This window comes from Pinus tabuliformis, chromosome 8, assembly GCF_031772625.1.
Source record: "Pinus tabuliformis cultivar Carrire ecotype Pingquan chromosome 8, CPIR1, whole genome shotgun sequence".
Lineage (NCBI taxonomy): Eukaryota > Viridiplantae > Streptophyta > Pinopsida > Pinales > Pinaceae > Pinus > Pinus tabuliformis.
Window position 1 is genome coordinate 1,612,740,777 of NC_142294.1, and position 72,089 is coordinate 1,612,812,865.

The 72,089-nt window shown below is 33.7% G+C and overlaps 1 protein-coding gene across 1 annotated transcript; it reads right to left on the reverse strand.

Moving 5' to 3' along the window:
* Positions 1-34,407: 34,407 nt before the first annotated feature.
* On the reverse strand, positions 34,408-35,038 carry LOC149242232 (uncharacterized). The gene is made up of 2 exons (XM_089367656.1): positions 34,879-35,038; positions 34,408-34,815 (listed from the first exon to the last, which is right to left on the reverse strand). The coding sequence occupies exons 1-2, from the start codon at positions 35,030-35,032 to the stop codon at positions 34,664-34,666; spliced, it is 306 nt and encodes a 101-aa protein (XP_089223782.1). The 5' UTR covers positions 35,033-35,038; the 3' UTR covers positions 34,408-34,663.
* Between the last annotated feature and the right edge of the window lie 37,051 nt (positions 35,039-72,089).

Genomic DNA, 72,089 nt, shown 5'->3' on the forward strand with positions numbered 1-72,089 from the left:
TGATCGTGGCTCGTTTCTCAAAAACCGTGAAGCATTTTGACCTAAAATTAAGTGATTTTATTCATCTCACCCCCATGCATCTACTGTAAGTGTTTCATGGAAAATAGGTACAGGGTTTAAGAGATAAGGTGAAAATATGGTGATCATGTGAAATCGTAGCACTCCAAGCTTATACTACCTATGACGATCGCCTGGCATGCTAAGGGTACTGGGATGACATGGAATGGTCCATACAACATTTCAAACCCATGCAAAAACTTCTAGGCCGAACACAAACCTTCAAACCCCAAACCTTGTTCTTGTAGCAGTTGTGCAACAGACCTCCATCTTCATGGCTTGACCAAACATTGATCTTCCAACTGAGAAAAATGATTTGGATTTGATCCAAATATTCACAACCTCCTACATGGAAAAAGGTTCCAAAAATTCTGATTCATCATCAAAATTTGATGCCTTCGTAAAATCACAGCACCCCCTGTAGACTTTCGCAATTAACCTTTTAGACTATTTTACTCGAGGTTGATGTCATAATAAAGGCCTGATTTGATCACAAAACTACTTGACAAGATGTCACTAGATCGTCCCAATGATGCAAGATAAGGACCACCATACCCCCACTCATGACTTGAATGGCTCATGACCCTAGATTCACTTAACTTGACCTCTTTGAATACAAATGGCCATTTACATGACCTTTCACATACACTGACATAATTACATTCAATAATGAAAATTTTATTCTAAACTAAGGCCTATAGCTTAATATCTACAAGGTTATAGCAAACCTTTACACATTTTCCAATTAAATTTGAAAGATAAAACTTGTTTTCTAACTACTATGACTAAAGGATACTAACACATCATAGTCAAAACATTGTCATTATATAAAATATAATCTAGTAAAATGGCTCAGTTAATCATTACATGTCATGGGAGAGTTCCTTTGGATTGGTGGAGGAGAGTCACTATCTTCATTAGTGGGGGTAAAGGTTATGTTTGCTTCATTTTTGGCCAAGACAAAGACTTTCTTATCTATCCTTTTAATTTTCCGTGTCATTTCTATCATGTAGAACAACAAGGTCTCTTGTTGAGTTTCATATCAATGAATGAAAACTCTTCCAATAAGATTTTGAATGTGCTAATATAAGTTGACCACCTGCATGTAAGAGTTTTCTTGAGACCTAGTTTAGGTTCCTATTTCGGGGATTCGATACCCTGTCTCTCTTTCAATAAGTTAGTCAATATTAAGCCTACATTCATGTTGGATGTTTTCTTCCACTTCTGCTATGGTGTTCTTGAACACTTCAAGAATAATATCCACAAAGAAAGTCATGGATTGTCTTGATGTTGCTTGAGCCCTAGTTTGTGCGGAGGAAGGTGGAAGGGTGACTTGACCTGTAAAGGGGCCAACTTTTCCCCTTCTGCCACCTCTATGACCCTAAGATGATCTACATCTAGAAATTGAGGGAAGGGAGAGGAGAGTTGGGTTGGAGTTAGACAGTGTATAGTAAGCTCCTCGTTAAAAGGAGAGTGGTGAATATTTGGCCCTTGTGAGAAATCGAGTGGCCAAAGGACATAACTTAGTGACCAGGGGTGGGAGGGATAAAATTGAAGTATGGAGAAACTGAGGGAGATTTTGAGATCAGGGAAATTAGAAATCGAGGGGTTACTATAGAGGATTATAAAATGGGGAGGGGGGAGGGTGAAATACAACTAAGAGAAAAATAATCAAAATTACTAACAAAACCATAAGTTGGTACGAAAGAGAAATGAATATGAAGTAAAACTTGAAATTTGCAACTAAAATTGAGAAATTCATGATGAAACTAATGAAAACTAAAGTTAGCTTGAGACCAGAGCATTAAATTTCTCCAGGTCTGAATTGTACGCTAACAGAGTTGAAACCATGAAATTACATAGATAATCCATATAACTTAAAAGTGTGTGATAACAAGGACATCACTACTAGAGGAGGCCCTTCTATTATGTCACCTAAAGCATGAAAACCACCCAGATTAGATATCATGAGCATTCGAAATGCAAAACTAGAAAATGTAGTAAAAATAATGAGTGAACATATCATAGTATCTAAGTTACTTATAAGCATCCTTGAATATCACAACTTCACCCAGACAAAAGATAAATTTAAATTAAGGCTTCTCATCTTGAACTTCTCATGCCATTCCTTTTCATAATTTTAACATTTTCCCATTAATTCCAAGATAATCATGCTAAGAGAAATTTTAAATGACATCTCCTTGTATGCTTGTATTTCTAGAGCTTCTAACCAATGTTCAATAATCATGAGACAAACTTCACACAAGCTAACTCTTATTTCACCACTCAAACATGTCGCGAACTATATGCGCCACTCCACCTTGGCGATGTATAGCATCCCTCAACAATTTTGGTGGTTCTCATTTCTATGATAAGGCTCAGATCTCATATGTGACACCCTCCTTAAGAATATGGAAAAGGTTATTATCTTAACCACCTCTATATCATTATCTTGTTATTATTAAATATGAATCTCTATTATTCTATATGGATGTGTTACTTTATAATTGATTTAATTTTGAATAAGCACATAGATGCAAATAATTTTTGCCTCATTTTTAGTCATCAAGTTGTCATGTTGAAAAAGATCAAACCTCAAATCCCTTGGATTAGATTGCAACTGAATAAATGGATAAGTGGTGTCTCTTTAACCTTATCATGTTCTTAAACTGTAGATTGAACAAGCTAAATGATGATTTGGGTTTGTATGCTCTGTTGTGGTAAACGCAAGGGAAATGAACAAACATTTGCTACATTTGTGCATTCGAAAGTTTGTACGAATAACTACAGATAACGAAGGCCCTTTGTTTTGAATTCAGAGATTGAAGATTATCGTGATATTAAATGACTGTGTGCTATAAATAGAATCTCGGAGATGATGTGTTCACTCTGATTCAGGAAAAGCCAGAGCTTAACGAACTAAGCAAGCCAACGACGGAGTAACTCAGATGCAAAAATGCTGTAAAATACTGATAATATATGGTATAACATTAAAAAAACAAATATGTGAAAATATGTTGTAGTTTAATTTTTTTTATGTCATGGTTTTTTACCTGGTATGTTTGTTTATTTTATTTTTTTTACGTCGCACCCCAACCCCATCTCGGCAGATATCCTCAAAAGCTCGGTCCACGAGAGTATGGGAGTCTCGTGGTGGGATGGAGTAGACAGAGACCAACAAATATTTGCGATAAAATACGAGTCTCCATCACAGTACACGGACATGAGGTAGTCGCAGGCCGTACGATCCTCGTGCTACTGTAACGATGCCATTCAAAAGGACAACATTCTGTTACTTCATTGCTTGCGGAGTCCCCTGAATAAAAAATAGTTTGAAATTATCGACCCTTAACCTTGGTCTTTGATCTTCATTTTATAATTATTTTGAGATCAACAAGAGTACGGTATTCTTATGATATAAAATTAAATTTAAATTCAGAGATGTCTAATCATGAAAATTAAATTTATTCAATTATAACATGTTTCTGGATAGTAAGGTCTATATGGTTAGGGCAACTAATTGTTCAGCAAAGTATTGAAGCTAAAATTCTTTGATTTAGAAGCGAGTAAAGTTGTTATAATCTTTTGACTTAGTAATGAGTAAAGCTTACGATATAGATAGTGTGCATTTTCTTATTAAAAAAAAGGGTCAACATAAGTATTTAAAACAGTTATGGAGTTTTAAGTATATGAAGCTTTGAAATGATAAAATTAGGTAATAATATTTTTAATGGAAGCGAAAAAAATATACAATTTTATATAAATTTTTAGAAAGTATAATAAATTGGAGAAAAATATTTTAGTTTAAATTATATTTTTAAATAAAATATAGGTTTTAAATCAACTTTTAATTTTTAGAAAGTATAATAAATTGGAGAAAACTATTTTAGTTTAAATTATATTTTTAAATAAAATATAGGTTTTAAATTAACTTTTACTTTTAATATAGGTTTTAATATTTAATAAAATTAGAGATAAATAGAATTATAAAATTATTATTATTATTCTTATTTTTTAAAGTTTTGTTAAGTTTTACTAACACACTAAATTGAGGATGGACTTTTTAAGCAAGACAACCCAGGATTAAACCTCGCGGGTTAATTATGTCTTTCTCACGGGTTGATTGTGTCTTTGCTATGGCAAAGAAGACATGTTAAAAAATCTAGTCAACTTAAGAATAGTGTGGCACTGAATGTGACTTTGAGGGATTAGATGCCCCTTAGTAGAGGTTTCTCAAGCACAGGCTAAAGTTTTTTATTTTAAATTAGACTTTTTGAAATAATAACTTAAAACACATATCTTAAGTTATTTTTTAATTCCAAAATTTCAATAAAAATTAAGTAAACCTATCATGAAAATTATATCTTATTCTATTTTTTTCTTTAAAATTAAATTTAAAAAAAAATAAAAATTATTTTGAAATAATAATTTAATGAATTACATATCTCCTTCGTCATTTTACTTTCCTATTCAGTTTTTGGAAGTGTTCTAAAGTTTTTCCTTTCTTAAATAAATAATTATTTTACTTAAATCATTAATTTTTATTTTTTTAATAAAAAATTATATTTTTCCTTTCTTAAATAAATAATTATTTTACTTAAATCATTAATTTTTATTTTTTTAATAAAAAATTATATTACTTAAATTTATAAATTTCTTAAATAAAGACTTATATTACTTAAATTATTAATGTATTATAAATTTATAACTATAGGTTTATCAAATAAAATTTATAAACACCACTAATTTGTTAAAACTATCAAATCATTGTCATATAAGATGTATAATATTTGTATTTTCAAATTAGATAGGAATTATAATATTTAAATTAAGAATTATTAATGGAATTATTGTGTATTTTCATTAGTGTTAAAATTATTGAAACATTGATATATAATATTTATATAAATATTAAGCTTGAGGATATTGGAGAAATTAATAAGATGATTTTATTAATTTAAAATTCATTCGTGTTAAAATTATCAGAACATTGATATATAATATTTATATAAATGATTAAGTTGGAAGATATTGGAGAAATTAATAACATGATTTTATTAATTTAAAATTATTATATTTAAAAATAAGTAAAAAGATTTACCGTTTCAATTTTTCAAAAAAAATATTAATTTTTTTATTTACTTAAAAAATAATGTATAAAATATTTAATTATCATTTGCTTCTAATTAATGTATAAAAATTTTAATTATAATTTCTTTTACATATTTAAGTAATTCAAGGTTCATTCCAAACTATAGAGAATACCAAGGTGCTTTACGATGAAAGAGGAGTGTAATATTCAAAATTATTAAAAATAAAAAAATTATATATATGAAAGATTAAAATTTATTAATGTTAAGGAAAAAAATTTAATTCTTAATTTTTTTTCAAATATGATGTAAAATTAAATATTTAAAAAATAAATATTAAGAAATTTGATTTTAAATTTAGGTAAATTATGGGTTTGAATTATATAATTCACATAATAAAAATAAGATAGGAGTTGTTGAATATGTTTTATTTATATATTTAAAAATATATTTTAAATAACAAAAAAATTATAAATTTATTAAAAATTGTATTAATTCAAAAAAAAAATTATATTGTCACAACCTAAACTAGAGCCTAGAGGTAGAGACAGTCAAATTTAATGTTGTAGCCTTAGACAGAGTAGTTCTCCATGAGTGCTTTGGTTGTGGGATACCTTAAACCATCGCCCATAAAATACTTATGTTTAAGCTACATTAGTTTACGGTCAACTTTAAACCAAAACCAAGGAGCACTTCCACTAGTACAAACTTTAGTCTGACGAATTGCTTCAAGCTTTAGTTCCACGGTTGGTGGTTGGCCTTAAACTACCATTGGTAAAGACCTCATGTTCTTCTACCTCAATTGGTTTGTGGTCTTCCTTAAACCATTATTTCAGGGAGCACATCGAGTGATTGGCTACCACACATTTTTCACTTTAGCTCTCTTCTTGGACTCATATACACCCCTTTGGATTAAGGGGGGAATGTTGGACACCTAATCCATTAGAGTTATGGTGTGGACTATGCACTACTGGACATCCAAAAAACCTTAGAAGTTGAATCCAAAGGTTTGTATTTATATGTGCATCATCTTTAGTAAAATTGAATTCATGTCCATTCTTTCATTATGGTTCCACATTCCAATAGGAAATGATAAAACCTATGCCTCGAAGAAGTATTTCCAGCATCCACAAATATAATTGGCATACCTCCAAAATAGGCAAAGGAACCCCAAATGGGAAGAGGTTAAATTTTGATCATTTATAAATGTGTTGAATGTAAAATTAAAAATTCATTTAAAACAAGTGTTCCACGAAGTATAGTTCTTACCACTAAAGTCAGAAATTATGCTCTATAAAAATTGTATAAAAAATTATAATTTGCATTGGTTAATAGGAAAATTGAATCTTGTAGTATTGCGTTGGAAGAATAAAAACTGATATGTCTACACATTTATAATTTTACTCCTACATAAATAATGGTAATAATGGTGGGAAGTAACTCCTGGTAAATATATTTATTTATATCTTATTCCTATCTTTTTTTATGCAATGACTTTCTTAAACTATTTGGGGAAGTAAGTGATGGTAAATAATATGCTATTTACCTAAGTATGAACCATTTTTAAATATTCTAATTTTGGATGGTTTTCTCACAAAACCTAAGAATAAATTTTCCTTCTTTGGCACGAACCTCCTTGAAGTCATTCGAAACATACTCACCTCCATTCTCGCTCCTGAGATCCTTCACCTGCTGGTCATCCTTTTTCACAACTAGTGCCTTGAATTCTACAAATTTTGAGAATGGAGAATGTCTCATCCTTCTTGTGCATGAAGAAGATCCAACACTTTCTTGAGAAATCATCAATAAAAATAACATAGTATTTATGTCTAACAATGGAGGTTTTCGAGAAGTGTCCACAAACGTCAAATTGGATTCTCTCCAAGACTACATTTGCCTTGTTGTCTAGATCACGCAATGTGGATTTTACATACTTCTTTAAGGTACAACCCTTGGAGACATCATGTTGCTCAAGTGATCCTGTAGGGAGTTCAATTTTTTGCATAATTTTTAAGGTGCCATGATGCAAATGGCCCAATCTCCTGGGCCACATCGACATCGTGACCTTGCACTTTCTATGCCTTACTGCTTAATGCAGCACAATCTTCCACATTAATTTTATAGGAGGTGGGTTGTAAGTTAGTAAGCCACTGGAATCTTGGGAAAAAAATCCCATGCGGGTTCAAGGTGAATCCATCTTAATATTTGGAACAATTATCTTTGAATTTCCTTGGGGAAGGTTAGAGCCCTAGAAGGAGAATTTTCTAGGATAGAATTCCTTTATTTTAAGGTTTTAGTATGCTCGTATAATCCACAATAGTAGTTGGGTCTCCTAGAGACACACTTCTAAATCTTCCTATTAGAAGAAAAATGAGACAACCTCAAGAACTATGATGCAAAGAAGGGTACACTTCCTTAAGTTGTGTAGAATTAGAATATATAACTGAGTAAAATAATCCATTAATAATTTTATAAAATATAATTATAATGTTTATATACATTCTATAAAATAACGTCATGTCATGTCATGTCCTATCATGTCTTGTCCTGTCCTTTCATTTCATTTCATTTCCTTTCCTTTCCTTTCCTTTCCTTTTTGAAACTATTAATTGATAAAAAAATATAATTCACGTTAAAGAAAATTCAATAATGGCAATAATGTGATTTAACCTGAGATCGATGTGTCCTATGCAATGATGCAATTTAGATGCAATATATGTTTTGAGAGGCAACTTGGCCATTATATACATGGAATGAAAGCATCGAATGGGATATTGATATGTTAATATGAACTTGAAAGCCATTATACACGTGGATAAAAAAACGTCTATCCAGAAAGCCATAACACATACAAACACAATGATAAATACACAACCTCTTACTTCAATAAAGATTTTTTATTCATTAAATGTTTTTACATATACACCAAGTCATTGCTCGTCTTTCTTTTTGCTTCATATTACAATGAAGCAACTATGATATATAAACACCAAACTTAATATATATCAAAACTTAATCATGCCATCTATAATTAAATTTCATTTTTTTCTATGTTAAATACTTCATACATACAAGTTTATATCAACCTTTATTTCTAATATTAAACCTGACTTGTCTTTCCTAACTTAACTCAAACTCTGGAAATTACATGCATACCTAATACTTACTATTTCTACCAACACATACCGAGTACTTGCTACCTCTACCAACACATGGGGTTTTTCCATTAATAATATAAACCCTCATTTGCAAAAATGGTTCTCCCCACAATGGGGTTTTTCCAACGAATATTGTCTAAAAATATCGGTGTCCAACTTTTATTTGTGTATTATCTTCTAATCTCTTGTTATTATTGGTGAAAATGGAAGTACTGCTTTTAGTTCTTTGTCATGATTAACTTTTTAATACAAATAATCTACATAAGGTAGAAGAATAATTTCCAATAGCCAAAATTCAGGAAATTTCACAAAACATTGGTGGGAAGATTACTAAGAAGGCGAGTCTATGATATTCAATGCAAGGTCCACTTGGGAAGCTTTTCTTGATTCACTTAAGGAATAATTATCCCATGGAGGGAGCTATGATGGCCAACATATCAGATAGATAACACTCTAGCAAGAGGGAGATTAGAATGTGCCAAAGCACACAAATATTTTCCATACTTTTTGCTTAAAAATAGGTATTAAAGACTTTGAATGACACCTAGATTGAAGTACTATTTTGGTCTACATGGGTACATCGAAATGGAGTTGGATTTGTTGAAAATATCCTCACTAGTAGCCAGTTATAATATTTATCAAATTGAGCAGACACTGAAGTAGAGGAATAAGTGGCACTATTAGAGGATGTTGGACACAAGGTTAGGCCTTCCTATAAATGGACAAGGACCTAGTGTTAGGTTGCACCAATCATTCTTTTTATCTTGCGTAGATCGATGACCCAACCCTTGATATCTTCCTATGTGAAAGTAGTTGACGTAAAACATTAGCCTAAATTCCATATTTAATTTCCTCATTAAATATAGAGTTTCCTCCCTATTACAAGGTCAACAACATTATTGAAACCTGGACTATAATCGGCACCTTGACCTTCACCCGAATTCAACGTGGCCCCTTGGTAGCAAGATTGTGCCAAGAGTGACCAATAGGTAATGTTGCACAAGGGATTGGACCATAAGGTTTTCCAACATGGTTTAATGATTCGAATAGAAAGTGGCATCCACCCATACTATTTACCCATGTTATCCACCCAAATTATGCACCCATGGTATTATAACTCAATAAGGCACTGTAAATACTATAAATAATGGGCCTCGCCTTGTAAAAGTACATATTCATCCACCACAATGTAGTGAAAATGATTTCGCCATTTAATAAAGACTTATCTTATTTCCATATGTTATTTTGTTGGGCATGGAATCCCCCCCAAGGCATGTTTTAGGGCTCAAAGCCCAAGTTTTGATTGAATTGTGTTGTAAGGCTCCACGAACTGTAGGCGCGAGGAGTATGATAGAGTCACAAGGTTGTCTGCCCTAGTTTTGTAATGTAATGTCAGCCTACCCATGGTTCCGAGACCATGGGATTGTATAAATAGAGTGAGGCTCTAAGTGAAAAAGATAACGAAGTAGTAGAAAGAAGAAAGAGTCTAAGTGACTAAGTGCAAAGTGTGTCTTTAGCTCGTAGGGTAGGAGAAGGCTCTACAGATGAGTGCGCAGACCCCTGCAGATGAGTGCGCAGGGCAGAGTCGAGTCTGTAACCGAGGAAGGGATTAATAAAAAGACGTTTTATCATAATTTTGTGTATCTATTCTTGGGTTAATGCATGTTTGATATAATTTGCAAATATATTGTTTATTTACTACACGCACCTATATGAATGGTTTATATTGTTAAGTATAACTTAAAGCATGCAAGTAGGCTAAGATAATAAACTAACATTGGAATATCAGTAAAGTCTTGGGTAATAATGCAGAAGCACAGCATTCATCCCTTGAGTAGGGATGCATGAAGGCATTATCTCAGGCTGTGAGCACAAGAAAGTGCGCGAAGCGACTTGTGCGTAGGGTCAAACTGTGGACCACTTGAACTCATCAGACATCTCCAGGGTGTGGAAACCTGGTTCTAGCACCCTCCCATACTACTTTGGGTGAGACCTCAGTCCGTGCTCTGTGGACTATTGCCGAAAGGGCCAGTAGCACCAGGAATCACCTCTGAACATGGGTTAGGCCCCAACAAGCCAAAAATGGTTTCGTTGCCGAGATCAGGATCTGCATAAGAGATGTCTAATGTCGTATCACTGGAATTCGACAAAGAAAGGAATTGAAGAGTTGTTGGACAGGAAGATTCACGAGTTCATGGCATCGAAAAATAGGAATCTGCAAGTATCAAAGGAAGAGTGGTTAGAACACTACTTTTATACCGAAATCCATGAAATTTTCTTTGCATCCTTCCCCTCTGAGTTGTATGAGTGGATCGTGAAGCTAGCAAAAAGTTAGGGAAGGTGTAATCTTGACAAACCTATTGTGTGGACTCCAGAGTTGGTGAGCAAACTAGAAGCATCGAAAGATAAAATCACGCGCACTGTGGACCATTGGGTCGATCGAATTATATTAGGATTAATCACTGAGTTCATGGTAGATACTTCAGTCAACTACAGCGAGGCAGAATGACGCTTCCTCAAAGGACCACGAGGTAAGTACGTTAAATCTTTGAACACTTGGATTAAGATGCGACTGTGTGAAAAGCGGGTTATGCGAATAAATTGATGTTTGGGGCTACACGAAGTGGGAGGATCTACAGAAACGAAGGTAGTGCAGAGATAGAAACTATCCCCTTGATTTCACCTCCGCGAGAAAGAGAGGAAGAGCTTGCGAAGGTTTCACCAAGAAGTGTGATCAGATTGATAAGGCAGCAAATTTTGCACATACAACTTCCACCTACACCACCACCAGTCTCACCATATTCACCCACACCACCTTTGCCACCACCACAACTCAATATGGAAAGCACAATAAAATTGACGATGTTCAAAGGAGTATGGAAGGAAGATCGGGACCAATTTTGGTTCGTGGTAAAGGCCGTATGGGAAGCATAGGGAATCACAGATGACAACATAAAGAAAGCAACGCTGGTCAATGCTCTGTAAGATCGCACACTAACGTGATACATTAAGCATTCCAATGACAATCCAAACACAAGGATCACAGATATCCAAGCTCCGCTAAATAGGGAATTTAGCAGGCCAAAATCAGAGACACAGTCGATTATCATATTTAAGGAAATCACAATGCTTCAAGGTGAGACCCCATGGGAGCTGGATCAGAGACTAAAGGGTATGATTCATGAAGCCAACATGACCTTGATGGATGGGCAACACCGAACATGGTTTGTAGCTTCACTAATGTCGCATCTAAGGACCACGCTATCACAGTAGAAGCTATCCACTCAGGCCAAGGCCTTGGAGATCACAATGAGACTACACGAGACCCTGATACAAGATCCTAACCTGGGAGTCCAACAGGTCCACATGCAGTTGAAAAACTTGTGCCTTAAGATGCAGAGTTTGGAGCAAGACAGGACTGCTCGCCCAGAAGTGTACGAGGAAGTATGGTGCATAAAGTGCAAAGGCCAGGGACATGACAAGGACCATTGTCTAGTTTTTGTGAACTACCTGGCGAGAGGAGGGCCAATGCCATTAAGACCAAAGGAACAAGCAGGATCGAGCACGGCACCTGCATTATGGTGCGTGATTTGTCAGATAGGAGGGAAGCATGCTACAGATAATTTCCATCTATTATATAAACACAAACGTCCCAATAGTTGTTCTGTAATTTCTGCAGGTCAGTAGGCCATGATGAGAATACCTGTAGACGTTATGAACTGATGATGGATCAGACTCCTACCTACAGAGTTCAAACCGAAACATAAGCCCTTGATCAAAATGCAGGGATGGCATGCACTATATTTCAAGGGCGTGGATGAGGTCGAGGTGGAATGGGACAGAGAAGGGGTCGCAGATAGCTGATTTGTTACAATTGTGGAGGGTCAGGGCATTATGCCTGCCATTGTACAAATCCGACAAGAGCATCATGTTTATATTGTACCTAGTTTGATCATGAGACTGAGGACTGTCCCACGCTGATAGCAAGGTTGCACAATAAAGGAAAACTCCAACCTCCCCCAACTCATAACCTGCAAATGATGAGGTATAAGCCGCGCGACGAAGACCCAAATGTAAATATTGTGCTCTGAAGTGGTATCACGATAGGAGATGACAAAGGCAAGAAGCCCGAAGAGTGTGCCTGGGTTCGCAAGGCTCCAACGAAGGAACCAGAATTTGATTTGGAGTGCGTTAAGGAGACATTCATGGAAGCTAAGAAGATCTTCATGGAGGCCTCCAATTCAGGTAGAAAAGACAAACTAGAACCAAAAATGGACCCATCAATGCTCACTACCTTTCTAGAGACATGCATGAAGCTGCTACGCAACAGCAACTCTGTGAAGGGACTGCAAGAACTCATCAAGTGCTAGATGTGCTGGGTCAAGAGAACCGCGCATAATCGAGAAGCTCAGGAAGCACACAATGTGAATAGGAAGAGAGATGAGATTGATCGCACAGATCGGGAAATATGAATTGGATCATGTGATTTTGGATCTAGGGTCGAATGTGAATGTCTTGCCAAAGTAGACATGGGAGCGCATGGGCAGGCCCGTGTTGCAATGGTCTCCTATTCAATTGTGAATGGAAAACCATTAAAAGATCCAACTGATGGGAGGATTGTGGGGAATAACGGTACATATCATAGGTTCGAGCGCGCTTGCAAATTTTGAGGTAATGGAGATTTTTGATGACAGCAATCCTTATCTCGCACTACTAGGAATAGATTGGGCCACTAACATGAATGGAGTGATAAATATAAAGAAGCGCAAGATTATTTTTTCGAAAAAGTCAGTACACGTGGTGGTATGTTGGGTCCCTATAATACTAGTGATTACCCCATTAATATTGTAGTTGTATCCCTTATTAATATTGTTGTGCCCCTATTGTCCCCATATTGTTATTACTGTGTCCCATAGAATCCCTCTATTGTTATTTTTGTGCCTTTATATTATTATTGTTAGGTCGACTGGGTTATATTATGACTCCTTAGACTCCTATATATAGAAAGGAGGTTTTGTCATTTGAATCATCAAAATAATCATTCATTTGTGTAATGTAAAGGAGGTTGCCCCCTCGAAGAGGCTGAATTCTAAGGCGTTGATCTATCTTCTCCATTTTTTTGTGAGTTGATTTCATGACATTTGGTATCAGAGCCTTGGATTCTAAGGTTTTGCTGCTCCAAATAGGTCATCGTGGCATTTTCACTATAATTTTTTTTCTACGATGTTTTAGAAGAAAAAAAAAAACCCATTTGAAACGAAATTAAACTGAACCTTGGGTCCAAATTATAGAGCTTTTTGTGCTATATTTGCGGAGACATGATCTAAGGAAGTTGGTCTTTTTGCAAACTCCTGAATTACATTCCAAACAGGTGACCTGGGGAAAATCGTCATAACTTTCTCTCTAAACATCGGATTGAAATTTAGTAAGAAGGTACAGAAAGAGAATGGACTGTAGTTTCTTGTATATATTTTTCAGATCCAAAGGTCAAAACAGGGACATGTGGCATGTCGTACAAATTCGTTCTACTGAACTAGTCTATAATCAGGTCACTGTGGGAGATTTGGGATAACACTTCCTTGGAGAATCCAAATTGGATCAAACTAATGGCATTGGAAAGAGGACACAAAGGGCTATTGCAAGTTGAAATTTTAGAACTAAATGATCTGAAATTACAAAGATACATCAGATGAAATATCGAGCTCCTACAATGTGAAAAAAGGTGTGTAGATTTTTTTAAATTTTTGCTTAAGCTTGGTTTGAAAAATTATTTTGAAGGAATTCAAAGGGCATAGTAGAGCATTATTATTATTGGTAATTGATGCACCGAGGAAAGAAAATGCAAACTCCTAGAAAGCAACCTGAAATCTCTAACATGAATCATGATGAAGAGGAAGAAATGCTACATGATATATCAAAATTACAAGACCAAGTGCAAAAAATGTCACTCTCACAAAAGCTAACAGAAGCTAAGATAAAAGGCATGGAATCTAAGATAAAGGGTGTGGAAGCTAAGATGAACGGCGTGGAAGCTAAGATGGATGATTGGAAGATAGATTTGAAGACAGATTTGAAGACAGACATGGCAGATTTGAAGATAGATCTAACAAATTTTCTACAAGAAATACTTACTAATGGTGAAAGGGTAGTAAAGGAAACTCATGATGCGAACAAAAGAAATGTTAATCATGATTTCATAGACTCTAATTTTGGATCGAAAACCCACCATATTCCAAAAATCGATATGAGGAAGTTTGATGGCAAGGATCCCGCAACATGGATATTACAGATGGAGCAACTTTTTGATCTCAATAATGTGCAAAACACACAAAAGGTACGTATTGCAACTTTATATTTGGAACCAAATCAATTTGTATGGTATCAATGGCTTTGCTCTCGTAAACAAATTATCACTTGGGCAATTTTTACAGAAGAATTGATAGCACATTATGAGGATACAAAAAGCAACACTTTTTTTAGCCAATTGATAAGTCTCAAACAAAAGGGTTCAATAAGGGAGCACATTGAGGAGTTCCAAAAATTGAACATAAAGGTAAAAAATATTCCAGAGGAGAATAGGATTGATGTGTTCATAGGGACTTTAAAGGATAATATCTAACATGATGTTCGCCTTTGGGAACCTGATTCATTAGAGAAGGCATTCAGGTTAGCAAGAAAAATGGAAAGAAAAATTATGGCAGTTAGGAAGCATACCACTCACAACTATAAAGATGGAAGTGTTGTTGCCCCTAGTCTTCCAAAACCTATAAGGTTGACACCACAACAATTGGAAGAAAAAAGAAAAAAAGGGCTTTGTTACAGTTGTGGTAGCAAATACACTAAAAGTCATAAGTGTGCTGAGAAGAAATTATTATACATAGATTGTGAAGAGGAAGAAGAAAAGGAGCAAGAAAGGTTAAAAGAAGAGGATATACTCCAAGAACAAAGCCTAGATAAAGAAGAAATGAATCCGACCATATCTTGTAATGCATTGGCTGGAATTACCACTCCTCAAACCATCAAGATAGAAGTACAAATCGAGAAGAAAAAAGTAATAGTGTTGATTGATTCAGGAAGTACCCACAATTTTATTCATTGTAAGGTAGCAAAAGAATTGAATTTCTTCCTATATCTAGCACCAGATTGTCAAGTGATGGTTGCAAATGGAGGAACAATAAATTTCTCTAGAAAGTGCCATAATATCAAGCTATCCATGGGAGAATATGTATTGACTAGCCCAATGCTTTCCATTGCAATGGGAGGTGTTGATGTTGTACTAGGAGTCCAATGGCTACAATCCTTGGGTACAATAGCTTTTAATTTTCAAGAACTTTTCATGAAATTTTCTGTGGAAGGAAAGGAAGTTGAATTAAGGGGTATTGCAGGGAAACTAGGAAAGATAATCAGCTCTAACAATATGACAAAGCTTCTAAAAAAGGAACAAAGAGGTGTAATTGGACAATTATGTCCGCTAGATGTTTCCACATCGAAATCATCTATTTCTCCAGATCTCCAAAAAGTCTTGGACAATCATTCCAAGGTATTTGAGACTCCCAAAGGTCTCCCACCTATTCGTAATCATGATCATGTTATTCATCTGATTCCAGGAAGTGTTCCTCCAAACATCGGGCTGTACAGATATCCCTATGCCCAAAAGAGTGAAATTGAACCTATGGTTGCAGAAATGCTAGAGGTTGGTATAATTCAACCTAGTCAAAGTTCTTTCTCTGCTCCAGTAGTATTGGTGCATAAGAAGGATGGATCATGGCGCATGTGTCCAGATTATAGGGAGCTCAACAAGCTCACTATTAAAGATAAGTTCCCATTCCTGTCATTAATGAATTACTGGATGAATTGCATGGATCAATTTACTTCACCAAGTTGGATCTACGTTCAGGATATCATCAAATCAGAATGAAGACTGAAGACATTCTGAAAACAACATTTAGAACTCATGAGGGTCATTATGAATTTTTGGTCATGCCTTTTGGCCTTACCAATGCACCTTCTACATTTCAAGGTTTGATGAATTCCATTTTCAAACCCTTCCTTAGAAAATTTGTGTTAGTATTTTTTGATGATATACTAATCTACAAAAAGTATTGGAAGGATCATGTTGAACATGTTGACAAGGTGCTACAACTATTGGAGGAGAAACAATTATATGCAAAAAGAACCAAATGTTTCTTTGGAGTACAAGAGGTGGAATATCTGGGTCATATTGTATCTCATGAAGGAGTTAAGGTAGACCCTGGCAAAATTAAGGCCATTACGGAATGGAAAATCTCCACGTCCATAAAGCATCTGCGAGGATTTCTTAGGTTGACAAGGTATTATCGCAAGTTTGTTAAGAATTATGGGAGAATAGTAGCACCTCTAACAACATTATTGAAGAAAGATGCATTTCCATGGACTCCATAAGCAACAAAGGCCTTCGAACATCTTAAAGAGGCAAGTTGCCAAGCACCGGTCTTAGCTACACCAGACTTCACAGAAACCTTTATTGTGGAATGTGATGCTTCAGGAAATGGAATTGGTGTTGTTTTAATGCAAGATGAAAGACCCATTGCTTTTGAAAATCATCCAATCAAGGGAAAGTTTTTACACAAAGCTATTTATGAGAAGGAAATGTTGGCAATACTACATGCACTTAAGAAATGGCGACCCTACCTAATGGGAAGACACTTCAAGGTAAAAAAGGATCATGATAGCCTTAAATACTTTTTAGAACAAAGATTATCCTTTGAAGAGCAACAAAATTGGGTCACAAAGATGTTGGGTTATGACTTTGAAATCATCTACAAAAAAGGGAAGCAAAATGTGGTGGCAGATGCACTCTCAAGAAAGGATGAGGATGTGGAAGCATTGTTGTGTGTCATTTCTATTATCCAACCAGATTGGATAAACGAAGCAAGGGAGGAATGGAAGAATGATGAAGAAATGTGGGCACTTATTCGAAAGTTACAACAAGATTCCAGTACATCTGATACATTTAGCTGGAAAAATGATTCGTTATGGTACAAATATCGGTTATACCTCTGTAAGAATTCCCAAATCAAACAAAATATTCTTATGGAATTGCACACTTCTCCCTTAGGAGGGCACTCAGGATTTTTAAAAACTTACCACAGGGTTAAGAAGGAATTTTTTTGGGATGGCCTTAAATCGGATATTCAAAAGTTTGTGGCGGAATTTTTGGTTTGCCAACAAAATAAAGTTGAAACAATTAAGACCCCAAGTCTATTACAACCTTTATCCATTCCAAGTCAACGTTGGGAGGAGGTTTGAATGGATTTTATCACAGGTTTACCCGAGTTTGACGAAAAGAGTGTCATCATGGTGGTAGTTGACAAACTTACCAAGTATTCACACTTTTGTGCATTATCACATCCATTTAAAGCTGATACAGTTTCTACTGTATTTATGGAAACAATTCAAAAGCTACATGGAAACCCAAAGATTATTGTAAGTGACAGAGATCCCATTTCACTGGAAATTTTTAGACAGAATTATTTTCTTGTCTTCATACTCAGTTAGCTCATAGCTCATCTTATCATCCTCAATCTGATGAGCAAACTAAGATAGTAAACAAATTTTTGGAAGGATATCTTTGTTGCTTTGTATCTGATAAACAGACACAATGGGTCAAATGGTTGCCTCTGGCTGAATGGTGGCATAACACTTCCTTCCATACAGCAACAAAATGACCCCATTTATGGCACTTTATGGATATCAGCCACCATCCATCACATCATATTTAAGAGAAAATTCTAAGGTTCAAGCAGTGGAACATCACATCGAGCATCAAAAATAAGTCCTCCAACTCTTAAAGGATAACCTCGTGTTGGCGCAGAATAGAATGAAACAACAGGCAGATCAACATCGTAGCGAAAGAAGTTTTGATATAGGTGATTGGGTATTCCTATGGCTACAACCATATAAACAAATGTCCATAAGAAGGATAATAAATTGTCACCAAAGTATTATGGTCCGTACAAGGTGTTGCAAAAGATTGGTACTATGGTATGCAAATTGGAGCTTCCTGCAGCTTTTTGAGTGCGCCCAGTTTTCCATGTTTCATGTTTAAAGAAGGTTATAGGCGACAAGCTCCCAATTCAAAAAATATTGCTGGAACTTAACGAGGAAGGAAAAATTATATTGGAACCGGAAGCAGTCACAGAAACAAGAACTTGATAGCTATGAAATCAATCAATTTCGGAGTATCTCATCAAGTGGAAGAACTTATCCGTTGAAGATTCCACATGGGAGGGTGATAATTTTATACAAAAGCATCCAAAACTACTCAAGTGTTGAGGAAAACACTTTTTTGAAGGAGAGGGGCATGTTAGGTCCCTATAATACTAGTGATTACCCCATTACTATTGTAGTTGCATCCCTTATTAATATTGTTGTGCCCCTATTATCCCCATATTGTTATTATTGTGCCCCATAGAGTCCCTCTATTGTTATTTTTGTGCATTTATATTATTATTGTTAGATCGGCTGCGTTATATTATGATTCCTTAGACTCCTATATATAGAAAGGAGGTTTTGTCATTTGAATCATCAAAAGAATCATTCATTTGTGTAATGTAAAGGAGGTGGCCCCCTCGAAGACGCTGAATTCTAAGTCATTGATCTATCTTTTCTATCTTTTTGTGAGTTGGTTTCATAACATGGTACCTTTAAACCCTGCGGAAGGATCGTGCTACACAGAGCCGATGCACGACTACGATAGTGACGACGATCTAGACTGTATCTACAAGCTAACCGCATGAGAGCAGGACTGGGTGAATCCAACAATGGATGGCAGGATTTCATGGGAGTGCGAAAGCTCCTGCACCTAAGATTCAGACGAGGAAAGAGAACGATGGTAGAACCGGTTACACAAGGTAACCATGCTCAACTGCAACATGATGATAAGGTCACTGTGCTGCATGACAACAGAGGCAAGAGATCTACCTATGTATGACAGTTTGAGAAAAGTGGATGATTTCCTGAACAAATTTGAAAGAGAGGTGCTAAAATAGCAGTGATTCGATGCTTTGAAATGGGTACTGCTCGTTATGCCCGCAAGGTGGTGGGGTATGCACCACCAGAATTTTGAGGACTGGCGCGAATGCAGAAGAATGATGCTCATGCAGTTTGGAAAGCCTTAGATGTGGATGAAATTTGGGTATGATGGATGAAACAACCTGTGCGCCCACCTCTTCAGATGGGTACAGGCATATGGTACGCAACCTGCATGAATGCACATTGTCCCCGCGATAGGAAACATGACCAACAAGCAGGACTGGGCAAGATGATGGTGCGAATGACGAAGTATAAGACCAAGCGTGCTGAAGATTATCCACGTGGAAGCCTTTGACAAAGTACGCAAAGTACTAAACACGGTCCACCATATGAGATGCACGGACTGGGACCTACGCATACCAATGGTTCTATGGGCTTATAGGACCATGTGCAAAACCCTGACTGCACAGGCACTTCCGACGTTGAAGTATGAAGTAGATGCTATAATCCCTATGGAGCATGCAAAGCCTAGTTCGCGCATAGCAGCACCCATAGAAACGATTGTTCGCGAAGCCCAGAAAGAAGGAATCACACAGCCGCAAGAAACAGAACACATGGGACTTGAGGAAGAAATTCAACAGGGAAACCTTAGACTCCGCGAACTTGAAAAAGAAAGGGTACGGTTAAGGAAGAAAAGTGCTTTGATGGACTCGGAGGTCAAGAAGTTGGAGGACGAGATAAAGGAAGATTTTCTTGCTGAAAAAATAGGATGTTAAGGTAAGGTGCGTACGATCATACTGACAAATTTGAGAACTATCATCATGAATTGGTTAGTCTGATGCCTTGGCTTGGACTACATATTGCTAAGTGTAGTGACCAGGGTAGTGCATTGCAAATGGGGAAGTGCACGATGCCGACCATAACCATAGAAGGTGGGGATTCTCCAAGAACCATGATGGAGGACAGGATGGAGCTCTACACGGGTGGTGCAACCACCTGACTAGCCAAGGGAAGGACAGTCTTAGTGCTCTAGGCAGTTGGAAGGGAGCGTGAGACTATAAACTATTCTTCCCAGGAACTGCACGATATGGGAGATGAGCACTGAAGCAAAGAGTCACATGGTTCATGACCGCACATGGGGGGCTGTGTTGCTACGCGGGTTAGCCAGAAAGTGACCGTTGAATTCATTATTCATGATGGGATACTCGACTTGAGGCCAAATGGAGCGGGTGATAGACATTTAAGACACGATTTATGGGCAAGATTTGGGAAAATCTACAACTAAGGGAGCATCAATGAACCAGAATTGGGGGGAACAGTCGAATTTGAATTAAAAATGCGCTATAAAACACAAAGGGCTACCCAGCAAACAACACTTGGTCATTTGCAAATTGAGCGATTGAGTAGAGCACTGAGTATTGAGATTCAAGTGTTGATTAAGCCCCTGAATTTGCGAGTGAGAAATTGCAGCACAGCTACAATGATAGCAACTAAGGATGGCCTAGGGATAGAAGAGGTAACTGCCAGTGAGGGCACGCAAGCCCTAACTGTGGAGGATGTTCCAGAAGGTGCCAGGATTGTGGCAGAGATCCCAAAATCACCACGTACACCAACACCCAAGAAGGATAAACAAGCAATGGCTCTCGTACGCGTGTACCTGTGGAACCCTTTGTGCAGCAAATTGTCGACGGAAGAGAAGGGAAAAGTTGTCACGATAGAAACATATGAGGAAGAAGAATATTTGCAGGCCCTTATCATTTCAAAGGAAGAAGACAAAGGCATGGAGGTGGATACTCAGCCTAGGCACTCTATGACAAAACTACCTGCCTATGTCCCTCCACGGAAAGGGAAGGCCAAAGTCCCCAAGGACCTGGATGAGACGAAGAGATCGCATCCAAAGAGTTGAAGCACCAACACCCACAAAGCAGGTAGGATCGAGGAAGAAGGTCAAGGCCTCGAAGTTTTCCATTAACCCGATCACCCTAACCGAGGGTGATCTGTATGACATCGACGAGACGGTGCGCGATGTCACCAATGAGGCTCTTCAGGATTTCATGCAGGAGCACTAGACTATGTTGGGAGACCTCAGAGTGTAGTTGCAGGACTTATAGGTGTGCCCCACTCAGGTTGGTACCCTTTCAACCAACCTCATAGTCGGATCCACAGCAGCAGAGCAGATGTTGCGTGCACAGATGATGAACACAGTCGTGTTTCCAGAAGGGGCTCTAGTTGCATCAAATGAGGACGACAGGCTATCGATTAGCACGATGAAAGGTCTCAGGCTTATTCTCGCTGCCCTTCTACGCGAGACATTATATCTATTACAGGATGGGATAACAGCAAAGTTGCGTGCTAGGGAGAGTCGCATGCTCCAAGTCCTCAGTGAGCAGAAGATAAAAATGGAACAACTCAACTTGTAGCATGATGAATTGGTGTCAAAAAATCAACAGTTAGTGCAGGTGATAGGTGATGCTTGCCGCAACATCCGAGAGCTGGCCATCCCTGTAGAACTACCAACAGAGGTGCGGATCCACAGGTTAGTAGTAGGAGTCTGTGAGGCCAAGGAAGAAACAATAAAGATTTAGCTAGAGTTGAATCTTTAGATCATCCAACTACGATTACAGGCGCAACCATCCACTCCCCAGAAGTCAAAGAACAGCGCACTAGCATTATCACAACAGGATTGGAGGAAATTAGAGGTGTAGTCAACATGTTAGAAGAATCACTTGAGGTCCTCACAACTCTGCAGGAGGACCCCAACATCCAGCGCTTAGACACAAAGGCACGAGAACTCAAAAAACAATATTACAGTGTTTGAGGAACTATGCAGACAGTGGTCCTCACCCAGTAGCTTGCGAGGATGTAGTAGGCTGAAGCACTGAAGGAGCAGGTGGATGCGGCACGACACAAGGAGGTAGTTCTCAAAGCATGCTTCCAACCTTGGATCGACGAGGCCTTCACCATCATGGTAGACATCGAAGGCAAGCTCATGAACATACAGGGGATGCACACATTGATGTAGAGAAGCACCATAGACAAACAGGTCTCGGAACAGTGCATGCAGCAGATCCAAGAAGTAGCAGCTCAATGCGTTGCTAATCTCCACACAGTTCGAGAATAGTTAGAGGGACTTCAAGCAAAGATTATCACGTCAATTGAGTGACTCGAGAGCGAGTCATGATGTTTGTGTTGGGGGCCTGTTGGGCATGGAATCCCCCCAAGGCATGTTGTGGGGCACAAAGCCCAAGTTTTGATCGAAATGTGTTCTAAAGCTCCACGAACTGCGAGGGCGAAGAGTATGATAGAGTCAAAAGGTTGTCCGCCCTACGTTTGTAATGTAATTTCGGCCTACCCATGGTCCACGAACCATGGCATTGTATAAATAGAGCGAGGCTCTAAGTGTAAAAGATAGCGAAGTAGTAGAAAGAAGCAAGAGTCTAAGTGACTAAGTGAAAAGTGTGTCTTTGGGTCGTAGGGTAGGAGAAGGCTCTACAGCTAAGTGCGCAGAGGCCTAGTAGTCCGTAGCTGAGTACGTGGACCCCTGCAGCTGAGTGCGCAGGGCAGAGTCGAGTCTATAACCGAGGAAGGGATTAATAAAGAGAAGTTTTATCATAATTTTGTGTATCTATTCTTGGGTTAATGCATGTTTGATATAATTTGAAAATATACTGTTTATTTACTATGCACACTTGTATGAATGGTTTATATTGTTAAGTATAACTTAAAGCATGCAAGTAGGCTAAGATAATCAACTAACATTGGAATATCAATAAAGTCTTGGGTAATAACGCAGAAGCGCAGCATTCAGCCCTTGGGTAGGGATGTGCAAAGGCAGTATCTTAGTCTGCGAGGTACAAGAAAGTGCGCAAAGTGACTTGTGCGTAGGGTCGAACCACAGACCACTTGAACTCATCAGATGTCTCTAGGGTGCGGAAACCTAGTTCTAGCACCCTCCCATACTACTTCGGGTGAGACCTTAGTCCACGCTCTGCAGGCTGTTACCAAAAGGGCCAGTAGTACTCGGATTTGTTTGGTTAAATCACCTCTGAACCTGGGTCAGGTCCCAACACCAACATATTCATTATGTGTATTTTCTATTCAATGTTTTCATGAAGAGTAGTTTAAGGTAATACTTTTTCTTTTCTCTCCTTGCTCTTAGGGTTCAAGACACCTAGATCTTGCCCCCCCTAAAGATCTGAATCAATGGTATGAGAGTTACCATATCACTTGAATAAAGGGAGCTGGGGATACTTGGAATAAAGAATATGGTGAAAATGAATCAAAGCTCATGTGAGCTTCATAAATCTACCAATTGCAGACATACTTCTTATGGGCGATAAAGGTAAATAGAGAATATATCTTTATGGAAAAATGTTATTTTCTCCTGTAAAATTAGGAAATTTATATTAAATTTCAAAAAATGGGATATATGATTGTTTTTCCTTCATTACTAGTCTACCACTTGGGAAGCTAGACTAGTAATAGAGATTCAAAACTTTCCCATTACTTGCCACTACAGAAATAAGTTTATCACTTATATTGGAAGCATATTGAATCAAAATAAATTTCCATTGATTAAGCATCATGTTATCTCTTTGTAATTTCTCCATGTTGAAGAGTGAAACTCAGAGGTAACCACAAACCACTTGGAAGTTGGAATCTAGCCCTTCCAACTTCAGAGAGGGCTCTCTCTTTTTACTCAATCACTAAAGACTACTTTTAATCAATGACATTGGCTAGATCATTGCAAAATAATTGAGTTTATAGGTATGGTGGCCACGTAGAGAAAAAACCACTAGGCATGGAGTTAGTAAAAAATGAGATCAATGATGTGGTGGATGCTTGCCGAATTGGGAAAAATTGTTCAGAGGGCAGATAGAAACACTTCCTTATGCCAATTAATAGTTGCTAATGTGAGAAGAATATAGAAAGTAGATAACCATCTCAAGGCATCAAACAATGAATGAATCTTAAAATGATTATAGCAGAAAAAAAATATGGAATGTATAAACGACTGCAACATAACACCATTAATTAGATGAATTTTGAAACAAGTTTTTCATTTAAACATCATAGGAAGAAATATAACACATAGAATAGGAAACACACTCATAAGGGAGCCGAATCACATGAATATATGAAGATATTTAACCAAGTACTTCTGATCCACTAGTTTCATTAAAATTCAAAAAATGATTACAATATGCGCCAAAAATAAGTCTTCTCACACTTGCCCAAACACCCCCACCCCCCCCCCCCCCCCCCCACTGTACATTCATCTACATATGCCTTATATATTTAGGATGATAAGCTTAAATCCAATTTAGTCAATTTGGAATTTATAAATACAGATATTAGTTGATGGAAATAAAATCATGAAGAGAAACCTAAAATGAATTGGTTGCAATGAAGTCTCGTATAGCTAAGAGCTAGAGTATTCGATTTTTTAAAGGCTACCAAGTGTTTTGAGTAGTTACAGGTTGATGAAGCTTATCCCCTAAATTTTTAAACTAATGGCCACTTGTCATCATCTTCAAAATCAATTTTGGAAGATTTGGAGTCGAATTTGATTGTTAAACAATTGCCTGTCCAAAAACGCAATGCTAAAGCACAACAACTATATCTTTTAATATATACCAACTGGTAATCTAGATTTAGTGGATTTTTTGACAGCAAGTTAATATCATTATAACTTTTATCAACACAAATTTTGAGCCAAATCTGACTGACAAATCTCGCGACAATCCAATTTTTTTTGTAGATGATTGTGGCTCGTTTCTCAAAAACCGTGAAGCATTTTGACCTGAAATTAATTTATTTTTATTCATCTCACCACCATGCATCTACTGTAAGCATTTCATGGAAAATAGGTACAGGGTTCAAGAGATAAGGTTAAAATACAGTGATCATGTGAAAGCATAGCGCTCCAAGCTTATACTACCTATGATGATCGCTTGACATGCTAAGGTTATTGGGATGAGATGGAATGGTCCATATAGCATTTCAAACCCCAAACCTTTTTCTTGCGGCAGTTGTGCAACGAACCTCGCTCTTCATGACTTGACCAAACACTGATCTTCCAATTGAGAAAAATGATTTGGAGTTGATCCAAATATTCACAAAAGCCTCCTACATGGAAAAAAGTGCCAAAAATTCTGATTCATCATCAAAATTTGATGCCTTAGTAAAATCACAGCACCCCGTGTAGACTTTCGCAACGAACCTTTTAGACTATTTTACTGGAGGTTGATGTCATAATACAGGCCTAATTTGATCACAAAACTACTTGATAAGATGTCACTAGATCGTCCCAATGATGCAAGACAAGGACCACCATACCCCCTCTCATGACTTGAATGGTTATTGACCCTAGATTCACTTAACTCGAACTCTTTGAATACAAATGACCATTTACATGACCTTTCACATACAATGACATAATTACATTCAATAATGAAAATTTTATTCTAAACTAAAACCTATAGCTTGATATCTACAAGGTTATAGCAAACCTTTACAAATTTTCCAATTAAACTTGAAAGATAAAACTTGTTTTCTAACTACTACGATTATAGGATACTAACACATCATAGTCAAAACATTGTCATTATATAAAATATAATCTAGTAAAATGGCTCACTTGATCATTACATGTCGTGGGAGAGTTCCTTGGGATTGGTGGAGGAGAGTCACTATCTTCATTAGCGGGGATAAAGGTGATGTCTGCTTCATTTTTGGTGAATACAAAGACTTTCTTATCTATACTTTTAATTTTCTGCATCATTTCTATCATGTAGAACAACAAGGTCTCTTGTTGAGTTTCATATCGATGAATGAAAATTCTTCCAATAAGAGTTTGAATGTGCCAATATAAGTTGACCATCTGCATGTAAGAGTTTTCTTGAGACCTAGTTGAGGTTCCTATTTCGGGGATTCAATACCCTGTCTCTCTTTCAATACGTTAGTCAATATTAAACCTACATTCCTATTGGACATCTTCTTCCACTTCTGCTATGGTGTGCCTAAACACTTCAAGAATAATATCCACAAAGAAAGTCATGCATTGCCTTGATGTTGCTTGAGCCCTAGTTTGTGAGGAGGAAGGTGAAAGGGTGACTTGACCTGTAAAGGGGCCAACTTTTCCCCTTCTGCCACCTCTATGACCCTAAGATGATCTACATCTAGAAATCGAGGTAAGGGAGAGGAGAGTTGGCTTGGAGTCAGACAGTGTATAGTAAGATCCTAGTTAAAAGGAGAGTGGTGAATATTTGGCCCTTGTGAGAAATCGAGTTGCCAAAGGACATAAGTTAGTGACCAGGGGTGGGAGGGATAAAATTGAAGGATGGAGAAGTCGAGGGAGATTTCGAGATAAGGGAAATTAGAAGTGGAGGGGTTACTACAGAGGATTAGAAAATGGGGGGGTGGGGGTCAGATACAACTAAGAGAAAAATAATCAAAATTACTAACAAAACCATAAGTTGGCACGAAAGAGAAATGAATATGAAGTAAAACTTGAAATTTGCAACTAAAATTGAGAAATTCATGATGAAACCAATGAAAACTAAAGTTACCTTGAGACCAGACCATTGAAGTTCTCCATGTCTGAATTGTGCGCTAACAAATTTGAAACAATGAAATTACATAGATAATCCATATAACTTAAAAGTATGTGATAACAAGGACATCACTACCAGAGGAGGCCCTTCTATTTTGTCACCTAAAGCATGACAACCACCCAGATTAGATATCATGAGCATTCGAAATGCAAAACTAGAAAATGTAGTAAAAATAATGAGTGAACATATCATAGTATATTAAGTTACTTATAAGCATCCTTGAATATCACAACTTTACCAGGACAAAAAATAAATTTAAATTAAGGCTTCTCATCTTGAACTTCTCATACCATTCCTTTTCATAATTTTAACATTTTCCCATTAATTCCAAGATAATCATGCTAAGAGAAATTTTAAATGCCATCTCCTTATATGCTTGTATTTCTAGAGCTTCTAACCAATGTTGAATAATCATGAGACAAACTTCACACAAGCTAACTCTTGTTTCACCACTCAAACATGTCGCCAACTACATGCGCCACTCCACCTTGGCGATGTATAGCGTCCCTCAACAATTTTGATCGTTCTCATTTCTATGTGAAAGCAGAGATCTCATATGTGACACCCTCCTTAAAAATATGGAAAAGGTTATTATCTTAACCACCTCTATATCATTATCTTGTTATTATTAAATATAAATCTCTATTTTTTTTAATTGATTTAATTTTGAATAAGTACATAGATGCAAATAATTTTTGCCTCTTTTTAGTCATCAAGTTGTCATGTTGAAAAAGATCAAACTTCAAATCCCTTGGATTAGATTGCAACGGAATAAATGGATAAGTGGTGTCTCTTTAAACCTTATCATGTTCTTAAACGGTAGAGTGAACAAGCTAAATGATGTTTTGGGTTTGTATGCTCTGTTGTGGTAACCACAAGGGAAATGAACAAACATTTGCTACATTTGTGCATTCGAAAGTTTGTACGAATAAGTACTGATAACGAAGGCCCTTTGTTTTGAATTCAGAGATTTAAGATTATCGCCATATTAAATGACTGTGTGCTATAAATAGATTCTCGGAGATGATGTGTTCACTCTGATTCAGGACAAGCCAGAACTTAATGAACTAAGCCTGCCAACGACGGAGTAACTCAGATGCAAAAATGCTGTAAAATTCTGATAATATATGGTATAACATTAAAAAAACAAATATGTGAAAATATGATGTAATTTAATTTTTCTATGTTATGGTTTTTTTGCGTGGTATGTTTGTTTATTTTTATTTTTTTTACGCCACCCCCTAACAGGGGTCATTCTTAAATCAATTGCAAATTTCTCCAATAATTGTAAATTTTCCAAATATTTGAGAATCTGATGAACATTGACTGCCTCATGTCCATCTGATTCCCAAATATTCAAAAAATCTGCAATCAACTTAAGCTCACTGCCTCCACAGACATACTCAAAAGCTCGGTCCACGAGAGTATGGGAGAGTCTCGTGGTGGGATGGAGTGGACGGAGACCAACAAATATTTGCGATAAAATACGAAGTTTCCATCACAGTACACGGACCTGAGGCTCGACATTAGGGTAGTCGCAGGCCATACTATCCTCGTGCTACTGTAACGATGCGATTCAAGAGTACAACATTCTGTCTACTTCATTGCTTGCTAAGTCCCCTGAATAAAAAAATCTTGAAATTATGGACCCTTAAACTCGGTTGTATGTAACCTTGGTCTTTGATCTTCATTTTATAATTATTAGTTTAGGGAGTTGTCTATAATGCGACTTTTTGAGATTCCGGTGACGGAATCCGGCGGAAGAAATTGAGATGAAATCATGATTTGTTGCAGTTAAAATGGTTTTTTAACTGCATATTCGGATTCAGCACCCTGAAAAACCCCTGGAACGCTTTCATTGTGCAGAAACTAGTTATCAAAGTTGGATTTCAATAAATTACTGCCGGATTTTCACCGGAAAAAATCGCCGGAAAGGCTTTCAAAAAGTCGCGTTAAAGACTACGTCATTATTAGTATGCCAACCCCACCCTTTGTTGGTGAAATGTCCCTTTTAAGATCAACAAGATTACGGTATTCTTGTGATATAGAATTAAAATTAAATTCAGAGATGTCTAATCATGAAAATGTAAATTAATTCAATTATAACATGTTTCTGTATAGTAAAATCTATATAGTTAGGGCAACTAATTGTTCAGCAAAGTATTGAAGCTAAAATTCTTTGATTCAGAAATGAGTGAAGTCGTTATAATCATTTGACTTAGTAATGAGTAAAGCTTAAGATATAGATAGTGTGCATTTTCTTAAAAAAAGAGTTCCACATAAGTATTTAAAACAGTTATGAAATTTTAAATATAGGAACGTTGAAATGATAAAATGAAGTAATAATATTTTTAAGGGAAGAGAGAAAATATATATATATATATATATATATATATAATTTTATATAAATTTTTTGAAAGTATAATAAATATTAATATAAAATGAAGAAAAATATTTCAGTTTAAATTATATTTTTAAATAAAATATATGTTTTAAATTAATTTTTAATTTTAATATAAGTTTTAATATTTAATAAAAAAGGAGATAAATAGAATTATAAAATTATTATTATTATTATTTCTTAAAGTTTTGCTAACACAATAAGTTGAGGATTGAATTTTTAGCAAGGCGACCCATGATTAAATCTCACGGGTTGATTGTGTGTTTGCTATGCTAAAAAATCTAGTCAACTTAGGGATGGTGTGGCCCAAGAAGGGTGATTTTGAGGGATTAGATGCCCTTGGATCATGGTTTCTCAAGCACCGAGCTAAAGTTCTTTATTTTAAATTAAACTTTTTGAAATGGTAACTTGAAACACATATGTTAAGTTATTTTTTAATTCCAAGATTTCAATAAAAAATAAATAAACCTATAATAAAGATCATCTCATATTCTATTTTTTTCTTAAAAAAAAAACATTACTTTCAAATAATAATTAAATGAATTATATATCTCTTTCATCATTTTACTTTCATATTCAGTTTTTAGAAGTGTTCTAAAATTTTTATAAAAAATTATATTAATTAAATTATTAATTTATTATAAAAATTTTAAATAAAAAATTATATCACCTAAATTATTAATTTATTTGAATTTCTTAAATAAAGAATTATATTACTTAAATTATTAATGTATTATAGATTTATAAGTATAGGTTTATCCAATAGAATTATAAACACCACTAATTTGTTAAAACTATCACATCATTGTCATATAATAGGTATAATATTTGTTTTTTTCAAATTAGATAGGACTTATAATATTTAAATTAAAAATTATTATAGGAATTATTGGTCTGTCTTCATTAGTGTTAAAATTATCAAAAGATTGATATATAATATTTATATAAATGATTAAGTTTGAGGATATTTGAGAAATTAATAACAGGATTTTATTAATTCAAAATTATTATATTTAAAAATAAATAAGTAAAATTTTTTACTCTTTCAATTTTTCAAAAAAAATAATTAACTTTTTTATTTACTAAGAAATAATGTATAAAATATTTAATTATAATTTTTTTTAAATTATGTATAATTTTTTTAATTATAATTTATTTTACATATTTAATTAATTCAAGGTTCATCCTAAAATATATTATATAGAGAATATCAAGGTGTTTTAAGATGAAAGAGCAGAGTGTAATATTGAGAATTATTAAAATTAAAAAATTATATATATGAAAGATTAAACTTTAATTATAATTTTTTTTAAATTAATGTATAAATTTTTCACTTATAATTTCTTTTACATATTTAATTAATTCAAGGTTCATTCCAAAATATATTATATACGATGAAAGAGGAATGTAATATTGAAAATTATTAAAAATAAAAAATTATATATATGAACAATTAAACTTTATTAATGTTAAGAAAATCATATTTTTAATTTGTAATTTATTAATTTAAAATTATTATATTTAAAAATAAAGAAGTAAATTTTTTTACTCTTTCAATTTTTCAAAAAAATTAATTAATTTTTTTATTTACTAAAAAAATAATGTATAAAATATTTAATTATATTTTTTTAAATTAATATATAATTTTTTAATTATAATTTCTCTAACCTATTTAATTAATTCAAGGTTAATTCCAAACTATATTATATAGAGAATAGCAAGGTGCTTTACGAAGAAAGAGCAGAGTGTAATATGGAAAATTATTAAAAAAAAAAAATTATATATATGAAAGGTTAAACTTTATTAATGTTAAGAAAATCATATTTTTTAATTTGTAATTTTTTCAAAATATGATATAAATTAAATGTTTAACCAATTATATATTAAGAAATTTGATTTTAAATTTAGGTAAATTATGGGTTTGAATTATATAATTCATATATTAAAAACAAGATAGGAGTTGTTGAATGTGTTTTATTTATATATTTAAAAATATATTTTAAATAGCAAAAAAATTATAAATTCACTAAAAATTGTATCAAATCCAAAAAAAAAAAAACTTTATACCTTAGAGTTTAGTCATGAGTATTGACACTTATACCTTAGAGTTTAGTCATGAGTATTGACACGTCTTCCAGTTGAGATTTTTTTATCTTCTCCCTTTGTATGTGACAGAGGAATTGATGGTCACGAAGTAAACTAGAGCCTAGAGGTGGAGATAGTCAGGTTGTAGCCTTAGACAGAGTCGTGCTCCATGAGTGTTTTGGTTGTTGCATACCTTAAACCACCGCCCATAAAATAAGTATGTTTAAGTTACATCAATTTATGGTCAACTTTAAACTACCATAAAATACTTATGTTTAAGCACTTCCATGAGCAAAAACTTTAGTCCCAGGAACTGCTTCGAGCTTTAGTTCGAGGTTGGGTGGTTGGCCTTAAACGGCCAGTGGTAAATGCCTCATGTTCTTCTACCTCAATTGGTTTGTGGTCTACCTTAAACCATTATTTCAAGGAGCACATCCAAGGATTGGCTACCACAATTTTTTTCACTTTGGCTATCTTCTTGGACTCATATACAGCCCTTTGGATTAAGGGGGAATGTTGGACACCTAATCCATTAGAGTTATGGTGTGGACTATGTACAATTACTAGACATCCAAAAAACCTTAGAAGTTGAATCCAAAGGTCTGTATTTATATGTGCATCATCTTTAATAAAATTGAATTCATGTCCATTCTTTCATTATGGTTCCACATTCCAATAGGAAATGATAAACCTATGCCAGGAAGAAGTATTTCCCACATCCACAAATATAACTAGCATACCTCCAAAATAGGCGAAGGAATCCCAAAGGGGAAGAGGTTAAATTTTGATCATCTATAAATGCGTTGAATGTAAAATTAACAATTCCTTTAAAACAAGTGTTCCAGGAAGTATAGTGCTTACCACTAAAGTTACAAATTATGCTCTCTAAAAATTACATAAAACATTATAATTTTCATTGTTCAATGCTAAATTAACAGTAGTTAATAGGAAAATCGAATCTTGTAGTATTGGGTTGGAAGAACCTAAAAAACTGACATGTCTACACATTTATAACTTTATTCCTACATAAATAATGGTGGGAAGTAACTCCTAGAAAATATATTTATTTACATCTTATTTCTATCTTTTTTTATGCAATGTGTTTCTTAAACTATAGTGGGAAATAAGTGATGGTAAATAATATGTTATTTACCTAAGTACTAATCATTTTTAAATATTCTAATTTTGAATGCTTTTCTCACCAAACCTAAGAATAAAGTTTCCTTCTTTGGCAAGAAACTCCTCGAAGTCATTCGAAACATGCTCATCTCTATTCTCCCTCTTGAGATCCTTCACCTTCTTTTTTCCTCCATTCTCCTGAGATCCTTCACCTGCTTTTTCCCTCCATTCTTGCTCCTGAGATCTTTCACCTGCTTGTTGGTCTCTTTCACAACTAGTGCCTTGAATTCTACAAATTTTCAGAATGTCTCACGTCTCATCCTTCTTGGGCATGAAGAAGATCAAACAATTTCTTGAGAAATCATCAATAAAAATAACATAGTATTTATGTCTAACAATGGAGGTTGTCGAGAAGGGTCCACAAACATCAAATTGGATTCTCATTCGCTTTGTTGTCTCGATCATGGAATGTGGAGTTTACATACTTCCCTAAGGTACAACCCTTGCATATATCATGTTGCTTGCTCAAGTGATTCTATAGAGAGGTCACTAGTAATTTTTTGCATAATTTTTAAGGCACCATGATGCAAATGTCCCAATCTCCTGGGCCACACCAACATGGAGACCTTGCATTTTCTATGCCTTAGACATCACAACCTTGCCCTTTCTATGCCTTATTGCTTAATGCACTACAATCCACATTAAGTTTATAGGAGGTGGGTTGTAAGTTAGTAAGCCACTGGAATCTTGGGAAAAATAACCCATGGGTGTTCAAGGTGAATAAAATAACCCATGGGTGTTCAAGGTGAATCCATCTGAATATTTGAAACAATTTTCTTTGAATTTCCTTGGGGAAGGTTAGAGCCCTAGAAGGAGAATTTTCTAGGATAGAATTCCTTTAGTTTAAGGTTTTAGTGTGTTTGGAGACTCCACAATAGTAGTTGGGGCTCCTAGAGACACAATTCTAAGGCTTCCTATTAGAAGAAAAATGAGACAACCTTAAGAACTATGATGCAAAGAAGGGTACACTTAAGTTGTGTAGAATAAGAGAAATGAATAACTGTTTATTTGAGTTGGCTACTGGAATTGATTTTGTGGCCAAATTTAAACCTAATAATAACCCTGAGATCTTAATTAGTTTAGAGTGTTTTCTCCTCAATACCTAACTAAAATCACAACTCTTACAAATAATAAGCTTCTATTAAATATATAATTTAGTAAAATAACCCATTAATATTTTTATAAAATATAATTATAATGTTTATATACATTCTATAAAATAACATCCTTTTATTTTATTTTATTTTATTTTATTTTATTTTATTTTATTTTATTTTATTTTATTTTATTTTATACGAGCAATTATTAATGGATAAAAAAATATAATTCAGGTCTAAGAAAATTCAAGAATGGTAATAATGTGATTTAACCTAGAGATCGATGTGTCCTATGCAATGACGCAATTTAGATGCAATATATGTTTTGACAGGCAACTTGGCTAATATATACATGGAACGAAAGCATTGAATGGGATATTGATCTGTTAATATGAACTTGAAATCCATTATACACGTGGAGAGAAAAACGTCGATCCGGAAACCCAGAACACGTACAAACACAAGGATAAATACACAACCTTTTACTTCAATAAAGATTTTTTATTCTTTAAATGTTTTTACATATACACCAAGTCACTGCTCGTCTTTCTTTTTCTTCATATTACAATGAAGCAACTATGATATATAAACACCAAACTTAATATATATCCAAACTTAATCCTGCAATCTATATTAAATTTGATTTTTTCTATGTTAAATACTTCATACATACAAGTTTACACCAAACTTTATTTCTAATATTAAACCTGACTTGTTTTTCTTAACTTAACTCAAACTCAACTCTTCGGAAATTACATTCATACCTAATACTTACTATTTCTACCAACACATACCGAGTACTAGCTACTTCTACCAACACATAGATGTAGATTTTTTGTTATACAAAGTTCTTAACGTTATGCATAAACCATATCGAAATCCAGCAAAGGTATGGCCCACGCAAGAGTACGCTGCATGTTAAGAATCCTTAACCAAAACCCTCCGATAATATTTGAAGACTGTTGGCCTATGGTTCTATCGGTGGAGGCGGAAAAACAAAATAGGGTTTACTAGTGCCTCCTATCGGAGGTGTCGGGACAAGTCGTGAACGCCTCGGGACATGTCGTGAACGCCTCGCGGCTCTTATTGCTGTCTTCCAACCTCCCCCTGATCCCTCTCCTGCAACCAAACAACTCTTATCAAAGAAATATGATTTCTCGTTGGAATTGAATATCATCAAACCTGTCGGTGTTGGAAAATAATGATGACCATCAATATCAGACAAAGAAGAAAAGGCCGCGCGCGTTCGAGCTTCTGTTGTCACGGGCAAACCCAGTAATGAGAGAAGAAGTAACGATAAGCAGAGAAGGCAAGCCATGACAGTAGTCCGCCCCATTATTATCTTTGCTCAATCTGCTGCTGCTGCTCGCCTAATAATTCTAATACTTATATTTTTTACAGTTTTTTAGTCGCTAGGAACGAGCATGAAATTTCCGGGTTATGAACGAGTCAAGTTCAGTTATTTTATTTAAACTGGATTAGGGTTCGATGTGATACGAGGAATTGATCATTGATCACGTCGCTATCACACCAGTGAGAGACAAACAATGTGAGACGAACAGTTTAGCCAAGTTGCACACGGAGAGTCTGTATCATAATCAATTAGATAAGCATGAATTAATAAGTCAATAATTAGATATGATTTTCCGATTAAAAAAAATATATTTATCCAATATTAATAATATCTTATAATATAATATTTAATTGGTAAAATAAAAATATTTATTATTATTATCTAATTTTAAAGTGAGGGGCAAGTTAGACACTAAATTGGTGTATGAGACCCCTGCAATGATTTGACTACTAAGTTTGTTAAGTTTATGAAGGAATGAGACACCAAATTGGTGTATGAGACCCCTTTGTTCTACTATGTCTGTTAAGTTCATGAAGGCATGAGACACCAAATTGGTGTATGAGGCCCTTGTAATGATTTGACTACCCCTTTGTTTGTGGGACAAGGTACCTTGATTAGACTACTAAGTCTACTATGTTTATGAAGGCATGAGACACCAAATTGGTGTTTGAAACCCCTGCAATGATTTGACTACTAAGTCTGCTAAGTTTATCAAGCCATGAGACACCAGATTGGCGTATGAGACCACTTTGTTCTACTAAGTTTGCTAAGTTTATGATGGCATGAGACACCAAATTGGTGTATGAGGCCTCTGCAATGATTTGACTACTAAGTCTACTAAGTTTATGAAGGCATTAGACACCAAATTGGTGTATGAGACCCCTTTGTTTGTGGGACAATGTACCTACTTCGGCGCAATTATTTGACTACTAAGTCTGCTAAGTTTATGAAGGCATACATACTTCTGCTAAGTCTGCTAAGTTTATGAAGGCATACATACTCTACCCCTCTGGTTTTGAACCTTTGACCTCTTTGGAGGAGGCACATGCTCTTAACCATTAAGCCCACTCAAGCTATATATTCAATGATATTTAACCTACAATATCGTTAATTTTACCCAACAAAATTCACTGTGAAATCACTATAACATATTTTCTATTTTCTAAGTCTGCTAATTTTATGAAGTCATGAGACACAAAATTGGTGTATGAGACCCATGCAATGATTTGACTACTAAGTCTGCTAAGTTCATGAAGGCATGAGACACCAAATTGGTGTATGGGACCCCTTTGTTCTACTAAGTCTGCTAAGTTTATGAAGGCATGAGACACCAAATTGGTGTATGAGGCCCCTACAATGATTTCACTACTAAGTCTGCTATGTTTATGAAGGCATGAGACACCAAATTGGTGTATGGGAACCCCTTGTTTGTGGCATAAGGTACCTACTAATGATTTGACTACTAAGTCTGCTATGTTTATGAAGGCATGAGACACCGAATTAGTGTTTGAGACCCCTGTAATGATTTGACTACTAAGTCTGCTAAGTTTATGAAGCCATGAGACAACAAATTGGTGTATGAGACCCCTTTGTTCTACTAAGTTTGCTAAGTTTATGAAGGCATGAGACACCAAATTGGTGTATGAGGCCTCTGCAATGATTTGACTACTAAGTCTGCTAAGTTTATGAAGGCATACATACTCCTGCTAAGTCTACTAAGTTTATGAAGGCATACATACTCTACCCCTCTGGTTTTGAAACTTTGACCTCTTTAGAGGAGGCACATGCTTTTAACCATTAGGCCCACTCAAGCTATATATTCAATATATTCAATGATATTTAAACTACAATATCATTAATTTTGCCCAACAAAATTCACTGTAAAATCACTATAACATATTTTCTATTTTCCTAAATATATATTTTGTTAACTAAAAAATAAAATCCAACACCCATTTCTATATTAGAGACTTACTCTCCACTTATTTACATATTTTTTAATTAAAATAAAGTTGGTTTGTTTTTTCAATTTTAAAATGATTAAATGAAGCAAATTTGTATCATTAAAATTATAAATTTAAATAAAAAATTTAACAAATTTGTAAGGGCATTAGCAGATAATTTAATTTGTCGTTTTATTAATTTGTTTAAAGAAAACAGTTTAAAATAACATTTTACAAGCATGTGTATAACTGGTTTCTAAATATGTTTTCAAATAAAACAAAATCAAGTAAAAAAAAGTTAAGTTTATGATTTTGTATGTGTAAAGTTGAAGGAGGGAATATTTATAAAATAAATTGAAATAATTCAGAGAGTACTTTGTTATAATGCGATCGAAGTATATTTATGTAAGATAGTAATCTTTTGTGTGATTAACTTTATAAAATTTTATATTATATTGTGATTGAAATATTTTTATACGAAGATAATAATGTTTTAGGTGATTAATGTTGTAGAACTTTATATATTGTTTTAGTCATATTTATGTGGTGAATGATGATACAATTTGTATATATATTTATATTTTTCAAATGTTTTTATGGCATAATTTTATTTAGGTAGATATGTGGTAAGTTTTCCACAGTTTAAACAATTTTCAATTTTTTGGTTATTTTTTTATAATTTTTGAGTTCGAAATTTTCAGGGTCATTTTGAAGCTCTAAATAATGTAGTCTTTGGATATTTCTTTCCAACAATTTATTGTGCGCCCAAAACAGATATTTTATGCAAAAGTTGCACCCTAAGGAAGTTGATGTACCAACTAACCACATGGCATCCTACAAATATTTAGATATTTCATCAACTAACCACATTGAATCCTACAAATGTTTTGATATTTAATCTTCTAGGGTTAGGGTTTTGGACCTCTAGGATCTTTCTTTTTGTCAAAAGGTTATTCTTTTGGCCTCTTATACTAACTTTTGTGATTGTACAAAGTTGACATCTCTCTTTGTTAAAAGATAACTACCACCATTCTAGCGAGTGTGTGTTCTATAGTGTTCTTCTATTCCATTCCTTAATAGAATTTGAATTTTCATAATATCATTTTTCTAGTATATTTCTCTATGTACTGCATTTCCTTTCTTTTATTTCATATTATTCCTTGTACAACCCACATAAGTGGTATCCGAGCAATCTATTCCTTGTTATTTCTTAATGCATGACTCTGATGAAGTCAAGGTATAGAGAGTTGTAGCTAGTTTCACTTGGGAACAATTGCTCTCATGAACCCAAGCGATTACCCATGGCAGAAGAAAAGAGATATGATGGGGTGGGAGGTCCTTTCAAGTTGTTGCTCAAGGAAGCACTCTTGCAATAGAAGAATGACATGATTGACAATTTTTCCAATATCCTTTCAATATTTCGAACAACAACCAGGAACCTTCAACTAGTAGCAATTTTGGAGGTGTGACACTGTTCAAGGTACAGGTTAGCTTTTTTATTCTTGTGTTTTAAGGTCAAATAGATACATATTCTTTGGAGGAATGGTTAAATCTATTAAAGGTGTATTACTATGTCAAGAAAAAATCCAACAATGAAAAGATCACCTTTGCACTTCAAAATAGCTTCCTTGTCTCAAAGATTGGTGGGAAGGTTACTAGGAAAATGATTCTATGATATTCAAGGCAGGATCCACTTGGGAAGATTTTGTTTATGGCCTTAGGGAAGAATTATTCCTTGTATGGAACTATAATGGCCAATATACGAGACAGACAACCCTCTAACAAGAGGGAGACCGAGCAGTGTCAGAGTACACCAATATTTTCCATACATTATTCTTAAAGCTAGGTATCAGAGACATCGAATGGCACTTAGTTCTGAAGTACTATTGTGGTTTACATGGTTACATCCAAATGGAGATGGATTTGTTGGAAATATCCTCACATGTAGGCACTTATCAATTCGTTGTCAAAATTGGGTAGAATTTGAAGCAGAGGAATAAGCGTCACTACTAGAGGATATTGGACAGGGGGTTTACACCTTCCTCTAAGTGACTAAGTAGCTAGTGTTAGGTTGTGCCTATCATTATTTTTATCTCGTGTAGATCCATTATCTAAACCCTAAAAATTTCCTACGTCAAAGTAGTTGATGTAAAAATTTATCCTAAATTCCATTCTGAATCCCCTCAATAAATATAGAGGTATCCCGCTATTATAGGGCCGACAAAATTATTGAAACCTAGACTACCTACATTGACTTGCACCCTAATCCAATGCAACACCTTGGTAACACGATTATGCCAAGAGTGACCAATAGGTGATCTTGCAGGAGGCATTGGACCATCAAATTCTGCAACATAGTTCAATGATCTAAAAGGAAAGTGGAATCCATCCATGGTATCCACCAAAAGTATCCACCCATGTTATTGTAAATCAAGAATGCATTGAAAATACTATAAATAATCGATCTGACCTTATAAAAGGATGGATTTTTCCACCACAATGTAGTGAAAGGGATTTCTTCATTTAATAAAGAATTATGTTCTTTTCATATGTTGTTCACTATGTGTATTTTTTGTTCATTTTTTTTGTAAGAGTCGTTTAAGGGAATATTGTATTTTTTATGTCCTCTCTCTCAAGGTTCAAGAATCCTAGATCTTCGCCCACCCAAATATTTGACTCAATGGTATCAAAGCTGCCAAGTTGCACGATGCAAGGAAGCAAAGGAGACTTGTGATAAAAAATACACTAAAAATTGAATGGAGGATCATGTGAGCTTCAGAAAACCAGTTGGTAGAGAATAGAGTTTTATAGAAAAATGTTACTTTTTCTTGTAAGGTATGGAAATTTACATTAACTTGCAAAAAAGGGGATACATGATTGATTTTCCTTTACTACCGATCTACCACTTGGGAAGCCAATCCAATAGCAAAGATTCAAAATTTTCACATTAACTATCACTAAGACAATAATTCTATCACTTATTGGAAGGATAACTAATCAAAATAAATTTCTAGTGATTAAGCATCATAGTCAAAACAATGTCATTGCAGAAAATATAATATAGTAAGCTAGCTCACTTAATCATTACGTGTTGTGGGAGATCTCATTTGGATTGGTGGAATTGAGTAGTTATCTTCATTAGTGGAGGTAAAGGTAATGTTTGCTTGATTTTTGGCCAAGATAGTGACTTTCTTGTCAAGCCTTTCAATTTTTTTCCATCATTTATGCCATGTAGAACATGATCTCCTGCTAAGTGTAAGATTATTAAATGAAAGCTCTTCCAATAAGATTTTGAATGTACTAATATAAATTGACCACCTACATGTAAGAGGTTTGTCGAGACCTGGTTGAGGTGTTGATTTCAGGGATTTGTTTCCTTGTCTCTCTTTCAACATGCTAGTCAAGATTAAACTTATGTTCCTATTGAACCTCTTCCTCCACTTCTACTATGGTGTGCCACACCACCTCAAGAATAATGTCTACAAAGCAACCCATGGCTTATCTTGTTGCTGCTTGAGCTTGATTTTGCGAGGAGGAAGGTGGAAGGGTGACTCCATAAAGGAGCCAATTTTTCCCCTTCTACCACCTCTCTGACCCGAAGATGATCAACATATAGCCATTGAGGGAAGTGGCGGAGAGTCGGGGTAGACTCAGAGAGTGTATAGTGAGCTCCTAGGAAAAAGGAGGGTGTTGAATATTTGACCCTAGTGAGAAATCGAGTGGCCAAAGGACATAACTTAGTGACCAAGGGTGCAAGGGTTGAAATTTCGGGATGGAGAAGCTTATGGAGATTTCTAGATAAGGGAAATTAGAAGTGGAGGCATTATTGTAGAGGATTCGAAAAGGGGGTGGGAAAGGATACAACTAAGAGAAAAGGATTAAAATTACTAACATAACCATTAGTCTAGAACGAAATCCAAATGGCTATGAAGTAAAACTTGAAATTTACAACTAAAATTGAGAAATTCATGATGAAACCAATGAAAACTAAAGTTACCTTGAGACCAGAGCATTGAATTTCTCCACATCCAAACCATGCACCAATAGTGTTGAAACCATGAAATTCCATAGATAATCCAATTATGAAATTCCATAGAGAATCCACAGACTCGAATTATGTCTGATAACAGGAAAATCACTACTAGAGGAGGCCCTTCTATTTGGTCACCTAAAGCATGGAAACCACCCATAATAGATATGAGGAACATTCCAAATACAAAACCAAAAAAAAGTAGTAAAAGGAATGAGTAAACATATCTCTATGCATACTAAGTTACTTATAAGTGGCCTTCAATGTCACAACTTCCACCAAACAAAAAAGCAATTCAAATTAATTCTTCTCATCTTGAACTTCTATTGCCATTTCTTTTCATAATTGTAACAATTTCCTACTAATTCCAAGAGAACCATACTCAAAACAAGCTTGAATGCCATCTCCATATATGTCTTATTTCCAGAGCATGTATTTCCAAAACATTTAACCAATATCGAATGATCATAAAACAAACATCACACAACATAATTGTCGTTCCACCACCAAAACATGTTACCAAATACATCCACCACTCCATCTTGACAATGCATAGTGCCACTCATTAACTTCCTTGTCTCTAATTTCTATATTTAGGCTAAGATCTTACATCTAAATAGCTTTTTTAGAGATATAAAAAAATGTTATTATGTTAACTATCTCTACATTATTATCTTACTATTAGATATCGATCTCTATTCTTCTATATTGATATGTACTTTACAATTTATTTTAATTTGAATAACTACATAGATGGAAATAGTTTAGGTTTCATTTTTATTGACCATGTTGTGATGGTGAAATAGGTCAAACTTTAAAACCCTTGGAATTAGATTGCAACTGAATAAATGGTCTCTTTAAACCTTATTATGTTCTTAAACTGTAGAGTACATAAGCTAAATGATGGTTTGGGTTTGTACGCTTTGTTGTGGTAAACATAAGTGACATGAACAACATTTGTTCATTCGAAAGCGTGTCCGAATAACCATAGATAATGAAGGCGCTTTAACTCTGTGCTATAAATAGATTCACGGAGATGCTGCGACTTTAACTGTGTCACTCTGATGCAGGAGAAGCCACAGCTTAATAAACTAATCCTGCCAATAATGGGGTAACTCAGATGCAAAAATGCCGTAAAATACGGATAATGCAAAGCGGTTAAATCAATATTTTGAACTAAAAAACAATAATTTTACCAAAATTTTAATTATTTAATATTTTATCTTTCGGTCTTTCGGTTTTTTGTTTGGCAGGTTTCCTTGTTTAATTTTACTAAAAACGTGACATTGTTAAATCTATATTTTGAACTTAAAAAACAATAATTTTACCAAAAGGAAATAATTATTTAATTTTAAATTTTTTGATGTTTTTATTGGTAACTTTTAGTAAAAAATTGATATGGTTAAATCTATATTTTGAATTAAAAAAACCGCAATGTTATCCCCAAAAAAAAATTGCCGAATTTTTTTAAAAGATAAAATATCAAAACATTTAAAATTTTGAACTGCTTTTTTTTATAACTTTTGGGTTTGCATTTTTTATAACCTTGGGTTTTTAAGTCCAGAGTATGTACTAAAACTGCATTTATTTGGCTAAGAGTTTGTCTTGGTCGGACTTAAAGAAATAGGTTAACTGCCCAAGACCCAGAAGTATTTTGCAGAAGTGAAAACCTGTCCCCTTAAGGACCACCAATAGGTTATTCCAGGGATGTGGTTTTCCTTAAATAAAAATGATTTTCAGCATGCATTTGCAGTTAGCAGGTAGAGATAGCTGTCCTCACTACTGATTTGACAACTAAATTATAATAAGTTTTTCCACCTGTAAAAAACAAAACCTAAATCTTTAAAATTACAAATCTGAAATACAATTAAAAAAAATAAATTAAAAACCAGTAGAATTTTTTTTTTCCAATTACTCTTTTAATTAATACAAATACAAATATGATATCACACACCACTCCACCCCACTTCGATATCCGGAAAAGCTGGCTACTTCTTTACGATCGAACTCGGCCCATGAGAGTAGTGAGACTCTCTCAGAGTGGTGTATGTTTTAGTGACCCAGAAAACTATTTTATTAATAGGTTAAATTATATTATAATTATTTGTTATAAAATATGCATTTTCTATTACCTTGAAAGGACCTGAGTCTAGATATCTTGATAAGGTTTTTTATAAATAAAAAATATTTTGAAATTATCTCCCCTAAACTTGGGTGTAACCTTCGTCTTTGATCTTCATTTTATAATAATAATTATTATTATTATTATGCCAACCACGCCCTTAGTTCGGTGAAATGTCCCTTTTGAGATTACGGTATTTTTACGATATAAAATTAAAACCAAATTAAGTGAAAATCCAATCATGAAAATGTAAATTCGCTGTGAGTGCACCTTTGCACAAATGAAAACTAGGATCATCAATTTAAGGTTAAAATAAAATTGTGAGGAAAATGGTTAGGGCAACGAATTGTTCAGCAAATTATTGGAGCTAAAATTCTTTGATTTAGTAATGAGTAAAGTTGTTATAATCTTTAAATTCTTTGATTTAGTAATGAGTAAAGTTTATACATAATGTGCATTTTTTTAAAAGAAGTTTAACATAAGCCTTCAAAATAGTTATGGAGCTTTAAGTATATTTTTTATATGAGTGAATATGAATGTTGAAATGATAAAGCAGGTTGTATATATTAATATTGTTTATATATATATATATATATAATTATAATTATAATTTAATATAATTTTTTTAAATTATAATATATAATAATATAAATGAGAAAAATAATTTAATTTGAATTATATTTTTAATTAAAAGATATATTTTTAATTTTTAATTTTAATATTTAACAAAAAAAATAAATAAATAGAATTACAAAATTATTATTATTATTATTATTTGTTAAGTTTTACTAACATAGTAGGTTGAGGATGGACTTTTTTAGCAAAGGAACCAAGAATAAAATATCAAGGGGGTGGTTGTGCTTTTGCTAGGGGAGGAGACATTTAAAAAATTGAGTCAGCTTAGGGTTGATGTAGTCTATACTAGGTGACTTTGACTAATTAGATGTCTCTAGGGCAAGGTTTCTCAAGCCACAAGTCAAACCAAATGGATCACAAACAACTTGACAAAAAAAAATCTTCAAATTCTTTATTTTAAATTTAAAAAATTTAAATAATAACTTGAAACATATACCTTAAATTGTTTCTTATTTCTAAAATTTCAATAAAAATTAAATAAACTTATAAAAAAATTTATATCTTATTCTATTCTTTTTTTTCTTTAAAATTAAATTTTAAAAATAAACAAAAACATTATTTTGAAATTAATTTTAATTCTATAATTTTAAAAAATAATAATTAAATAAACTACCCATCTCCTTCATCACTTTGCATTTATATTTACATTTTAGAAATATTTCAAGGTTTTTCATTTCCAAATAAAAAATTATATTATTTAAATTATTAATATATTATAAATTTACAAATATAGGTTTACCACTTAAAATTCATGATAATGATGATGGTTAACCTCCACTGAGACCAAACTTTGGTCTATGGGACCTAAAGAAACGAATTATTTAGTTTGATTTAATATTTTATTGCTATACTCAAAAAGCTTGGAGAGAAGCCTCCCGAGCTCACTGTAATTTTGACAACATAAAAGGCTAGGAAGGTCAGTATTGCAAAAAAGATTTTGAAACTGAGATCTAATGTGGTTGTATGCGGGGCACTCTAAGAGGAAGTGATTTTCATCTTCGATGTTCATATTCTCACAGAGATGGCAGAACCTTTCCATCCATGGTGTTTTAGGAACTGCCCAACGACCCGTTTCACTATGGAGCTCATGAGAGTCCGTTCTAATCTTGGTTACATTAATTTTCTTCTTTGATCTAGTTAAAACATAAAGATATTGTTGATCTTCTAGAGTGGGGTTGATGACCTCCTTATAATATCTTAATTTTCTTTTAGCTGCTAAATCTTTCTCACACCACATTTTTTCTTTGAACTTAGAAGTAACAATATTTTTAATGTTATTAATGTTTTGCAATGCAACATTCTCATCGAGCTCCCAATGGTTTAACCAGGCTTTGGTGTCTTTATACCAACCTCGTTTGAGCCTTAGGTGGTTTTGGCTGGAATTTAAAGCTAGCTTAGGAAGTCTATGGTCTCCTACGTTATTGAGTTTGTGCTTGTACAACAGAAGCCTAGTCATAGCTATGCTCTCGATAGTGGAAAGACCAACTTCTATAAGGAGAATAGGATAGGGTGTGTTGCTTTTAATTTTGAGGTTATACATTATAAAATGCTTTTGGATTTGTTCAGTCTTTCTCCAGGATTCTCTATAGATGCTACAACCCCAAACCTCACATCCATATAAGATAATCGGAGTGACTAAAGTTTCAAAGATGAACTTCTTTCTATCCCACATTACGAGGTTTGTCGTTTTACAATTATTTTCAAGACCAAAATAAGCTTTCCATCCCCCATTAATCCTTTTCTAAATGCTATAGTTCCAGTTGAGCTTGTGACGAATATCAATTCCTAGATACTTGTAGAAAGACACTTCCTCCAAGTTACTATTGTCATACATAAAGTTAGCGTAAGTTTCCTTCTGGGATTTGATAATCATAACTTTTGTTTTGTCAATGTTAACAATCATACCCATGGTAGAGCAGAAATCCTTATGAATAATAAGTTGCTTATCAAGATTACATGGGCACCTTGCGAGAAGAACAATATCATCAGCGTAGAGAAGAAGGATGATGACTATCCCAGCTAAGATCGTCCCAGCACATCCTGCTTCCTTAAACAACGTTCTAACTTGTCTATGTAAATGCCAAATAGGGTAGGGAAGAGGGAGCAACCTTGTTTAACTCTAATATTACACTTAATATCTTCCGAACACCCCTCATTGCTCTTTAACTTGACATAAACACCACTAATTTGTTAAAACTATATATAATGATTTTTTCCAAATTACATATAAATTATAATATTTAAATTATAGTACTTGAATTATTATAAAAATTATTATACCTATATTATAAGTACGGGTCTACGGCATGAATATTCAGTTAAAATTATCACACCATTAACATATAATATTTATATAAATGATTTAGTATGAGGATTCAAAATTATCATATATAAAAATAAATCAATAAATAAAAAAATATTTATTCTTTCAAATTTAATTAAAAATGAAAAGAAAACTACTTTTTTATTTCCTAGCGAAAATTTAGAAATTAAAATATTTAATTATTAATTTTTTTAAATTAATATATAAAATATTTACTTATAATTTCTTGTACATATTTAATTAATACAACGTTCATTCCGAATTATATTATATTAATACAACGTTCATTCCCTATTATATTATAGGGAGAGTGCGAAGGTGATTTACAATAGCAGAGTGTAATATTCAAAATTGTGATTTTTTTTTTAAATTTCTAAATTTATTAGGTTTGAAAAATTATATATTAAGAAATTTGATTTATAATTTTAGGTAAATTTGTTAAAGTTATGGGTTTGAGTTATTTAATTTATATAATAAAAATGAGATAGGAGTTGTTGAACTATTTATATATTTAAAAATATATTTTAAATAATAATAAAAATTACAATTCAATAAAAATTATATCAATTTCAAAAATAAAAATAAAAACTTTATATCTTAGAGTTTAATCTTGAGTATTGATTTGCAATTGAGATTTCTTCATCTTCTCTCGTTGTATGTCACAGGTAGGAATTGAGGGTCAGCTACTTTCTTCGAAGATTTATCAAGCGAGCTTGAGCCACAACCTAAACCAGAGCTTAGAGGTAGGGTGAAAGATAGCCAGATTCATATTTGTAGTCGCAGAAAAAGATGTGACGCATGACCATGTCTTGGTTGGTGGCCTACTTTAAACCAACATCGGAAAAATACTTATGTTTCAGCTACATTGTTTTATGGTAACTTTAAACCAACACCAAGGATCACTTCCACTAGTAAAAAACTTTAGCTTCTAGCCACATTTTGAATTGTTCTAGGAACTACTTCGAGATTTAGTTCCAGGGTTGGTAGTTTTCCTTAAACCACCATCGGTAAAGGCTTCATGTTCTTCTACCTCAATTGGTTTGTGGTCTTCCTTAAATCATTATTTCAAGGAGCACATATAGCCATTGGCTACCATGCATTTTTTCACATTAGCTCTCTTCTTGGACTCATATACACATGTTTGGATTAAGGGGAGGGGGGTGGAGGGAGTGTGGAGAAGGGGAATGTTGGACACCTAATACATTACAATTATGGTGTGGAATATGCACAACTACTAGACATCCAAAAAAACCTTGGAAGTTGAATCCAAAGGTCATGATATTGTATTTATATGTCTATCATCTTTAATAGAATGGAATTCATGCCCATTCTTTCGTTCCAGTTCCACATTCCAATAGGAAATGATAAAACCTATGCGAGAAAGAAGTATTAGTTGTCTCCACAAATATAACTAGCATACCTCAAAAATAGGGGAAGGGAACACCAAAGAGGAAGAGGTTAAATTTTGATTATCCATAAATGTATTGAATGTAAAATTAACAATTCCTTTAAAACAAGTGTTGTAGGAAGCATGGTGCCTACCACTAAATTTAGAAATTATGCTCTATAAAAATTACGTAAAACATTATAATTTGCATTGGTCCAATCAGTAAAATAAGACCTTCAAGTTATGGTCCAATCAAATATTTGAAAATACTTTTTTAATAATATAAAAATACATATTATTTTTCAAAGTCAAACTTTAAAAATCGCATTAGTGGGTGTTAAACTAATAGTGATCAATGGTCAAATCGATTGCACTAATAAGGACAATGTCTATTATGCGACAAAAAGCAGTCATGTCATCAAATATAGAATGGGGATCTGAGCAAATATCCATTGTAGATATAACAAGTTGTGTAAACTTTAAATAAAACTTAACTTTTTTTCTAAAGCATTGATAAATAGTTTAAATAGTTATGCAAAGAAATAACAATCTGTGTTTGGAAAGATAAACTATGTAGTCCACTACAAAGGCAATACATTTATAAAATATCAAATGTGTTGAAAACTTGTTTACCTGCCAAATGTATTGTGGAGCAATTTGTTTATGGGTTAGAACTTTGAATTTATTTATTTTGTATTTTACATTTTTTTTTACTTTATACTTCTACAATATTTATGATACTCAATATAAATCTAATTGTTTCCTCTTGTTTCATTTACATTATATTTTAAAGAACAAAATCTTTGTGAGTATCATATCTTAACTTCTATAATAAAAATGATTAAAAATCAAATCAGTTATACATATGCACATTGTATTCCATGAATTATAAAATTAAATCAATTATTGTGTCTCTATTTTGATATAGGGTTTGTAGAATTTAAATTTAATTATTAATAATTATTAGATTGATGGTAGGTATTTAACGATATTTAACATTTACAAAGTATCGACAAAATATTTATGTCTATTTTGGAATAGGGCTTTCATAATTTTAATTTAATTATTAATAATTATTAGTTGGATGGTAAGGATTTAGACATCCCAAGGGGCATCCAAGGTTACTGCCATTATCAGCACAAAACCCTATCATGTTAGGTCTTATTAAAATACAAAATCAATAATATACTCATAAAAGTATATCCATAATTATAGTTCTAAATATATTTCTAAACTATTCTCCATGATGTCTCTAGAATATTCTCCATGATATCTCTAGAGGATTCTCCATGAGTTTTTTTTATTCAACCATGTATAGCCATTGTCTGGTTTATTGTGTCCTATTATGAATTATGTTTTACTATTTAACTACCATAGAAAGCCATTTTTCCTCCTCTGTTAATCATTTTTGTTCATCACAAAAGGGACATTTCACCTAACTAAGGTTGAGGTTGGTATAATGATATTTATAAAATGAGGATTAAAGCCCAAATATTTTAAAGTATTTTTAATCTCCTGGACTTAGCTGGCAATGAAATAAAAAATATATTTTTCTTTTTATTTGTATTGTTTTATTTCCAAATCAAGGAAAACAACAATGTTACAATGACACGAGGATTGTATGGCTTGTGAGTACCTAATTTCAACACTCAGCTCCACGCATGGTGATGTAGTATTCATATTTTATCACCAATCGTTGTTGGTCTCAGTCGCTAATACATACACAATGGTAAATAAATTTATTCAATCCAATCCTAGCATGAGAATCTCTCGTATTCTTGTGGAACAAGTTCCATTGTAAAGAAGTAATTAGCTTTTTAAGATTGAAGATTCCATAATATTTGATCAATTTGATGGACATGAGACTAAATAGATTGATTTTGATCACTCCTATCACGACACTCCCATATTACCAACTCATTTTATTGTATTACTTTCATCCATATAAGGCCCCAAATGGTCTTACTTTAAACATGCATGATTCACATTATTACAGTCAATCTCAATCAAATGTAAATAATATTCCCACCTGGAAGGCTTGTCCATAATATGCATGCTTAAGATATATTCAATCACTTAACTGATCCTTTCAGTCTCTCTATCTAAATCTGGTTGATAGGTTGTACTAATATTTAAATTTATTCCAAATATTTTAAATAATCATTTCTACAAATTTGAATTGAGTCTGAGGTCTCTACTGGATATTATTGCCTTAGGGAGACCATGTGGCCTAGCAATTCTCCTCACGTAAATATTTGCAATGGTGGTTTCCTTACATGTTGTTAGAAAATCATAAAGGTAGAAACATTTCTTTATCTAGATAATTACTTGTGATATATTTGAATTCATATTAGCTTTTTTAATGTCTTCTTTTATATTCTTATAATCAAGCAACTATCAAAACCATATGCATGAATATCAAAATGAGTGGCATAGTATGTAGGCTTTCAATTATGGAAAAACCCAGGCTTTCTAGGGGAAAACCCGAGATTCTCTTCTCTTCTTCAAGAACCAAATAAAATGAGACAACCAAGACAAAAATATCCTCCAATCCACCAAGTCATCCTCCCAATAAAGTCCTTCCAAGGTGACAAATGTCTGCTTCAAGTCAATGAAAGTCAATCATCTTCAATACTACATCAAACACTGATTTTAGCCTCCTACATCAAAATTTCAAACTCCACTATAGGCTTGTAATTTTTGGCTTTGCAACTCACACTCCTGCTTTATATTTCTTCACACGTGTGAAAGAAAAAGAGCAGTTTTTCAGTTTCTTTCTTCAAATGTGATTATATAAATTTCTTTGAATTCACTTCTATATATAGTCTCTTCAAGGTAGTTGAATCCCTACAATGAGGTCGACTTGTCTTCTTTTGAGGCCGAGTTGGTGGATGAGTGACAAGTGATTCATTTTACAAAGAAATTATGTTCTTCTTTCATACAATTCCCCCAAGAAGGGTCTAGTACATAATGACATTGACAATGACTCATGAGACAAACCCTAGAAGCACACAATGGGTGCTTAGACCTAGTAAAGGAAATTGAGCATGAAACCCATGCTTATAAAAAAAATATCTTTCTTTCCAACAAATATATAAGAATTACATTATGTCATGATCTAGACAACAATTATGAACGTTGATGTTAGTTACATTTCTAAACACATGTTAGATTCACTAGAATAAGATATGAAAATTTTGTCAGCTTATCCACAAATACCATCAAGGAATCATATTTCCTTATGACCATGGGTAGTTTAGTGTAATACCCCTTTGTGTTCATGTAAATATTCTTTGCTTAGAATGAGTTATTTCTAGTTGTGATGGCTGGAAATCCATAATGAACTTAATTTGAAATAAAGCACGGTGATGTAATAAATAGATTTGAATAATAAAAATAAACTAGAGAATTACTTGGGAAAGAACACTTGAGTTAATGATATCCATACCCAAATATGGAAACTAATGTGGATAGATAAGACTAATATAAACTTCCCTTAATTACTCCTACAAATCCCTACGAGCTGTTTGATGTGATTTAATATGATTGGGAGAAAAAAATATATTGAATCACTCAGTGTGGAAAGAACAATGAGTAAGGGTGAATAAAGAATCATGGGACAAAAATACGAGCTTTAACGAAAAAGGGAAGATACCTTTTCCAAAAAATAGGAAAAATCCTAGGCCATTGGGTTGGTATACCCTAGAAAGTGTGATGTCGCTAAGGAAAGTCTGCTAGGGAAACAAGGCATAAAAATACATTGTTTAGATTCATAAGCATTGGTTGATACTAGTGGGGGGAATAAATCTTGGCTCAGGGGGAACTGGAGGTTTAGTTCAAGGTTGGGAGGATAATGTTTTTCCAAATTACACCCACAATAGTTACTACAGTTAGAAAAATTGGTTAAGTTTATTTGTTTTTAATTTATTATTTATATATAATAAGAAATTATTACAGTTAAGTGACATTCATGGATTTTTACAATCATTTAGAGGATGGTTTGGCTAGATACCCTTAGGCCATGCCTCTCGAGTAATTAAATTTAAATACTAGCACAAGAACTTATCTGTGACATGGGATGTGTTAAAAAAAATCATTAATCAGGTGACAATGACCAGAACCAAGGCAAATTTAAACATAGGATAAGCCTAGAACAGATAAAGATATATTTGTTTGGTTTACCTAGCAACTTAGAGTAAATAAATTTTCAATTGAAAAAAAAAAATGATCACCCATGATTAACAAAAAACTTACTATAAGGGTAAATCTCAAGTACCGAATAAGAGTAGAAAAAATGTATTTTCGAAAATTAGGAAATCATTCAATTAAATACATAAACAAATATAAGATAGCCATTCATAATTCATGTTGCAATTATGTTACAATCAGGTGACACAGAGCCATACTAGATAATGATAAAAAGAAGAGTGCAACTTAAAATGTATGCACCATGTAACAACATATATAGAGTGTCGAGACTATACATAGGTTTCAAAGTAGAGAAAAGAATAAGAGAATTACATAATAGAAGATCATAATTCACATACATATAGTCAATAATTTCCACAATAAAATTACATAGTTAGTAAGCCAGGATTGAAAGGTGAAGTGCCAACTATCCTAGAACTATCATTTCATTACAAATAAGTATTGTGGCATTGGTAGTTTGAATAATGTATGGTTTCTCCAGTATTTTAATTATACAAAAAACCCAAACCATATTTATAAGAATGTACAGTTGTAGCGGAAAATGACTTTCAACCATTACAAGGCATAGAGAAGGAACCTTCATGGGATAAACTTAAATAAATTCGGAGTTGAGTTAAGAATATTTATAATAGGGCATACGGGCATGAAGCTGCAATAGATAATGACCTGTAGTAATGTTGGCAATGATCAGTGGGCAAAGAACCATGAATATGAAGAGTAAAATCCAGAGGAAGTCTAAGTATACACACATGGACAAACTAAAGGAGAGCACCAATAAGAAAAAGAGAAACTAGTTGGTGAGAAAAGAAACACATAAATAGAAATATAAAATAAAAATCATCTAACCTCAACTTTAAGAAGGACCCAGTTGGCCAAGGCCGAATAGCAACCCTGGACAAAGAAGTAAACATGCGATGAGTATGTACCAAATGCGCCATTATGGAAGAAGGGTGATCAATGGTTGAACTACAACAAAATGAAGAGATAACAAATTTACCCAAATTACATTGGAAATCCAATAACTATTTTAGGGTATTAGCAACTATACGGTAATATATTAGTAAGAACATGTGCGAGGAGACAAAGGAATAATTACCAGGTGATTCTGGGGAAATCAAAACCACCATGATTGCTCAGTTTTACGGAAGTTAAAAAGAAACGTACTTGAGCTTGCAGCAAGTAGTCGTTCTTACTGTATGGAACACAAGAGTGGTGGTGCATTAGAATAAGAGACCAGACAAAGGAAAATGTTGAAATCAATTGAAAAATCCACATTTAGAAATCACATTTCTTGTATATTTAAATTAAATACCTCGTAGAGAAGGAGGCGAAGCTTCCATGGCTATAGACAAACCCCAGCTTCCACTATTCAATGGCACATGATGACATTCAGTGAAACAGCAAGAACGAAGATGCTAACAAACAAATTCCAAATGAGACATTTTCCAAGTGAATGAGGGGTTAGGGTTGCTTAGTTCCATATCCCCTATTCGATCTGACCAGAGAGATCATCCCCGTCCAAATGAATGGGACTAACAGCCCATGTGAACATCACATGGGAAATGGGATTGCGGTGGCCTGTGATTCGAGCACTGAATCCAAAGACCATAATTACAATTCATATTTTGAACCATGAGAATTCACACTTATGCATGGAAACCCCACTTATTGAAGCATTAACTCTTCAGATAAATGCGCATTAAAATTGTAATAGTAGAGTGAGGTTAACATTAAAAAAAACATGAATATTAATTCAAATTTAGGTAATCACAATTAACATGTATAAGTTTATTTAGGAGGATAACCATGCCATTCAAATAAAATATATGATGATGTGACCTCTAATGAAGCACAAAAACTTGTAGGGTTTATACATTTCAAGGAAGAAATAAACTACTAAGCACACACACACAAAAACACACACACACACACACATATTTATATATGAAGACCATGAATATGAGCTAAATAGTCGAGATTATAATAAGGGTGTCATATTCCATTATGATTTTTTTTATTACAACTACAGTTATAATGAAGAGTTATGAATATTTATATATCGATGAAGAGAAAACTATCAAATTTTATGCAAAACGTATCATACAATATTGACTTTATATATATATATATATATATATATATATATATATATATATATATATATATATATATATATATATATATATATATATATATGCTGGAGCCAATTCGGAGATTCGCGATCGATTCCGGAATGGCCTCAACAGTACGCGTCTGCTGCTCCTCGGGCCCTCTTGAGGGTTTAACGCATGGAGGATCCAGATCCATAGCAGATCGCCCGCCGCTACAACCCCTGGCACAAGCGAACCCAGATCACAATGAACTCCCGGTCCGCCAAGATCTGACAGATACGGTAAACACCCAGATTACGAAGATCGCCGCAAATCTTTGGGTTGAAACAAGGGTTTCGAATGGCCACTCAGGATACCACCAGGACTCAACGGACGCGAACAAGCTCGGCGGAGAGGTGATTTTTTGCAACAATGGAACTCGCAGGCTGGAAATAGTTCTTGTTCAAGGTATGGAAGAAAAACCCCTTACATCGAATATCAGAATGCTACTCTGCATGTTATTGGCGTAGATCTGGGTTCTCTCCTACCTTGGAGCTCCGAATGGGATTCTTTCCCACCGATCCGCGGCATCCTGTATAGAGTATGCCCTGAACTAACAGATCTAGACCCTATTATGGCATATCGACCCTATCTTGTCCCGATCCAAGGGAATATGCGCAGATCAAGACCTGGGTTCGTCGAACCAGATACCAACATGGAAGATCGGACTCATATGATAAATCAGACTCAAACCATAACAGATCTGGTCGCCCATCCACTGATATGGGACATGCAAAAGCCACAGAACAAAATCTCTGCATCAGATCCATCAATTACAAGAGTTGGAACTCCGGCAAGAGGATTCCAAGTATTTATAAAACTACCTGAAGGTAAATCGAAAATTATCTGGGTACAAGAATCGGATACTGTTAAGCAAGTACAGGAAATGATCATGAAACAATTAGGTTTCCCTATCAGATCACAAAATCTGATATATGAGGGCAGAGCTCTTCAAGATACTAAATATCTCTGGGAATATCAGATTAAACCCCTGTCAACAATCATACTAAATCTGAGATTGAGAGGGGGAGCATCCTTCAATGACAAGAATAATAATAGAGCTGAAGGGAGTGGCACAGGTGTAGGGAGAAACCAAGTAACACCTCCTTCAAAGACATCCTACAAGGGAAAAACAAAGAAGGAACAACACCAAATCAAACAGGGATGATCGCCAGGCCATATATTGTGGAACAGCTGGATCATACCCCAGTATACAACATAGATACACCAGAAACAGAGGAGTACTGCAATATATATGAAAGGCAAGCAGTAATATGCAGATTTAACAGCTTTTGGCCCAAACCAGTTGATTTATTCCACTGGATCTTCACGAACTGGACCATGCAATGCGAAATACACCTCTGCTCCAAAGGATTCTTTATAGTAAATTTCTTATCAGCATCTGACAGGGACACAGTAATCCAGGAAGGACCTTGGTTCTGGGGTTCCACAGGACTTTTCATCACACCTTGGTTTCCAGAATTTGACGCTAATACAATGGTTGTTACCAAAATTCCAGTTTGGGTGCGACTACACAACCTCCCAATCCATCTCTGGACTGATCAAGTACTAGCTGGAATTGGAAATACCATCGGACGCTACATCAAATGGGACACACAGCGATTGGAGGAAAGAATTTACACATATGCTCTGATATGTGTGGAAGTAGACCTCAGAAAAGGCCTGCCAGACCAGATTCAGCTGAGGCATGGACAGAGGAGCTGGACTCAAGGTTTAGACTTCGAAAATACTGCCTTCCAATGTCGAATATGTAGACAAATGGGACACCTACAAAGCACATGCCCAGCAGCCAAAAAAGACAATCGAAGAAAGAAGAAAACAGAGAAAAAAGCGAAGGGATGGAAATTCTCCTCACCCGATTCAGATGACGAGGAGGAAGAAGAGATGGAGACCACCAATCCCAAACAACCCAGCCAGACGAACGAAGTACCAACAGCAGAAGACAAAAAACCACAGGAACAATCAGAAATAACACAGGCAAAAACAATAGATACCATGGACATGAGCAGAAACAAACGACATCACATATCAGATTCATCAGACGCTGATAAAGAAAATCCACAACCTGTGGCTGAAACTGCACTGGCACTAATAAGTCCAACGGAACCACAGGGGGATTGGAAAAAAATTTGAGAAGAAAAAGGGGCGAAAATTATGATTTTCCCCCACATGTACATAATCATATATGCATAACATGATATTTTCCTGCACTCGTACACCCTGCGCGGTGTTGACGGATCACTGCTTTTTTACAAAAAGCACCATTTTTGACGGATCACTGTTTTCAGCATATGCCGATGGCATCTACAACATGTAATTTTTCAATATTAATGAAAGATTACGATTTTTCCAGTGGAATATATATATATATATATATATATATATATATATATATATATATATATATATATATATATATATATATATGGGCAGTTATGTGACATGTGGCATCAGATCCTTGGTTCTAATACTAGGCCTGCATTGAACCATCACGGTCTAGAAATTTTTTCTATAAAAAACTTATTACAAAAACACTGATAGTAGTTTGTGTTGTTTTATAAGATACATACGTAAAGAAACCCATTACAAGATGGCAGAGGCATCTCCTCCATCCATAATAGGCGATGAAGAACTATATGTTGATCTAGAAGGAAGAGACACACCACCAAACTCTTATTCTATGGAGGTTATAAGAAATTTGCAACAATAACTGGCTCATCTCATAAACAACAATGAACGTCTATTGGGGGTTAGTGAAGAGTACGAATGAATGATAAGGGAATTGACAAAAAAAGCTAGTCATAATAGTGTAGAACCAGAAGGGTTGCAAAGGAAGGAGGTAAAGACAAAGCCAGAGAAGTCTGAAAGTGCTAGAGAGTTAGATAAAACGCATTCAAAATCGCATAATAAAAATGAGAAAATGGATTTGTAGGGAGAATTTTGAAAAATCAGACCCCCTACTTTTGATGGGGAAAAGGAGGAGGATGCATAATCCTTGCTTCTTAACATGATCAAATACTTTCAATTATAGGAGTATGAAAGTAATTTGAAGACTCGACTAGTTATTTACCAATTATAAGGTTAAGCCACTCTCTTGTGGGAAGAGGCTAAAAGTTTACATATGTTGGATGAGAAGACAATTTCTTGGGAGGAATTTTAGAAAGAATTTAAGTCTCACTACCTGAGTGAATGATAATATGATGACTGTGTCAAGGAATTACGTGAGTTAAGGTTAGGGTAGCTTACTATAGATGAGTTTGTAAAAAAAATTACAAACTTATTGCAATATGTGCCATATATTAAAAAGGAGAAAGAAAAAGCACAAAGATTTTTGAAATTTTTACCAGCACCTTACAAAGAGAGGATTGAGTTTGGAAATCCTAAGTCCATGGATGAAGTAGTAAAAAAATGACCACCCACTGATTAACAAAAAAATTACTGTCAGGGTAAATCTCAAGTACCAAATAAGAGCAGAAAAAATGTATTTTCGAAAATTAGGAAATCATTCAATTAAATAAGTAAACAAATATAAGACAACCATTCATAATTCATGTTGCAATTATGTTACAATCAGGTGTCACGGATCCATACCATGTAATGATAAAAATAAGAGTGCAAGTTAAAATGTATGCACCATGTAACAACATATATAGAGTGTCGAGACTATACATAGGTTTCAAAGTAGAGAACAGAATAAGAGAATTGCATAGTAGAATATCATAATTCACATACATATTATAGTCAATAATTTCCATGATAAAATTACATAGTTAGTAAACCAGGATCGAAAGGTGAAGTGTCAATTATCCTAGAACTATAATTTCATTACAAATAACTGTTGTGGCATTGGTAGTCTGAATAATGTATGGTTTCTCCAGTATTTATAATTATACAAAAAATCCAAACCATATTTACAAGAATGTACAGTCGTAGTGGAAAATGACTTTCAACCCTTACAAGACATAGAGAAGGAACCTTCACAAAATAAACTTAAATAAATTCATAGTTGAGTTAAGAATGCTTATAGCAGGGCATATAGGCATGAAGCTGCAATAGATAACAACCTGTAGTAGTGCATGTGATGATCATTGGGCGAAGAACTATGAATATGAAGAGTAAAATCCACAGGAATTCTAAGTATACACACCTGCACAGGCTAAAGGAGAGCTCCAATAAGAAAAAGAGAAAATAATTGGTTAGAAAGGAAACACATAAATAGAAGTATAAAATAAAAATCATCTAACCTCAACTCTAAGAAGGACCCATTTTTCCAAGGCCGAATAGCAACCCTGGACGAAGAAGTTAACATGCGATGAATATGTACCAAATGCACCATTATGGAGGAAGGGTGATCAATGGTTGAACTACAACAAAATGAAGAGATAACAAATTTACCCAAATTACACTAGAAACCCAATAACTATTTTAGGGTATTATCAATTATACAGTAATATCTTAGGAAGAACATGTCTAAGGAGATAAAGGAATAATTACCAGGTGATCCTGGGGAAATCACGACCACCATGATTGCTTAGTTTGGTGGAAGTTAAAAAGAAACGTAGTCAAGCTTGCAGAAAGTAATCATTCTTACCGTATGGAACAAAACAGTGGTGGTGCATTAGAATAAGAAACCATACAAAGGAAAATGCCTAAATCAATTGAAAAATCCACATTTAGAAACCACATTTCCTTTATATTTAAATTAAATACCTTGTAGAGAAGGAGCCAAAGTTTCCATGGTTGTAGACAAACCCCAGCTTCCACTATTCAATGGCACATGATGACATTTAGCGAACCAGCAGGAACGACGGTGCTAAAAAACAAATTCCAAATGAGACATTTTCCAGGTGAATGAGGGGTTAGGGTTGCTTAGTTCCATATTCCCTATTCGATCTGGCTAGAGAGATCCTCCTCATCCAAATGAATGGGACTGACAACCCATGTGAACATCACATGGGAAATGGGATTGTGGTGGCCTATGATTTGAGAACTAAATCCAAAGGCCATAATTACAATTTAGCTTTTGAACCATGAGAATTCACACTTATGCATGGAAACCCCACTTATTGATGCATTAAATCTTCATATAAATGTGCATTAATAGTAGAGTAAGGTTAACATTAAAAAAAAAATGATTATTAATTCAACTTTAGGGACTCATGATTGCAACATGTATAAGTTTATTTAGGAGGATTGCCATGCAATTCAAATAAACAATATGATGATATTACCTCTAATGAAGCACAAAAAATTGTAGGGTTTATTCATTTCAAGGAAGAAATATACTAAGCGCATATATATATATATATATATATATATATATATATATATATATATATATATATAATATATATATATATATATATATATATATATATATAAAGACCATGAATATGAGCTAAATTGTCGATATTTTAATAAGGGTGTCACATTTCGTTATGAATTTTTTTATTACAACTACAGTTATAACGAAGAGTTATGAATATTTATATATCGATGAAGAGAAAACTATCAAATTTGATGCAAAACTTATTATATAGTATTGATGTTATAATATATATATATATATATATATATATATATATATATATATATATATATGGACAGGTATGTGACATGTGGTATCAAATCCCTGGTTCTAATACTAGGCCTGCAATGGACCATCACGGTCTAGAATTTTTTTGTGTAGAAAAATTATTACGAAAATACTGATAGTAGTTTGTGTTGTTTATAAGTTAGATATGTAAAGTAACCCATTACAAGATGGCGGAGAAATCTCCTCTATCCATAATAGGTGACGAAGAACTATATGTTGATCTAGGAGGAAGAGACATGCCACCAAACTCTCATTTTATGGAGGTTATAAGATATTTGCAACAATAACTGGCTCATCTCAGAAACCACAATGAACCTCTATTGAGGGTGAGTGAAGAGTACGAATGAATGATAAGGGAATTGACAAAAAAATATAGTCATAAAAGTGTAGAACTAGAAGGCTTGCAACGGAAGGAGGTAAAGACAGAGTCAGAGAAGTCTAAAAGTGTTGGAGAGTTAGATAAAACATATTCAAAATCACATAAGAAAAAGAAGAAAATGGATTTGTAGAGATAATTTCGAAAAATAAAACCCCCTACTTTTGATGGGGAAAAGGAGGAAGATGCATAAGCCTTGCTTCTTAACATGATCAAATACTTTCAGGTATAGGAGTACGAAGTAATTTGAAGGCCTGACTAGTTATTTACCAATTATAGGGTAAAGCTACTCTCTTGTGGGAAGAGGCTAAAAGTGTACATATGTTGGAAGAGAAGACAATTTCTTGGGAGGAATTTCAGAAAGAATTTAAGTCTCAGTACCTGAGTGAATGATAATATGATGATCGTGCTAAGGAATTACATGAGTTAAGGTTAGGGTAGCTTACTATAGATGAGTTTGTAGAAAAAATTACAAACTTATTACAGTATGTGCCATATATTAAAGAGGAGAAAGAAAAAGGACAAAGATTTTTGAAATTTTTACCAGCACCTTACAAAGAGAGGATTGAGTTTGGAAATCTTAATTCCATGGATGAAGTAGTAAGGAAATCTAGATTATGCTACAAGAAGTTCAAAAATAGAAGTGCGGGTTCAAAAAAATGGCAAAATAAGGATAAAATCAAATTTGTCATGAACATAAAAGGAAACACACTCATAAGGGAGCGGAATCACATGAATATATGAAGATATTTAACCAGGTACTTCTGATCCACCAATTTCATTAAAATTCAAAAAATGATTACAATATGCGCCAAAAATAAGTCTTCTCACACTTGCCCAAACACCCCCCCACTGTACATTCATCTAAATATGCCTTATATATTTAGGATGATAAGCTTAAATCCAATTTAGAGGATTTGGAATTTCTAAATACAGATATTAGTTGATGGAAATAAAATCATGAAGAGAAACCTAAAATGAATTGGTTGCAATGAAGTCTCGTATAGCTAAGAGCTAGAGTATTCAATTTTTTTCAGGCTACCAAGTGTTTTGAGTAGTTACAGGTTGATGAAGCTTATCCCCTAAATTTTTAAACTAATGGTCACTTTTCATCATCTTCAAAATCAGTTTTGGAAGATTTGGAGTCGAATCTGATTGTTAAACAATTGACTGTCCAAAAACACAACGCTAAAGCGCAACAACTATATCTTTTAATATATACTAATTGGTAATCTAGATTCAGTGGATTTTTTGACAGCAAGTTAATATCATTATAACTCTTATCAACACAAATTTTGAGCCAAATCTGACTGACAAATATCACGACAATCCAAACTTTTTTGTAGATGATTGTGGCTCGTTTCTCAAAAACCGTGAAGCATTTTGACCTAAAACTAATTGATTTTATTCATCTCACCACCATGCATCTGCTATAAGCATTTCATGGAAAATAGGTACAGGGTTTAAGAGATAATGTTAAAATACGGTGATCATGGGAAAGCATAGAGCTCCAAGCTTATACTACCTATGAAGATCGCCTGACATGCTAAGGTTACTGGGATGACATGGAATGGTCCATACAGCATTTCAAACCCATGCAAAAAATTCTAGGCCAAACACAAACCTTCAAACCCCAAACCTTATTCTTGCAGCAGTTGTGCAACGAACCTCCCTCTTCATGACTTCACCAAACACTCATCTTCCAATTGAGAAAAATGATTTGGAGTTGATCCAAATATTCACAAAAGCCTCCTACATGGAAAAAAGTGCCAAAAATTCTGATTCATCATCAAAATTTGATGCCTTGGTAACAGCACAGCACCCCGTGTAGACTTTCGCAACAAACCTTTTAGACTATTTTACTAGAGGTTGATGTCATAATACAGGCATGATTTGATCACAAAACTACTTGATAAGATGTCACTAGATCATCCCATTGATGTCGCAATGATGCAAGACAAGGACCACCATACCCCCACTCATGACTTGAATGGTTCATGACCCTAGATTCACTTACCTCGACCTCTTTGAATACAAATGACCATTTACATGACCTTTCACATACACTGACATAATTACATTCAATAATGAAAATTTTATTCTAAACTAAGACCTATAGCTTGATATCTACAAGGTTATAACAAACCTTTACAAATTTTCCAATTAAACTTGAAAGATAAAACTTGTTTTCTAACTACTACGATTATAGGATACTAACACATCATGGTCAAAAAATTGTCATTATATAAAATATAATCTAGTAAAATGGCTCACTTGATCATTACATGTCGTGGGAGAGTTCCTTTGGATTGGTGGAGGAGAGTCACTATCTTCATTAGTGGGGGTAAAGGTGATGTCTGCTTCATTTTTTGCCAAGACAAAGACTTTCTTATCTATCCTTTTAATTTTCTGCATCATTTCTATCATGTAGAACAACAAGGTCTCTTGTTCACTTTCATATCGATGAATGAAAATTCTTCCAATAAGAGTTTGAATGTGCTAATATAAGTTGACCACCTGCATGTAAGAGTTTTCTTGAGACCTAGTTGAGGTTCCTATTTCGGGGATTCAATACCATGTCTCTCTTTCAATACGTTAGTCAATATTAAACCTACATTCCTATTGGACGTCTTCTTCCACCTTTGCTATGGTGTTCCTGAACACTTCAAGAATAATATCCACAAAGAAAGTCATGCATTGTCTTGATGTTGCTTGAGCCCTAGTTTGTGAGGAGGAAGGTGAAAGGGTGACTTGACCTATAAAGGGGCCAACTTTTCCCCTTCTATCACCTCTATGACCCTAAGATTATCTACATCTATAAATCGAGGGAAGGGAGAGGAGAGTTGGCTTGGAGTCAAACAGTGTATAATAAGATCCTAGTTAAAAGGAGAGTGGTGAATATTTGGCCCTTGTGAGAAATCGAGTGGCCAAAGGACATAACTTCGTGACCAGGGGTGGGAGGGATAAAATTGAAGGATGGAGAAGCCGAGGGAGATTTCGAGATAAGGGAAATTAGAAGTGGAGGGGTTACTATAGAGGATTAGAAAATGGGGGGGTGGGGTTCAAATACAACTAAGAGAAAAATAATCAAAATTATTAACAAAACCATAAGTTGGCACGAAAGAGAAATGAATATGAAGTAAAACTTGAAATTTGCAACTAAAATTGAGAAATTCATGATGAAACCAATGAAAACTAAAGTTACCTTGAGACCAGACCATTGAATTTCTCCATCTCCGAATTGTGCGCTAACAAAGTTGAAACAATGAAATTACATAGATAATCCATATAACTTAAAAGTATGTGATAAAAAGGACATCACTACCAGAGGAGGCCCTTCTATTCTGTCACCTAAAGCATGACAACCACTTAGCTTAGATATCATGAGCATTCAAAATGAAAAACTAGAAAATGTAGTAAAAATAATGAGTGAACATATCATAGTATATTAAGTTACTTATAAGCATCCTTGAATATCACAACTTCACCAGGACAAAAGATAAATTCAAATTAAGGCTTCTCATCTTGAACTTCTCATACCATTCCTTTTCATAATTTTAACATTTTCCCATTAATTCCAAGATAATCATGCTAAGAGAAATTTTAAATTCCATCTCCTTATATGCTTGTATTTCTAGAGCTTCTAACCAATGTTGAATAATCATGAGACAAACTTCACACAATCTAACTCTTATTTCACCACTCAAACATGTCACCAACTACATGCGCCACTCCACCTTGGCGATGTATAGCGTCCCTCAACAATTTTGGTGGTTCTCATTTCTATGTTAAGGCAGAGATCTCATATGTGACACCCTTCTTAAGAATATGGAAAAGGTTATTATCTTAACCACCTCTATATCATTATCTTGTTATTATTAAATATGAATCTCTATTATTCTATATGGATGTGTTACTTTATAATTGATTTAATTTTGGATAAGGACATAGATGAAAATAATTTTTGCCTCTTTCTAGTCATCAAGTTGTCATGTTGAAACAGATCAAACTTCAAATACCTTGGATTAGATTGAAACTGAATAAATGGATGTTGAAACAGATCAAACTTCAATTACCTTGGATTAGATTGCAACTGAATAAATGGATAAGTGGTGTCTCTTTAAACCTTATCATGTTCTTAAACAGTAGAGTGAACAAGCTAAATGATGTTTTGGGTTTGTATGCTCTGTTGTGGTAACCACAAGGGAAATGAACAAACATTTGCTACATTTGTGCATTCGAAAGTTTGTACGAATAACTACTGATAACGAATGCCCTTTGTTTTAAATTCAGAGATTTAAGATTATCGTCATATTAAATAACTGTGTGCTATAAATAGATTCTCGGAGATATGTATTCACTCTGATTCAGGAAAAGCCGGAGCTTAATGAACTAAACCTGCCAACGACGGAGTAACTCAGATGCAAAAATGCTGTAAAATACTGATAATATATGGTATAACATTAAAAAACAAATATGTGAAAATATGTTGTAGTTTATGTTATGGCTTTTTTGCGTGCTATGTTTGTTTATTTTTATTTTTTTACGCCATGCCCTAACCCCATTTAGGCAAGGGTCATCCTTAAGTAGATTCAAATTTTTCGTAGGAAATTTGATAGACATTGACCGCACCATGTCCATCTAATTCCCAAATATTTAAAGAATCTGCAATCAACTTATCCTCACCGCCTCGGCAAATATCCTCAAAAGCTCGGTCCACGAGAGTATGGGAGAGTCTCGTGGTGGGATGGAGTGGACGGAGACCAACAAATATTTGCGATAAATTACGAAGTCTCCATCACAGTACAGGGACATGAGGTAGTCGCAGGCCATACGATCCTCGTGCTACTGTAACGATGCGATTCAAGAGTACAACATTCTGTCTACTTCATTGCTTGCTAAGTCCCCTGAATAAAAAAAATAAAAAAATCTTGAAATTATGGACCCTTAAACTCGGTTGTATGTAACGTTGGTCTTTGATCTTCATTTTATAATTATTAGTATGCCAACCCACCCTTTGTTTGGTGAAATGTCCCTTTTAAGATCAACAAGATTACGGTATTCTTGTGATATAGAATTAAAATTAAATTCAGAGATGTCTAATCATGAAAATGTAAATTAATTCAATTATAACATGTTTCTGTATAGTAAAATCTATATAGTTAGGGCAACTAATTGTTCAGCAAAGTATTGAAGCTAAAATTCTTTGATTTAGAAATGAGTGAAGTCGTTATAATCTTTTGACTTAGTAATGAGTAAAGCTTAAGATATAGATAGGGTGCATTTTCTTAAAAAAGAAAAGTTCAATATAAGTATTTAAAACAGTTATGGAATTTTAAGTATATGAGTGTTGAAATGATAAAATAAAGTAATAATATTTTTAAGGGTTTAGGAAAATATATCTATATATATATATAAATTTATATAAATTTTTAAACAGTATAATAAATATTAATATAAAATGAAGAAAAATATTTCAGTTTAAATTATTTTTAAATAAAATATATGTTTTAAATAAGTTTTAATATTTAATAAAAAAGAAGATAAATAGAATTATAAAATTATTATTATTATTATTTCTTAAAGTTTTGCTAACACAATAGGTTGAGGATTGAATTTTTTAGCAAGGCAACCTAGGATTAAATCTCACGGGTTGATTGTGTGTTTGCTATTCTAAAAAATCTAGTCAACTTAGGGATGGTGTGGCCCAAAGAGGTGACTCTGAGGGATTATATGCCCCTGGGTCAAAGTTTCTCAAGCGACGAGCTAAAGTTCTTTATTTTAAATTAGACTTTTTGAAATGGTAACTTGAAACAAATATCTTAAGTTATTTTTTAATTCCAAGATTTCAATAATAAATAAATAAACCTATAATAAAAATTATCTCATATTCTATTTTTTCTTTAAAATTAAATTAAAAAACAAAAAAAAACAAAAACAAAAAAAACAATACTTTCAAATAATAATTAATTGAATTACATATCTCTTTCATCATTTTACTTCCATATTCAGTTTTTAGAAGTGTTTCACAATTTTTCTTTTTTAAATAAATAATTATATTACTTAAATCATTAAATTTTACTTTCTTCAATAAAAAATTATATTAATTAAATTATTAATTTATTACAAATTTTTTAAATAAAAAATTATATCACCTAATTTATTTGAATTTCTTAAATAAAGAATTATATTACTTAAATTATTAATGTATTATAGATTTATAAGTATGGGTTTATCCGATAGAATTATAAACACCACTAATTTGTTAAAACTATAAAATCATTGTCATATAATAGGTATAATATTTGTTTTTTTCAAATTAGATAGGAATTATAATATTTAAATTAAAAATTATTATAGGAATTATTGGTCCATCTTCATTAGTGTTAAAATTATAAAAAATGATTAAGTTTGAGGATATTTGAGAAATTAATAACATGATTTTATTAATTCAAAATTATTATATTTAAAAATAAATAAGTAAAATGTTTTACCCTTTCAATTTTTCAAAAAAATTAATTAACTTTTTTATTTACTAAGAAATAATGTATAAAATATTTAATTATAATTTTTTTAAATTAACGTATAAATTTTTCAATTATAATTTCTTTTACATATTTAATTAATTCAAGGTTCATTCTGAAATATATTATATAGAGAATACCAAGGTGTTTTAAGATGAAAGAGCGGAGTGTAATATTGAGAATTATTAAAACTAAAACATTATATATATGAAAGATTAAACTTTAATTATAATTTTTTTAAAATTAATGTATAAATTTTTCAATTATAATTTTTTTTACATATTTAATTAATTCAAGGTTCATTCCAAAATATATTATATACAATGAAAGAGTGGAATGTAATATTGAAAATTATTAAAAATAAAAAATTATATATATGAACATTAAACTTTATTAATGTTAAGAAAATCATATTTTTAATTTGTAATTTATTAATTTAAAGTTATTATATTTAAAAATAAATAAGTAAAATTTTTTACTCTTCCAATTTTTCAAAAAAAATTAATAAACTTTTTTACTCTTTCAATTTTTCAAAAAAAATTAATTAACTTTTTTATTTACTAAAAAAATAATATATAAAATATTTAATTATATTTTTTTTACATTAATATATAATTTTTTTAATTATAATTTCTTTAACCTATTTAATTAATTCAAGGTTGATTCCAAAATATATTATATAGAGAATAGCAAGCTGCTTTATGAAGAAAGAGCAAAGTGTAATATGGAAAATTATTAAAAATAAAAAATTATATATATGAAAGGTTAAACTTTATTAATGTTAAGAAAATCATATTTTTTAATTGTAATTTTTTCAAAATATGATATAAATTAAATGTTTAACAAATTATATATTAAGAAATTTGATTTTAAATTTAGGTAAATTATGGGTTTGAATTATATAATTCATATATTAAAAACAAGATAGGATTTGTTGAATGTGTTTTATCTATATATTTAAAAATATATTTTAAATAACAAAAAAATTATAAATTCACTAAAAATTGTATCAAATCCAAAAAGAAAAAACTTTATACCTTAGAGTTTAGTCATGAGTATTGACACATCTTCCAGTTGAGATTTTTTTATCTTCTCCCTTTGTATGTGATAGATGAATTAATGGTTACGAAGTAAACTAGAGCCTAGAGGTAGAGGTAGTCAGGTTGTAGCCTTAGATAGAGTCGTGCTCCATGAGTGTTTTGGTTGTTGCATACCTTAAACCACCTCCCATAAAATAAGTATGTTTAAGTTACATTAGTTTATGGTCAAATTTAAACCACCATAAAATACTTATGTTTAAGCTACATCAGTTATGGTCAACTTTAAACCAACACCAAGGAGCACTTCCATGAGCAAAAACATCTACTTCAAGCTTTAGTTCGAGGTTGGGTGGTTGGCCTTAAACAGCCAGTGGTAAAGGCCTCATGTTCTTCTACCTCAATTGGTTTGTGGTCTTCCTTAAACCATTATTTCAAGGAGCACATCCAAGGATTGGCTACCACAATTTTTTTCACTTTGACTATCTTCTTGGACTCATATAGAGCTGTTTGGATTAAGGGGGGAATGTTGGAAACCTAATCCATTAGAGTTATGGTGTGGACTATGTACAATTACTGGACATCCAAAAAAACCTTAGAAGTTGAATCCAAAGGTCTGTATTTATATGTGCATCATCTTTAATAAAATTGAATTCATGTCCATTCTTTCATTATGATTCCACATTCCAATAGGAAATGATAAAACCTATGCCAGGAAGAAGTATTTCCCGCATCCACAAATATAACTAGCATACCTCCAAAATAGGCAAATGAATCCCAAAGGGGAAGAGGTTAAATTTTGATCATCTATAAATGCGTTGAATGTAAAATTAACAATTCCTTTAAAACACGTGTTCCAAGAAGTATAGTGCTTACCACTAAAGTTAGAAATTATGCTCTATAAAAAAAAAAATTATAATTTTCATTATTTAATGCTAAATTAACATTAGTTAATAGGAAATTCGAATCTTGTAGTATTGGGTTGGAAGAACCTAAAAAGCTGACATGTTTACACATTTATAACTTTACTCCTACATAAATAATGGTGGGAAGTAACTCCTCGAAAATATATTTATTTACATCTTATTTCTATCTTTTTTTATGCAATGGGTTTCTTAAAATATAGTGGGAAGTAAGTGATGGTAAATAATATGTTATTTACCTAAGTATGAACCATTTTTAAATATTCTAATTTTGGATGCTTTTCTCACCAAACCTAAGAATAAAGTTTCCTTCTTTGGCTAGAAACTCCTTGAAGTCATTCGAAACATGCTCATCTCCATTCTCCCTCCTGAAATCCTTCACCTGATTTTTGCCTCCATTCTTGCTCCTGAGATCCTTCACCTGCTTGTTGGTCTCTTTGGCAACCAGTGCCTAATTCTACAAATTTTCAGAATGTCTCATCCTTCTTGGGCATGAAGAAGATCAAACAATTTCTTGAGAAATCATCAATAAAAATAACATAGTATTTATGTCTAACAATGGAGGTTGTCGAGAAGGGTCCACAAACATCAAATTGGATTCTCTCCAATACTGCATTTGCTTTGTTGTCTCGATCATGGAATGTGGAGTTTACATACTTCCCTAAGGTACAACCCTTGCAGACATCATGTTGCTTGGTGATTCTATAGGGAGGTCACTAGTAATTTTTTGCATAATTTTTAAGGTGCCATGATGCAAATGTCCCAATCTCCTAGGCCACACCAACATGGAGACCTTGCGTTTTCTATGCCTTACTGCTTAATGCATCACAATCTTCCACATTAAGTTTATAGGAGGTGGGTTGTAAGTTAGTAAGCCACTGGAATCTTGGAAAAAAATCCCATGGGTGTTCAAGGTGAATCCATCTCAATCTGACATCGCAACCTTGCACTTTCTATGCCTTACTGCTTAATGCACTACAATCTTCCACATTAAGTTTATAGGAGGTGGGTTGTAAGTTAGTAAGCCACTGGAATCTTGGGAAAAATAACCCATGGGTGTTCAAGGTGAATCCATCTGAATATTTGAAACAATTATCTTTGAATTTCCTTGGGGAAGGATAGAGCCCTAGAAGGAGAATTTTCTAGGATAGAATTCCTTTAGTTTAAGGTTTTAGTGTGCTTGGAGACTCCACAATAGTAGTTGGGGCTCCTAGAGACACAATTCTAAGGTGTCCTATTAGAAGAAAAGTGAGACAACCTCAAGAACTATGATGCAAAGATAGATACACTTCCTTAAATTGTGTAGAATAAGAGAAAAGAATAATTGTTTATTTGAGTTGGCTACTAGAATTGATTTTGTGGCCAAATTTAAACCTAATAATAACCATGAAACCTTAATTAGTTTAGAGAATGTTTTCTCCTCCCTACCCAATTAAAATCACAACCCTTACAAATAATGACATTCTATTAAATATATAATTGAGTAAAATAACCCATTAATATTTTTATAAAATATAATTATAATATTTATATACATTCTATAAAATAACATCCATTTATTTTATTTTATACGAGAAATTAGTAATTGATAAAAAAATATAATTCAGGTTAAAGAAAATTCAAGAATGGTAATAACGTGATTTAACCTAGATGTGTCCTATGCAATGACGCAATTTAGATGCAATATAGGTTTTGAAAGGCAACTTGGCTATTATATACATGGAATGAAAGCATCGAATGGGATATTGATCTGTTAATATGAACTTGAAAGCCGTTATACACGTGGAGAGAAAAACGTCGATCCGGAAAGCCAGAACACATACAAACACATGGATAAATACACAACCTTTTACTTCAATAAAGATTTTTTATTGATTAAATGTTTTTACATATACAACCAAGTCACTGCTCGTCTTTCTTTTTGCTTCATATTACGATGAAGCAACTATGATATATAAACACCAAACTTAATATATATCCAAATTTAATCATGCAATCTATAATTAGATTTGATTTTTTCTATGTGAAGTAATTCATACATACAAGTTTACACCAAACTTTATTTCTGACATTAAACCTGACTTGTTTTTCTTAACTTACTCAAACTCAACTCTTCGGAAATTACATTCATACCTAATACTTACTATTTCTACCAACACATAGATGTAGATTTTTTGTTATACGAAGTTCTTAACCTTATACATAAACCATATCGAAATCCAGCAAAGGTATGGCCCACGCAAGAGTACGCTGCATGTTAAGAATCCTTAACCAAAACCCTCCGATAATATTTGAAGACTGTTGGCCTATGGTTGGCGGAATAACAAAATAGGGTTTACTAGTGCCTCCTATCGGAGGTGTCGGGACAAGTCGTGAACGCCTCGGGACATGTCGTGAACGCCTCGCGGCTCTTATTGCTGTCTTCCAACCTCCCCCTGATCCCTCTCCTGCAACCAAACAACTCTTATCAAAAATCATTATGGGAGATTTAGAAAAAACATTATTATCAAAGAAATATGAATTCTCGTTGGAATTGAATATCATCAAACCTGTCGGTGTTGGAAAATAATGATGACCATCAATATCAGACAAAGAAGAAAAGGCCACACGCGTTCGAGCTTCTGTTGTCACGGGCAAACCCAGTAATGAGAGAAGAAGTAACGATAAGCAGAGAAGGCAAGCCATTACAGTAGTCCGCCCCATTATTATCTTTGCTCAATCTGCTGCTGCTGCTCGCCTAATAATTCTAATACTTATACTATTTACAGTTTTTTAGTCGCTAGGAACGAGCATGAAATTTCCGGGTTATGAACCAGTCAAGTTCAGTTATTTTATTTAAACTGGATTAGGGTTCGATGTGATACGAGGAATTGATCATTGATCACGTCGCTATCACACCAGTGAGAGACAAACAATGTGAGACAAACAGTTTAGCCAAGTTGCACACGGAGAGTCTGTATCATAATCAATTAGATAAGCATGAATTAATAAGTCAATAATTAGATATGATTTTTTGATTTAAAAAAAAAAAAAATTATTTATCCAATATTAATAATATCTTATAATATAATATTTAATTGGTAAAATAAAAATATTTATTATTATTATCTAATTTTAAGGTGAGGGGCAAGTTAGACACCAAATTGGTGTATGAGACCCCTGCAATGATTTGACTACTAAGTCTGTTAAGTTTATGAAGGAATGAGACACCAAATTGGTGTATGAGACCCCTTTGTTCTACTATGTCTATTAAGTTTATGAAGGTATGAGACACCAAATTTGTGTATGAGGCCCTTGTAATGATTTGACTACCCCTTTGTTTGTGGGACAAGGTACCTACTAATGATTTGACTACTAAGTCTACTATGTTTATGAAGGCATGAGACACCAAATTGGTGTTTGAAACCCCTGCAATGATTTGACTACTAAGTCTGCTAAGTTTATGAAGCCATGAGACCCTAGATTGGTGTATGAGACCCCTTTGTTCTACTAAGTTTGCTAAGTTTATGAAGGCATGAGACACCAAATTGGTGTATGAGGCCTCTGCAATGATTTGACTACTAAGTCTGCTAAGTTTATGAAGGCATTAGACACCAAATTGGTGTATGAGACCCCTTTGTTTCTGGGACAATGTACCTACTTCAGCGCAATGATTTGACTACTAAGTCTGCTAAGTTTATGAAGGCATACATACTCCTACTAAGTCTGCTAAGTTTATGAAGGCATACATACTCTACCCCTCTGGTTTTGAACCTTTGACCT

Bases quoted from the DNA above. Each gene is read 5' to 3' on its own strand.
- LOC149242232 (XM_089367656.1), bottom strand. From the start codon at position 35,032: ATGGGGCGGACTACTGTCATGGCTTGCCTTCTCTGCTTATCGTTACTT. The intron at 34,816-34,878 runs GTTTGATGATAT...GTTTGGTTGCAG, and splicing joins TTATTTTCCAACACCGACAG to GAGAGGGATCAGGGGGAGGT.